We start from the raw sequence: 71,048 nt of genomic DNA on the forward strand, positions 1-71,048 counted from the left end.
AGGAGGCTGAGAGAGCAGGTATAGCCAGCATCAAACAGTTCCTCAGCCAAGCTTTTGGAGTGAGAAATTTCCCTTGCTATTTGCATGGGTAGTTGAAAATCCAAGGACCATTCACGTGAGTATTCTTTGTAGTTTGGAGCCTTCTGAGCATCTGGAGGTAAAAGGGCAGTGTCAGAGCTTCCAGGCTTAGGGGGGAAATATGGAGTGATTTGAGGTTGTTGACCATTTGGCAGCCGCTCTGCCCCCGGGGATATACCCAGTTCTCTGCATTTCTGCCTTGTGTATATCATTGGTGCTGTGCACCTCCGGCCTCTGAGTGATGAGAACGTAACGCTGAGAGTCAGAGGTCACTTTCAAGGCTGCCTGATAAACGTGTGTCCAGACCCCAGGCAGATGCAGAGTTCAGGGGAGGAGAAATATCACAAAGGAGTGTAGCCCAAACAAGGAGAAGGTCGAGGCAAATACAGAGCAGGCAGAGCAGCGGAACAGCAGCTTCTTATCTCCTTAGCAGAGATAGCAGAGTGGAAATGGCCAAAGACTATGTTATGTTTTGCATGAAACCAGAGGTCAGTGGCCATGCAATTAGTGGAGAGATAAGAAAGGAAGGAGAAGAGCTGAATCACGTCTTACCATGGCGGCCGCCAAACCGGAAGTCCCAGGTATTTATATGATTTGTGCGTTTTTTTATGAGAAGTGAGATTTGAGCTTCTGTTGAACCTCTTTCCACACTGCAAGCATTGATATGGTTTTTCCCCAGTGTGAATTCTTTGATGGTTCTTGAGGGACGAGCTTAAAGTAAAGCTCTTTCCACATTCTAAGCATTTATATGGTTTCTCTTCTGTGTGAGTTCTCTGATGGTAAATGAGGTACGTGCTCATTTGGAAACGCTTTCCACATTCCAAACATTTATAGTGTTTCTCCCCTGTGTGAGTTCTTTGATGATAAATGAGGTGTGTGCTCACTCGGAAATTCTTTCCACACTGCAAGCATTGATATGGTTTTTCCCCTGTGTGGATTCTTTGATGAGAAGCAAGGGCAGAGCTCTGACTGAAGCTCTTTTCACACTGAAAGCATTTATATGGCTTCTCCCCTGTGTGGATTCTTTGATGTCTAATGAGGGCTGCCTTGTGAGAGAAGCTTTTTCCACAGTCCAAGCATTTATATGGTTTCTCACCTGTGTGAGTTTTTTGATGAGAAGTTACATGTATCTTTTGACTGAAGCTCTTTCCACACTCCAAGCATTTATATGGTTTCTCTCCTGTGTGGGTTCTTTGATGATTCATTAGGGCTCTCCTTCTACTGAAGCTCTTTCCACACTCCAAGCACTTATATGGTTCCTCCCCTGTGTGGATTCTTTGATGGGAAGTAAGGTCAAACTTTTGTTGAAAGCTCTTTCCGCACAGAAAGCATTTATATGGTTTCTCCCCTGTGTGGGTTCTTTGATGTCTACTGAGGCCTTCCTTGTGAGAGAAGCCCTTTCCACATTCCAAGCATTGAAATGGTTTCTCACCTGTGTGAGTTTTTTGATGAGAAGTCAGATGTATTTTCTGAATGAAACTCTTTCCACACTCCAAGCACTTATATGGCTTCTCCCCTGTGTGGATTCTTTGATGTGAAGTAAGGGCAGACTTCTGATGGAAGCTCTTTCCACACTGAAAGCATTCATATAGTTTTTCCCCAGTGTGAATTCTTTGATGGGATTTAAGGTCAGACCTCTGATGGAATGTCTTTCCACATTGAATGCATTCATGTGGCTTCTCTCCATTGTGGGTTCTTTGATGTCTAATAAGGGCTATTTTATGAGAGAAGCTTTTTTCACATTCCAAACATTTATATGGCTTCTCCCCTGTGTGGATTCTGTGATGGGAAGTAAGCTCAGACTTCTGATGGAAGCTCTTTCCACATTGAAAGCATTTGTATGGTTTCACACCTGTGTGGATTCTCTGATGCCGAATGAGGGCTGTCTTGTAAGAAAAGCTTTTTTCACAGTGCAAACATTTAAATGGTTTCTCCCCTGTGTGTGTTGTTTGATGAGAACTCAGATGTGTCTTCTGAACGAAGCTCTTTCCACACTCCAAGCATTTATATGGCTTCTCCCCTATATGGATTCTTTGATGGGAAGTAAGGTAAGACCTGTGATAGAAGCTCTTTCCACACTGAAAGCATTTATATGGCTTCTCCCCTATGTGGATTCTTTGATGGCAAATAAGCTCAGATTTCTGATGGAAGCTCTTTCCACACTGAAAGCATTTGAATGGTTTCTCACCAGTGTGTGTTCTTTGATGTCTAATGAGGGTTGTCTTGTGAGAGAAGTTCTTTCCACAATCCAAGCATTTATATGGTTTCTCACCTGTGTGAGTTCTTTGATGAGTAGTCAGATGTACCTTCTGTCTGAAGCTTTTTCCACATTCCAGGCATTTATAAGGTTTCTCTCCTGCATGGATTTTGCAATGAGCTTGAAATTTTAATTTAGAATTGAAACTTTTCCAGCATACAACACACTGGCCAATTTTCTTTGTGTTATTTCCCCCCCCTTGGGCTGTGATTTCATGGTAGCCACTGCTCTGAGAAGCATAGGAATTGTTTCCCCTCTCCTGGTTTGGTTCAGATTTCCTCTTCTCTTGCCTCTTTTTACATCTCTTTCTTTCTGGAGATTCCCTATGTAGTTCTCCCTTGTTCTTGGTTTCCCATGTTTTATCTGTTAGGGGAAAAGGGAGCAAACTGGTAAGAGCTTGAGTTAGAAATAAAACTATTTAGGTCAATTATTTAAGGATATCATTTGCATATTGCTTGCTGCCAAACTTTTTAGCAAGCTAGTGTGAAAGAATAATGAACTTTGACCTTTCTGATAAGTAGGATTCTATAATCAATACACTTATAAGAGCTGGGAGGCTTTCTATCACATCTTAAGGTACATTTTGCAGTCACAAAGGCAATGAAGAAGTTCTGTGTGATGCCAGCTAGCAGCTTGGAATTGAACCAAGATGAGGAAAACAAGTTGTGGTCAAGGGAAATATTTCACAAAAGAGTGTCATTTTAAATGTCAAGCTGTGAGCAACTGGTATAAGCTAGGTTCTTAGGATGGTGTGAACCGGTCCATAGGATGGGCAGGTTTCGGATAGGGGCGGGTACCAGCCTGGCACATGGATGGGCAGGGCAACAATGTGTAAGGTGACCACCCATAAAGGAGGTAAGATATTGCTATATATGGTTGCACTTTTTGCTGTGACATCTGTATGACGTGTAATCACTTTAGAAAGCTCTGCTTGGCATATTTTGGGCAGAGACGGTCATGGGTGACCCCTCTCCCAATGGTCCATTTGTTTATGTAATCCGTCAATAAACTCTGTCCTTTGGAGCACAATCAAATGACTGGAGAGTTTTCCTTCCACACTGGAATCTAAGTATATAGACCTTGGCCTTAACCAGGCAGAAAAAATTCACTACTTGATACCTCAAAGATTGTCTCATCTCTTATACACCCAGTCGATCACTGTGCTTTGCAGGCGAGGGCCTCCTGCAGATACCACCCCATTAGGAGGTCCATTCTGCACAACACAGGAAGCAGACCTTCAGCGCTGTGGCACCTACCCTTTGGAATTCCCTCCCCTTAAATATTAGACAGGCCTACCCCAGTCTGACCCTCCGTGGCGCAGAGTGGTAAGCCGCGGCAACGCAGCTGAAGCTCTGCTCACGGCCAGAGTTCGATTCCAACGGAAGGAGGAAGTCGAATCTCCGGTAAAAGGGGTCGAGGTCCACTCAGCCTTCCATCCATCCGCGGTTGGTAAAATGAGTACCCGGCATATGCTGGGGGGTAAAGAAAGGCCGGGGAAGGAACTGGCAATCCCACCCCATATATATGGTCTGCCTAGTAAATGTCGCAAGACGTCACCCTAAGAGTCGGAAATGACTCGCACTATAAGTGCGGGGACACCTTTACCTTTTTACCCCAGTCTGCATCTGTACTGAAATTGTCTTTAATGTGTTTTGTTTAAGATGTTTTTCAAATGTTCAGTTTAAGATTTTTCTCGGTGTGTTTTCATTGTTTTAACACCTGTTTGTCGCCCTAGTCTCCTTTTGGGTGGAAAGGTGAGACATACATTTAATAAATAATGAATAATCAAATAAATACTTCCTTGCCACCATACACAATACTAGGCTAGGTGGACCAGTGGGCTGTCCCAGTAGGCGCCTGCTTCCTCTGCTCCTAATGACACTAATTTTGTGTTTGTATTTATTGGGTAACTCTTCAGGCTTCCTGATATTTCAAGGACTTGCTTCTAACTGCTGTTTTGAATTACGTTACGGATGCACCATTTTGTATTGACGTCTAACCTCTGTTAGTCGCCTTCTTGGTTTTTGCTCAATGGAAACAAGGGACAGAGATGTAAAAAAAAAAAAATCCTATGAGACTAGAAGAGAAGGGGAGTCTCAAGGTGCTAAAACAGAGGAAATGGGGAAAAGAAGCGGAAGGGTTTGGGATTATTTTGTTTGTAAACAAACACTGTTATCAAACATGGGAAAGAGGGAGCCTTACTGAGGGAGGCCAGGATGCCACAGATCTCTTCCATGACTTCCCTGTGCAGAGCTCTCTGGTCAGGATCCAGCAGAGCCCACTCCTCCTCCGTGAAATACACAGCCACCTCCTCAAAGGTAACAGGACCCTGAACCAAAGAAAAGAAAAGAAAAGAATCTCCTCCTCAAAGATTACAAGGAAAATCCAAAAAGGTTAGTTGATGTGAGCTGGCTGGGCATTGTTCTCTGGATTGATGATGAGGGGTGGCTGGTGGCTGGAAGTGCCTCCCTCCCTCCTCCCCCTGCCCCCACGGAGACAGCTGCATTTCCCCAGAAGAAATCTGTCAGGGGCTGCATGTTAGTGGTGATGAGACCAGAGTCAAAATTGAGGCCAGAGATGCCCTGCATTCTCTCTCATTTTATTTCTGCCTGTGATAGCCATCCATGCATCCACTCTCTCTCTCTCACTCATTCCCCCTCCAGGACACAGGTATACATTTCAACCTTTCTCTTCCCCTCTTTTTCTCTCTCTCCTCCTTCGCTCCCCTGCTGCCTCCCCTCTTCATCCTCCCCACTCCCGCGGCAATTCACTTCTTTTTAAAAAGGTCCCAGCTTCAACCCGCAAAGGCATCTCCAGGTAGGGCTGGGAGAGACGCCCTGTCTCGAACCCTGAAGAGCTGCTGCCAGTCAGTGTAAACAATAGTGAGCTGGATGGACCAGTGGCCTGACTTGGCATAAAGCAGCTTCCTGTGTTAAGATTTCCTAAAGCCTAACCGCTGCGCAGAGGGGCGGATCGAGGAGGGGCGGCCGGGGCCCAGAGAGGGCATCTGCAACCTTCCTAGAGGGCAGCTTTCACAGAAGCCAAAATGAGAGAGGTTTGTCCAGGCCCAGGGCAGCAAAAAAAAGCAGAGGTACCCAGCCTGTCCCCCAGCCTCGCTTCCCAGGGCTTCCTTCCTACCCGATCTGGAGCCACAGCAGCTGCTTCCTCTTCACCGCAAAGAGGCGATGGCTGAGTAAGTTTTGCCGACATCATTCCGTCACCTGGGAGAGACAAAAGGTGGCGGGAAATCGTTAGCACATACTTGTCTCGGAGATGAAGCGATGCAGGTTCTCTGGATCTGTCCTCAAGGAGCAAGGTGGAGGCTAGTAGGGCACAGTTCTTCACCCATGGCTCTCCAGCTGTCCTTGGATTACAACTCCCATCATCCCTGACCGTTGGCTAAGCTGGCGGGGGATGGTGGAGTGTAGCAACATCTGGGGATCTAAGGCTGAAGGTCACTGAGCTGTTCCCAATGCTTGAAAGGTGGCCACACAGAGGAGGGCCAGGATCTCTTCTCGATCGTCCCAGAGTGCAGGACACGGAATAATGGGCTCAAGTTACAGGAAGCCAGATTTCGACTGGACATCAGGAAAAATTTCCTGTTAGAGCCATACGACAATGGAACCAACGACCTAGGGAGATGGGGGGCTCTCCAACATTGGAGGCCTTCAAGAGGCAGCTGCACAGCCACCTGTCGGGGATGTTTTACTTTGGATTCCTGCATTGAGCAGGGGATCGGATGGCCCCTTCCAACTCTATGATTCTTGTCATACTCAGCATAGACCCATTTAAAGGAAAGGACATGGCTAACTTAGGTCCATCAATTTCAGTAGGTGTACTTTGAGTAGTCCTTAGTTTGATATAACCTACTGTACAATGCAGTTTTTCATGGTAGTGCCTGGGTTATGGAATACCCTTCCCAGCAAGGCTCAGTTGATTTAAGAGAAAAAGAATTTCCTCCAAGGAGGAAACATCAATGTTTCTCCTCCTTCTCACCTTATCTTCTCGACAACACTGTGAGGTTAGGCTGAGAGACTGTGACTGGTCCCAAGGTCACCCAGTGAGCTTCCTGGCTGAGAGAGGATTTGAACCCCAGTCTCCCAGGTCTTAGTCCAACATTCTAACCACTACACCACACTGGCTCTCAAAAAAATAGGGACACAGGAAGCTGCCTTATAGTGAGTCAGACCTTTGGTTCATCTTGCTGAATACTGTCTACATCGGCAGTGTTGTCCGCCCTGAAACTCTCCAGGGTTACATGAGGATTATTTTTTTCTCCTAGGAGTTTTTAATGTCATGCTTCTGTGTATTTTACTCAGTAGATGAAATTATCATTATCTGGGCTTTGAAGCTGTTTCAGAATGATTTTATGCTGCCAGTGTGGTGTAGTGGTTAAGGTGTCAGACTACAACCTGGGAGACCAGGGTTCGAATCCCCACACAGCCATAAAGCTCCCTGAGTGACCTTGGGCCAGTCACTGCCTCTCAGCCTCAGAGGAAGGCAATGGGAAACCCCCTCTGAATACCGCTTACCATGAAAACCCTATTCATAGCATCACCATAAGTCAGGATCGACTTGAAGGCAGTCCATTCCCATTGTGTCGATTTGATGTGAATGGATCGTATTGAGCATAGTTATTTATTTCTAAAAGTATTTCCCTACAGCCATATTGTAAAATATCAGGGGGGTGTACAACGATAAAACTTAAAACACAATGAAAAGCAGTACATATAATCATTAAAGCGACTCATATAAAAAGCTGCGTAGGCCTGTCGGTGCAAAAAAGTCTTCAAGAGATGCCTGAAAGTCAAAAGCAAGGATGACTGCCAAATCTTTCCTGACAGAGTGTCTCCAAAGCGTGGGACTGGTGACACTAAATACTGTTTAGCCGAAGTCAGCTGGGCCTCTGTAACACAGGGGACAACTAACTAAAAAAATAATGACTTCCTCAGAGGATGTTGTTAACTGGCAATCTAATGTTAAAAAAAGAAACTATTTGTATTCTTATTATTTCTAAGGAGGCATTGGTGTTTCACAGAATGGATCTCCCTCCCATTAGAAATCAGGCAGACACCGTCCCTGCCAGGTTTCAGGTGTCAGATTAAAACCTTTGCACCATTTGCGCTCTAGTATGCAAATCTGATTATTTAATTTATGTTTTAATTTTTGTAAATTACAAAGTTTTTTTGTTTTTGGTAAGCTGTTTTTTAGACGTGTGGTGAAAAAGCAAGGTAAGCTAAAGAAATAAACAGTCTTATTCAATGTCTGCATTTTGGATGTTTTGACTCATTTTATCTTTGTCGTGTGACAAGGCACCTCTCCTCATTTGGGCTCTTGGCCACAAATCAGAGGGGCTGGTTTGTATGGATAAATTCTTCAAGCGTTGAAAAGAAATCACGTTTGTAAAACTGGGAAAAAAGACTGGAGAAAAGTGGCCTCCCCTCAAAAAAAGATGCAGCGGATTCTTGCATTATCACTAGAGGGGGACCAAATTGACATACCTCCTCACTTGCCCGTACCAATTTATTTATTTTATTTATTTATTTAAAATATTTCTATCCCGCCCTTCTACCCTACAGTAGGGCACTCAGGGCAGCTACAATAAAATCGCACACATATATAATAAAATACACAATAAAACACACAATAAAACATCAAAAATTACAGTAAATTAAAATGTATAAAATATTATTTGTTGTTGTTATGTGCCTCCAAGTCGACTACGACTTATGGCGACCCTATGAATCAGTGACCTCCAAGAGCATCTGTCATGAACCACCCTGCTCAGATAAAATACTATTAAAATACATAAAATGCATTATGCACATACATACATAAAATGCATTATGCACATACATACAAACATAAAACATGTATATATGTGGATACCTAGTGAGATGGCACCTCCGTCACCCTCCTGCAAGCGCCACCTTCGTAGAGGACTCTCTGCAGCGTCCGATGGACCCTACTCTGATTCAGGGAACTCAGTGGTCACACCTGCAAACAGACCCTTTACCTGAAACAGCAATGAGGATAAAACGCATGGAAGGGGGTGAAAGATTAGAAAAGGAATGACAGAGACGAAGGCTTTGGGGATTTGGGACAGCTAGAAAAAGTGGGCCAAGTGGTAGAGAGTTTTACATGATCCCCACTCACATTCTGGAACTACCTGGATGAACCTGTCTCTCACCTGCGGCTCTTCTTGTTTTATGTCCTCTGCCCGACTCAAGAGGAAACCTTTGGCCAGGGCCACCGCCTGGGACCTGGTCTCTACTTCACATTCCCTCACCCAGCTCTCTATCTCTGGTAGGAGGACAGTCAGGAACTGTTGCAGGATCATCAGGTCTAGGATCTGAGCCTTCATGCGTTGCTCTGGCTTTAGCCACACATAGCAAAAGTCGGCTGCAAGCCTCTCAGAGCCCCTCCGTCTCCTGGGAGCAGCAGTGCCTGAAGCACCAGCACTGTACATCGGAGCTGATGGTGTCCTCCACACTCAGGCCTGTCTACGCAGTTCTTTCCCAGAATTCCCCACTGCTCCCATATTGGATGGTATCGGAACGTCTGTCTGCTTTGAGGCCCGCTGAGGCTTTCTTGCCCATCTTCACTTCTTGCTCTCAGGCAGTATCCAAGAAACTCCTCCCCCTCCTGCTCATTTCTGTCTTAAGGCAAACAGTATGATTTATTTCATTAATTTGTGAGACATCTTTCACATGTCTCAAGGCAAATTACAAACTTATCACAAAACAGTGCAGAAGAAACAACTAAAGAAAGGTTTCAAAAAATTACAAAATGATCACTTAAGGTAGAGACCTTTTCACCCAGCTGGAAAAGCAACCAAAAATGTCTCCAATTGGGCCCTGTCTGCAGTATATATTTAAAGGAGAATCTTACCACTAACAGTCATGCCTTCCCCCAAAGAATCCTGGGAACTGAAGTTTGTTAAAGGCCCTAAGATTTGTTAGGAGACCCCTCACAGAGCTTCAATCCCCAGCACCCTTAACAAACTACAGTTCCCAGGATTCTTTGGGGGAAGTCAAGACTGTTAAAATGGTATCAGAGCGCTTTAAATGTATGGTGCAGATATGGTCTTGTTTCTTGAAAGAACATTTAACAGGTGCCTGCCATATATCAACAGGGATGCCGTTCCACAGAACAGGGGCAGCCCCACTGAAAGACCTGCTCTGAGTTATCGGGGGGGGGGGAATTCTGATATTTTTGGGACTTGAAGGAGGAACTCTACAGAATGCAGTGACCCACTTGCTATATAAAGGATTAGACCGTATCTCAATTAACCTGGTCCTGAGCTGTATGGGGCCTTGTATGTTAGTGCCCAAACCTTGAACTTAACCCAGTAACAGATTGGCAGCCCGTGCAGATCCTGCAAGCAAGGTGTTATATGCTGGCAGTAGTTTGCTCCCACAAGCAGCCTAGCAGCTTAGTGTTCTGCTCCAGCCACAGCCTCCAGACCGACCTCCAAGGGCAGCCCCACAAAGAGTGCATTGCAGTAATCCAACCTTGAGGTTACCAGAGTACTCAGAGGTGCTAGCAAATATTCAGAGCTAAGGCATTTTACTGTTAGAAAGGTAGAGAGCCTCGGGCCCATGGAGCAGATGAGGCCTGAGGGACTTCACCTCACCACCCCTTGGTATGAATTGAGGTTTTTCATAAGCATCATTGCTATAGGGGGGTGTATTTTGGAGGAGTCACAGTTTGGGAGGGCGGGGTTAACCTTTTACATATATTACAGCTCCACCCCAGCAGAACCCCCTTCTCTCCGGCTTGACAAGCAGGCTTTTTTGGTGCCTGCATAAAGCATTTCTTTTTAGGCAAGCCTTGTTGTTGTTATGTACCTTCAAGTCGATGATGACTTGTGGTGACCCTATGAATCAGTGACCTCCAATAGCATCTGTCATGGACCACCCTGTTCAGATCTTGTAAGTGCAGGTCTGGGGCTTCCTTTACGGAATCAATCCATCTCTTGTTTGGCCTTCCTCTTTTTCTACTCCCTTCTGTTTTTCCCAGCATGACTGGTTTTTCTAGTAAATGCTGTCTTCTCATGATGTGTCCAAAGTATGATAGCCTCAGTTTCATCATTTTAGCTTCTAGGGACAGTTCTGGTTTAATCAGTTCTAACACCCAATTTGTCTTTTTTTGCAGTCCATGGTATGCGCAATGCTCTCCTCTAGCGCATTTCAAATGAGTTGATTTTTCTCTTATCCGCTTTTTTCACTGTCCAACTTTCACATCCATACAAGCCTATCCAGATGCAAAGATGCTGATGCGTTTTAATCTTTTTTATAAATCTATTGCTGTTGTAATTGTTTTTAGTTTGAAATCACTTGCTTTTAACTGCTTTTATTGATAACGTTAATGTTTCCTGTAAACCATGTAGAGGTTTTCTACAGTCAAGCGGTATGTACATTTTGTTAAATAAATACAATAAAATAATACAAACAGAGCCAGGAACTCCTGGTCTACACTGACTGGCAGCTGCTCTCCAGGGTCCCTCCCAATCCTACCCGGAGATGCCAGGATTGGATTTGGGCCTTTCTGCATGCAAAGCAGATGCTCTGCCGTTGAGCTACGGACCTTTCCTTCCTCAGTCGTATCTCTTCTCCACACCTAAAGTTAGAATGCAGCCTTTTCCCTCTATACGTCATTCTCCACCAAGAGCCCGAGAAAGACTTTGCTGAAATCTACACTAAAAAGGGCCTTGGCTGATTTAGGGCATCATGAAAGGGCAACAAATTATCAGTTTTAAATTTTATTGTTGTCATTTTACTCCCAGGGAGAGAAGCATATGTAGGATTTTCTGCCCAAGACCCAAATAACTTGACCAGCCTTGGGTGGGAACAGGCCTGGATTGAACCTTAGACTTTCCAGGCACCTTGAAGGGGAACCAACAGTAGGGGGAGTCAGTGCCAATGACAGGAAGAGTCGGCTCTCCTGGCACACCTGGCGCCATCTTTATCTTTACCCCCCTCTTTACCCAGCCTTTTGGTCCTTAATGTGAGGGACCAAAGATATTGGTGGCCTCTCTTACTACAGCGGGACCTGTAAACCATTCATTATGTTTGGTTTTAACTGGTGTCAGTATGTGGTTTGAAGCGTTTTGAGGTTTTATTGACTGTTATTGGTTTAACTGGTTTCAAGGTAAATCACTGTGGGTCACTTCAGTGAGAAAAGCGACTCATAAATATACTCAATATATAAATATAACAACAACTAGTTTTAATAATAGCACCATCAACAACTAATTCTAGTTTTGTCCCCATCCTTCTCCCTCCTGAATTCTTTTTTTTTTCAATTAATTTTTATTCCAATTTTCAAAACCAAAACAATACAAAAGAAAACAACACAAATCAATAACTAGTACAATACAAAAAGAAAGAAAAATATATATATATATAAAAAAGAAAGAATATTGACTTCCGATTTGTCATAGTTCAGCTATAAATCTATAATATATAACAAACCTATCTCTTAATAGATTATAAAATCACCTTCCTCCAACGGTTATCTTAGTTGGTTTCAAATCTCATTAACATCATATCATTTTAATCTTCCACAAAAAGTCAAAGAGAAGTTTCCAATCCTTGAGATATATGTCAATCAATTTTTTTTCTAAATAAACATGCCAATTAATCCAACTCATCAAATCTACTAAGTCCAGTAATTTTAAATCGCTCTTCTGTCATTATCCATATTGGGTCCATCTTCCATCTTCCATCTTTACGCACCCAAAAATCTTGCTGTCATAGTCATATAATAAAAGTCTGATAGGAATTTCCTCCATCACAGATGTTTTCTTACCATCAAATCCAAACGTATCACTGAAGTGTTGTTGCAAAGCCGCATCTCTGTTCCTCTTTTCCACATGATACACTAGTACATCTCTTGAAGGTTTTTCCATTGACACAAAACAGGGATTAATTCTGTTAACTTTCTCCATTTCAAGTTCCATCAAATCCTTCCAGTCCAAGAATTTTCTTGAACCGATAATATCTTTATCTCCAATCTCTTCAATTCCTTCAAGGACAGCGCTGAATTCCAAACTATAATATTTGTCTCCAGGATCCATCACAGCCAGAAAATCCAAATCTTTTTTCATGTCCATAATTAAGCCAATCTCCATAGTTTGAACCTTGCCTTTAATTTCTCTTCCATCCTTTTTTTGTTTTCCAGATCTATCTTTATTCTCCTTTCTCATAGAGTCCTGAGTTTCTTTCAGCTCCTGTCCCATTTCGTGAAATTCAATTCTCCACGCTTGTCTATTATTTCTCAGTTCTTGTTTTATTGAGTTAATCCCATTCATTATTTTCTGAAACATGTCTAGAGATAAAGTCCCTTCTTGTACATCCATGATCTTCTTAATTGTCATTTTTAAAACCAAAGGAACAAAACTCCTTCAATTTTCAATGTCCCAAACAGAGAGCAGCTTATTTCTTTAACCAGTTACAAAGGAGTTAATCTTTCCAGCAAACTAACGTCACACGCTAGACAGCCCTTATCTCTTATCTGCCCAGAAGTGTAAGAACGGCTTTAGTTCACAGCGTCGAAATAGCTAGTAGCAGAGAGAATGAGCAGATTCATCAAAAAGAAAAAAAAAAGTAGATCAAGAAAAATAGTCCCAGTCTTATCTCTTTCAATCAGAAATCTCTCATCCGTTTAATCTTTAGAATGCTATTTTCCATGTCAGCTTTTTGCAATAAAAAAGAAGATACACTATTTATATTTTCTTCCCCCTTAGTTCCGTGAATAAAAAAAGGAAAGTCTTACCTCACCTAGGTTATCTCAATTGCTGTTACTTTGACAAATCTCTTTAGCTGTATAGATAAGAAAATGATGAATGTAGACAGGAGGATGTTTGCCTGTTAATCCGTATAAAAGAACGGGTCACTTATCCAGCTGAGCTAGCATAAAAATCCTCGCTCTGGCTGAGCTGCTGGAAGACAGACAATTCTGACGAATTCCAGACTCCAACAATCAAAACAAAGCTATGTAGGAAATCTCACGTTTCTTCTTTAACCAGAAGAAATTATTCCCAGTCAGAAAAGAGCCTTCTGACTGAATTTAAACTGGAAAAGTTTCATCCAAGACGAGAGCTCGTCTCAGAGGCTGCACAGGCGTAGGGATCCTCCTGGGAAGTCCTTCTCCCTCCTGAATTCTATAAGGGTCAAAACGGAGATTGAAGGAAGAGAAGGATGTTGACAGGCAGTGTTATCCCTTGGACTAGTTGCAAGGCAGGCAGGCAGGACCAGAGCCTGAACAGGACAGGTGGGGGTTGGTGGGGCAGTTCCCCAGTTGCCCAAATGGACCAGCCTCCCCTGGTCAGATTCATCTGATCAGTTAATCGCTTTATTTAAATATGACTACATTCAAAGAGAACTCCTGGCTTCCTTTTTCTTTTCATTTGTTTAAAGCAGGGATGAGAGGTCTCCAGCAATCCAATCGTGCCCAACGGCCAGGGATGATAATGATGGGAGTCGTAAGTTCAGTAACATCTGGAGGGGCCAAAGGTTCCCCACACCTGGAAGCTCACTGTCGGCGACAGTGCCCCACTAGGGATGTGAAGACCCGGACAGAAAAACGAGGTGTCATTTTTTTCTCAAAAAAATCCGTCCGTCCCCCCGAATACTGGGAACAAACGGAACCCCCAAATTTCCCCCCACAGGGCTTTCACATCTAGTCTCTACGGTGCTGTGGGCCCCCATGAGGTCCTGAGCCCTCTCGGCCAGTGCCCCACCTAGCCCCCACCCTGTTACCAGCCGTGCTCCCGCGCATCCTCCTTCACAAGCTCTGGGATACCCCTTCACCACGTTGCCTAACGGGGGTGCGAGGGACTCACCAGTTCCCGGAAAGCGCTCGGACGGACAACGCTCACTGTGCTCCTACCAACGAGGAACCAATCAGGAAGGGGTTTTGGGAGGAGGGGGTGCGTTTGCTGTACGGGATACTTCCTCTTCCTTCCGAAAGTCCCTTCCTCTCTGGGAATCTGGAGCCCTTCATCTTAACCCTTAGAAGGCCAAGGAGCTGCATGACCTCTGTCTCTGTCTCTCAAAGCAGGAAATCAGCCGCTCACAAAGGGATGGTTTTTGTTGCTGTGGTTTTCGACCTCTCCTGGGGGGGCCTCTGACATTTTCCCTCACCCGACTAAAGCAAGTGGAACCTGGCAGTGAAGGACCTGGTCTCTTTTTGCCTCCCCCCAAGCGGCAGGAAATTCCGTCGTCGTCTGCAGCACTCCTCTCAGTTGTGTGAAGGAAAGAAAACGGTTCTGCATAGAACACCACAGGGAGCTGCCTTTGGTCTATCTAACTCAGTATTGTCCACCCTGACTGGCAGCAGCAGCTCTTCAGGGTTTCAGATGGGGGACATTCCCAGCTAGGGTTGCCAGGTTCATGGCCTGAGACTGATCCTGTATCTTTAGGAGAAGGGAAAGTCAGCCAAGTGCAGGTGTTCTTGCAACCCTGTAATGGGAAAAACCACAAGGTGGAATTCTCCCCCCCCCTGCACAACTTTTAAAGATACAGGAGACCTCTTGGTTGCCAGGCCCAGCCTCCAAGAGGTCTTCTGTATCTTTAAAAGTTGTGCAGGGGGGAGGGAGAATTCCACCTGGAGGTAGTGATGGGCTGGATGTAGGCCAATAAATTGTAGCCGAACCCTGAAAAGACGGAGGTGTTATGTGTCTAGAGGTCTCATGCCTGGGACATGGAGAGACAGCCTGTTTTGGGTTGCACTCTCTGGGAAGAGCAGGTCTGCCGCTTGGAGGTTCTCCAGAATCCAACATTATCACTGGAGGCTCAGGTGGCTTCAGTGACCAGGAGTGTCATTTTCCAGCTCGGGCTGGTATGCCAGCTTTGGCCCCTTTTGGACAGAAATTACTTGCCGCAGTCCTCCATATTCTGGTAATTTCTAGATTGGATTATTGCAATGCGCTGTACTTGGGGCTGCCCTTGAACACGACTTGTAAACTTCAACTGGCCCAGAATACAGCAGCCAGATTACTAGTTAGGATTCCCTTTAGAAATCATATAACCCATTAAAAAATCTGCAGTGGTTGCCAGGTCATTTCCAGGCCCAATTCAAGGTGCTCATGCTTGTTAAAGTCCTAAATGACTTTGGTCATAAACATCTGAAAGACCACCTCCTTCCTTTCATCCCTCTTGGGTGTTGAGATCAGTAGAGGCCAGGCCCTTTTGGTAGTGCTGCCCCCCTCACAAGTTTGGGCAGGTGCAGCTCAGGAGAGCGACACATTCTCTGTGGTGGCCTCTAAATTGTGGAAGTCCCTGTCCACCAAGGTGCATCTGGCAACTTCACTGTACAGTTTTAGACAAATGCTGAAGATGCACCTCTTTACCCTGGCCTTTGACACCTGAGACTGTATAGCTTGGAACCCACCCTATTTTGGGATTTGGGGTGGTTTTTACTTTTTAATGCTGTATTTTAAAATTGTTTTAACCTGCCCCATTAACTCTGAGTGAAGGGTGGGTAATAAATGATATTATTTAATACATGTTTTCCTTTTGGAAAGGGGCTTTCCCTCGGCCCAGTGCCCACCCACCCAATCTCCCCCCTCCCTCCCCCAGGTCAGTTTCACCTATCCTAAGCATGATTGCAAAGGATTAAATCTCACTGAACTCAATAAGCATTCAAATGATCAAACTAACCCTTCCTGCCTCCTCCCTCCTGCTCCTACCCCTTCCGCCCCTGCCAATCCCCTCCCCCTCTCCCCTCCCCCCACCCACCCGTGGCCAGTTTCACCTATCCAAATTGTGATTGCACAGGAATAAATCCCATTGAACTCAATAAGTATACAAATGATCAGACCCATCTTTCCCCTCCCTTCCCTTCTTCCTCCTCCCCTGCCCACTCCAGCCCTCCCTGTGGTCAGTTTCACCTATCCAAAGCATGATTGCATGGAAGTCAATCCCACTGAACTCAAGAAACATGTAAATGATCAAACCTCACCTTCTCCTCCTACTTCCTACTCATATCCCCCCTCCTCCCCTCTTCCTGACTCCCCCTTCCTCCTCCTCCCGTGGGCAGTTTCACATATCCTAAGCATGATTTCAGGGGAGTACATCCCATTGAACTCAATAAGCATGCAAATGATCAATCCATTCTCAGCAAACTTGCACAGGATCCCATTTCCTACTTCTCAGATTAAAAAACAGAAATAGGCAAAAAACCTTTGCAGTCTAAGAGAGTATCTATAGCCAACAGATATTTGGTAACGTATATCTGAGCATATGGTGAGTGGTGGCAACACCTGCAATCAGGACTGCATCTCCAGAGATAGAGAATTACATTTTTGTATGTTTATTGGTGTTCTTACTTTGCTTCTTTCCTGTGCTGCTACTGTTTCTACAGAGAATCTAACCTAGAAAATTGTATTTCTCACATTATTCATCCCAGAAATCTGCGTCAAATTTATCTTTATTAATTTCAAAGCCTTTTTATTGGTCAGTGCCGTATGATGGTGAAGACAGCCTTTTGTGTTTCAAACTGGAGGTTACGTTCTATTTCTATTTTGGGTACATTAACAGCTGAATCTGAAAGTGCAGTTTGATGTAAAATTAGACTGATTACAATATGTTGCTACTTAAGCAATGAATATATAGCTGTTGGAAAGAACCATCTTGGCCTGCCCAAGATGCATGTTTTTAGCCTGCTATGCTTAAACTACTCCCCTTAAGGAAGGGGGAGCATGGTCAATTAAAAGCATAGAGCACACCTAGAATTTTGCTAGAATATATTTCAACTCCCACTGTTTTATCTTGTGCTGAGACACTCCTCGTATCCATTGGAGACTATTCTGCAGAATAGTCAGTGTCATTATTCCACAAGTGTTTCTGGAGTTTTTTTTAGGGTAAATTATGCCAAGGTTGCTGTACTTCACATATTCACAGAAACAGAAGCAAAAGAAACTAATTTACTATAGGAAACTTCACTAAAATTGCAAAGTAAACCAAACATTTAAAGTGACTATCTGAACTATATCAACTGTCTTAATGTTGCTATCTCCCTGCTAAAACAAAATCAGCACAGCACCTCTTGTTTCTGTTATTTGGGCTGATTGCAGGTGTTGCCATGACTCAGCATATGCTCAGCGGCATGTTACCAAATTCTTGCAAGCTACAAAGGAAGTAGATTGGACTGTGAAAGACCAACCCAAATTGTGTTTGCATTTTGACAAATTTGTAGGGCAGTCCAATATCTCAGAGAGGAGGTCAGGTCTCCTGTTCCCCTGGTGCATTTACTATAGCTGCCCAAGTTTAATAGAAATATATGTTGGCTACACATACATTCCCAAACCGCAAGGTGTTTTTTCCCCCTATTAGTGAATTATAACATTTGTTTATTGTTGGATGTATTCCAGACACACACACCCCAGTTGTTATCTTAATAAGCATCAGCACCTCCAAGCCTCAGGTTTCAGCCATAAGACCCAGAACGAGAAACTCATTCACACTCACACATCCTCTACATGTTATCATTACACAGACTACGCTGTCATCAGTGGCCTTGGGTAACTAGCTGGTTCCATAGTAAAAACAAGCAATATAACAGACCCTGTGCTTTGTCTTGCAAACGAGATGTAGAAAGTTGTGAACATTCCTGGTGTTATACTAAGAGCATTATATATATATAAAAATAATAAATGGCATGAATATATGTGCATGGAGGTGTTCAGGCATTGATACATAAAAGGAAGAAATATACAGCAAATATACCTTAATGCATGTCAGTAACTGCCACTGGTGAAACACGGGAGAATAATCGGGAAGCAGGAATCATGACCCATCTTGCAAAAATGAGACCAGTTAAGAGAATGAAATCCCCACAGAAGAATGGAGATCCAGCAGAACTCAGGGAAAAGGAATTTCTCAAGCCTCAAATCATTTTAGGCACTCCCATCACTGAGCACTGAGTGGGTTCAGGGGTGCCAGCACATGCCTCTGCTTTCTTCTCAGTAGAGTGAGGACCACTGGAGACGACGGTGTCTTTGGGATACATGGTTTTAATTACACTTACGTACAGGCTCGGTAGATGGAAGGACTCACAGCGTTCCCACCAGATCCTGCTCCCCATTAGGTTCCAAGGGGCCTTTGAAGTCAAAGCTTTGGACTCTACACAGAGAGCAAGTCAAGCCTCCCTCTCCCATCTCCAGCTCAAGGCAAGTCTGGTCCTTGGCCTATTGTTCTCCAATACTCAGGATGCCATTTCCTCCAGCCAGATGAGGAGGAAAGCCTGCCTTCTTCTGGAAGCATGACCAGGTAGTAATTTCTATGGCAGCATGCCCCTGGGCCAATTCTTTTTGTCATAGAAGTAAACAGTTAACAGACTTGGCTGGAGCCATTAATGAAGGGCCTGGAATCGAAGCTCTGTGAGGTGGGGGTCTCGTAACAGCTGTCATCAACCTGAACAAACTACAGTTTCCAGGATTCTTGGGGGGAAACCATGATTGCTAAAGTGCTATATGAGTGCATCAAATGTATGCTGTGGGTGTGTCCCATGTTTGGAGGAAGTCAGAAGCGAGCACGCACTACTTTAATTTTATTTTTTGCTTAGCGCCAGATTTTTCCTTGTTCCAAGGCCTTTGTTCACCTTCTCTTTGAGAGAAGGGATATCTTGCCTTGAACTTGTCCCTTCTTGAATACTTGTTTTTGTCAAACCAGTTCTCTATGGATAAACTCTATCTCATCTGCAGTCCTGATATATATAATGTTATTATATTTCTCCTTATTTCTAGGTGAGGTTCAAAGTTCAGATTTCTCTTTCTCTCTCTCACACACACACACACGAGTTTCAAAGAACTAAAAAGAGGGAAAAGATTCAAAATAATCAGCTGTGCAATCCTGTTGTACAGCACACCACACTGGCTGTCATGTTCCACAGCTTTCTCTGCATTTAGAGGTTCTTTCACAGAGCAAATGTACGGGGGCCTGTTTCTTCTAAGATCTTCCACACTATCACACAGGTTAACAGTTGGACTGCTTGATCTGTTTAAGATACAAAAAAACCGAAAAATCATCCTATTCCACAGTTGCTGTCCTCTTTTCTTCCTATTTTTAAATGTTTCTCTACTATTGCTAACACTATTTTATTTTAAAACCTGGACGAATTTGCTGCCCTGGGCTCCTACTGGGAAGAAGGGTGGGATATAATAATAATCATCATCTCCTGTTTGTTCCGAACCTTATATCTGGGACACCAGACTGATATCAGTGAACATGCATCCCAAACCGCCAGGCCCTGTCCCCTAGAATTCCGTTCTGGATTGGTGGCCATGTTCCACTTTTAAACTAAAAGCCATGTGCTTAGGACAGCTTTGGTAAGCACTAGCCTCATGGGTTCTGTTTGACCACCATGTTTTGCCCATTGAGACACTTAAAGGACTTCACTTGCATAAGCATTTATATGGATTCTCCACTCTGAATTCTTTGATGAGAAGTAAGCTACATCTTCTTACTGAAGCTAGTATTTGTGTGAGGGTTTGAATCCCCCCCTAGCCATGAAGCTCACTGGGTGATCTTGGGCCAGTCACTGCCTCTCAGCCTCAGAGGAAGGCAATGGTAAACCCCCTCTGAATAACACTTAACATGAGGGTCATCATAAGTTGGAATCGACTTGAAAACAGCGCATTTCCATTTTTTTCCAAGTTGAGGTCAAAGGATCTTGGAACAATAGCAAACATGTACACATAAAAACAAATTAAAAAGCACACAATAAAAGCATAATAAATGCAACAAGTGAATGGAAACAATATTAACAGAGAAAAACCACAAAATATAAATGAATCAAGTTGGATACACACTAGGAGCACCAATAAAAGCGTAAGAAGGGCCTGTTGAATCAGGCCAACCAGAAGCCCCTGGGAAGCTGTTTCCAGTAACTAGTATACATATCAATATCACATGAAGAAACAACAACCACTGATCAAGTCACCCTGTCTCTCAAATACAACATCCCCTTCCATCTTTCACCTGGGAGACAAGTTTTCCTACCACGACACACTAATATGGTTTTCCGTTTGTGAATTCTTGGAATGATGACATTTCTGTTTCTTCTGAAGCTCACTCAACAATCCAAGCATTATTTAACAATTTCTCTCTTGTGTGAATTCTCTGATGGGAAATGAATGTAGCTCAAGCCCTTTCCACATTCTAAGCGTTTGTATGGTTTCTCACATGCTTGAATTCCTTGATGGGAGTGAGTTTGGAACTCCAACAGAAGCTCTTTTCACATTCCAAACATTTATATGGTATCTCCACAGTGTCAATTCTTTTGTGGAATGAAAGATTAGAACTGGCTTTGAAGTCCATTCCCTCTGTCAGCTCTTCACTGAGACAGCAGTGTCAGTGGGGGTGCAGGCAGGGCTGGAGATTCCTTGGTAATTGCCAGGCCGTAAGTCCTCAGCTGGCAGCTTGGCTATAAATCTGCCAGGCTAGCAAGAAGGAAGCAAGATAAGGGCAGAGGCCGTTCAAAGCTTACGTGCCAAGCCAGAAATCCAGAAGAGATGTCAGTGAAAGTCCGGGTCTAGTTTGCCGAGAGATCAGTCCAAGTCAAGGTTCAGGGAATAGGAAGACACACAGTGGTCACACCTGACGTTGTAGTCAGCAACAAGCTGAAGCCAAGGTTTGACTTTTAAGGAGCAGGTTTGTCAGCAGGTGTGAGCCATCAGCATTTTGGCCTTAAGTGGACATTCCTGCCCCTCTTCTGCCTGACCTTCTGTTGTCTACGTTCTGCAGGTGAGGGGGGAGTATCCTGTTCACTGTCTGCGTCTGGCTGAAGGGCTTCAGCTGTGTCTGGGGTGCTCTGCAGCTGAGGGGGAGAAGGAGCTGGGTTCTCAGGAGTTTCCTCCATTTCTCCTTCTGGGTCTGCTGATGTTACTCCCGAGTCATCCTCATCTGATGAGTCCTCTGATGGGGCCATGACACCCTATTCTAATTGGCTCTGAAACCCATTCCATATTCTAACTGGCTCTGAAGCTCATTCCATATTCTAAGCATTTATATGGCTTCTCCCCTGTATGTTCTGGCTGAGGCTCTTTCCACACTCCCAAGCATTTATATGGTTTCTCCCCAGTATGAACTGTTGGATGCAAAGTGAGAGATGTCTTCTGGATGAAGCTCTTTCCATATTCCTAGCATTTGTATGGTTTCTCCCCTGTATGGATTTTTTGATGTTTAGTGAGAGATGTCTTGTAACTGAAGCTCTTTCCACATGCCAAGCATTTATATGGCTTCTCCCCAGTGTGAGTTGTTTGATGATTAGCAAGAGATGTCTTTTGACTGAAGGTCTTTCCACATTCCAAGCAGGTATATGGTTTCTCCGCTGTATGAAGTTTTTGATGCAAAGTGAGAGATATCTTTTGAGTGAAGCTCTTTTCACACTCCACACATTTATATGGTTTCTCCCCAGTGTGATTTTTTTTATGGAAAGTAAGTTTAGAATTGGAAGGAAAGCCCTTTCCGCATTCCATGCATTTATATGGAGTCTCCCCAGTATGAGTTATTTGATGATTAGTGAGAGATACCTTGCGAATGAAGCTCTTTCCACATTCCAAGCATTTATATGGTTTCTCCCCAGAGTGAACTTTTTTATGGAAAGTAAGTTTAGAATTGGAAGGAAAGCCCTTTCCACATTCCATGCATTTATATGGGGTCTCGCCAGTATGAGTTATTTGATGATTAGTGAGAGATACCTTGCGAATGAAGCTCTTCTCACATTCCAAGCATTTATATGGTTTCTCCCCGGTGTGAATTATTTTATGGAAAGTAAGTTTAGAATTGGAAGGAAACCCCTTTCCACATTCCATGCATTTATATGGGGTCTCCCTAGTATGAGTTATTTGATGATTAGTGAGATGTGCCTTGCGAATGAAGCTCTTTCCACATTCCAAGCATTTATATGGTTTCTCCCCAGTGTGAATTCTTTGATGAAAAGTGAGATTTCTCTTATCAGTGAAGCTTTTCCCACATTCTAAGCATTTATATGGTTTCTCCCCTGTATGAAGTATTTGATGCAAAGTGAGAGATGTCTTGCGAATGAAGCTTTTTTCACACTCCAAGCATTTATATGGTCTCTCCCCTGTATGAATTCTTTGATGATTAGTGAGAGATGTCTTGCCACTGAAGCTCTTACCACACTCCAAGCACTTATATGGTTTCTCCCCAGTATGAGTTATCTGATGATTAGCAAGAGAGGTCTTTTGACGGAAGCTCTTTCCACATTCCAAGCATTTATATGGTTTCTCCCCTGTATGAAGTCTTTGATGATTAGTGAGACGTATCCTCCGACTAAAGCTCTTTCCACACTCCAGGCATTTATATCGTTTCTCCCCTGTATGAAGTCTTTGATGCAAAGTGAGAGATATCTTGTGACTGAAGCTCTTTTCACACTCCACGCATTTATACGGTTTCTCCCCAGTGTGAATTTGTTTATGGAAATTAAGTTTAGAATTGGAAGGAAAGACCTTTCCGCATTCTATGCATTTATATGGGGTGTCCCCAGTATGAGTTATTTCATGATTAGTAAGAGATGTCTTGCGAATGAAGCTCTTTCCACATTCCATGCATTTATATGGTTTCTCCCCAGTGTGAATTCTTTGATGGAAAATGAGATTTCTCTTATCAGTGAAGCCCTTTCCACATTCTGTGCATTTATATGGTTTCTCCCCAATGTGTATTTTTTTGTGGGAAGAAAGGTCAGAACTGACTCTGAAGCTCTTTCCACATTCTAAACATTTATATGGTTTTTCCCCAGTATGAATTCTTGCATGGATAGTACATTTATACCTGGAAAGAAAGCTCTTTCCACATTGCAAGCATTCATACAGTTTCTCCCTTTGGTGGTTTTTGCTGTCCCCTTTGCAATGCATTGTAAAACTGAGACTTTCCCAACCACCAAAAGAACTACTGCTTTTGTTTCTTTTGTCTGTTTTTTCTCGGGCTGAAGTTTCATGGCAGTCACTGCCCTGAGAAGCAAATGATTCATTCCTCCTCTTCTCTTCTGCTTCAGCTTTCCCTCTCTGCTCTTCCCTCTTCTTAGTTCTTTCTTTTTCAGATATCTCTTTCCCGCCTAGTTCTCTCTTACTCTTGATCTCCCATTCATCACCATCTGCAAGGAAGAGAGAAGCTGATAAGAAACTGAGGAAAAAATGTCACCACAAATCATTAAACAAATGTTGATTTCTGATAAAGGATGAAATGAAAGGATTTAGTTGGGTTTAACAACATTCTCTGAGGTCTGGCATTCAGCAACAACTGCAGTGCTATAGACTGCTAATCTGAACCATAGACATCTGGGTTTAGCTCCCATTCAGAGGTCAACCTCATTGGGTAATCTTGGGCCAATCATCCTCTTTCATCCTAGCCTACAAGGCTGTACGGTCAGTACCCCACAGCTGAAGGACCACGGAAAGCTTAGACAGATGCTGCCAGTCAGAGCAAGCAATCCTGGACCAGTTGGGCAAAGAGTACGGCAGAGCTGTTAAGTCAGGTTTCTGGGATTCTAAAATGGCTCTCTGTGCATTTGCATTTATTGCAATTCTTAATGTTTCCTTCTGCTGCTGGAAACATTGTTTTGATTATGTTGTGGTTTTAACATTTTGTACTGATGTCTGCTAGGACTGTGTTATTTCTGTAACTTATTTTGCAGCCCAAATATTTTGGTACCTCTATCTACTGCAACGAAAGTGGGAGAAGCGTAGACAACGAATCTGAAGAGATGCCTGAAGAGGCAAGCCAAATAGTACTCGGGACTAGATAACAAGCAATGGTTATGGGTATCATACCTTTCACTGATTACATGGGTATGTCCTGGTTTGATGACCCTGGCATCAGCAGAATTTTACATTAGAATGGACAAGGATGAATAAAAGAGAATGTGATATTGTGTGAAGCAAGTTAGCTTCAAAGGGGTGAGATAATGGGGGATTTTTAAATACAAACAGTAAGCAATATATATTCTCTTAAAAAACTATAGGGCTTATTATGATAGTATAACAGGCCAGCTAAAAGTCCTCGCCTTGGTGCCGTCTCCCCTGCCTGTTACGCAAATGCATCCATGATAACTGGTATACATGGTAGGCTAGGTACAGCCTGGCTCAATACGATAAGGGGAACAGAACACTGCTACTGAGAATCCCTGTACTCTCCAAGACCTGGGAAGAATTAGTACTGGAATGCATTAGCTCAGAGAAGAAAAGTGCTGATATGAGAATTGTTTAACATTACTTGATTGGCTAGAAAATAACGTAGACAGTGTAACCTCTAGGTAATGCTTACGTGTAGCTCCATGCTTGAGAAATGCTAACGTGCTTTGTCCTGGAAAATATAAAAATCCCAGGTGGACAGTGCCATGTTGCAGCTCTCCACTCACTCAAAGGGAGACAGAGCAGGTATCTTTGTTTTCCTTTAGGACCCCCGGCCCAACGGACCTCTAAATTCTCTGTGTGGGCCACTGTTTAACAGATATTACGCTCCACCAGGGAGCCTTACCAAGACAGGCCAAAGTCCCACAATTCTCTTCCATGACTTCCTTATGCAGAGCTCTCTGGTCAGGATCCAGCAGGGCCCACTCCTCTTCTGTGAAATACACAGCCACATCCTCAAAGACCACTGGACCCTTAACAAGAAAGAAAACATTTCCTCATCCTAGATAGCATGAAGATGATCTACATGTTAAGGTGAAATGGCTGATCATTGTTCTCAGGACTGAAACCTTCTTAAATGGCATTCACAGCTTTTGTTGTGGGCAACTTTAAGAGAAGCCAAGAGAAGGAGAGAGATTCACTAAGGCCCAGGGAAGAGATGAGGGGACTGAAGCACCCAGGCTGCCCCCAGCCTCTCCCCTAATGAATCTTCCCCCTACCTGATCCGGTACGACAGCAGCAGCTTCCCATCCACCAGAAAGAGAAGATGGTTTAGCAGGTCTTGCCGACATCATTCCATCACCTGTGAGAAACAAAATGTGCCCAGATGCCATTACTATATACTTGTCTCAGAGGTTAAGCGATATTTGTCTAACAGCACTTGATGTTTATTCAGTTTATATTTCAGTGGTATGATAAAACATCTTTCCCCATTTGAGAACTTGGCCACAAATCAAAGTGCTGGTTCCCATGTACAAAATCGTGATGTGATGTAAATAAGAGCATTTTTTCAGCTGTGGAAAAGGCTGGAGACAAGGGGAAAGGAATCAAAATCAACAGAGAGAGAGCAAATGGAGATACACCCCATACATCCTTACCTAGTGGCCTCTGTCTGGTGTCCGATGATGTCCTCTCTGCCTCAGAGAAATCAGTTCCTGTTTCTGCAAAGAGACTTTTTCCCTGAAACAGCAATAAGAACATGAAAAGAGCCTGCTGGATCAGACCAGTGGCCCATCTTATCCAGCAGCCTGTTCACACAGTGGCCAACCAGATGCCCTTGTGAAAATAAGAACTGAAGTCATCTAACAGGGAGAAGGAATAGAAAAGGATTGACAGAGGCAAAACCCTTAGAGGTATGGGATATCAGGGGTAACCAATGTGGTGCCCTCCAGATGTTGGTGAACTCCAGCTCACTTCAGCCCCAGCCAATATGATGAATGGTCAGTGATGATGGGAGTTTTAGTTTAACATCATCTGGAGGGCACCACGTTGGCTTTCCCTGATCTAGATAAAACCCTCTCACCTGCCGCTCTTCCTGCTTCTTCTCCTCTGCCTGGCTCAGGAGGAATCCTTCGGCCAGGGCCACCGCCTGGGAACTGGTCTCCGCTCCACATTCCCTCACCCAGCTCGCCATCTTTGGTGAAAGGATCCTCAGGAACTGCTCCAGGATCACCAGGTCCAGGATCTGGTTCTTTGTGTGTCGCTCTGGCTTCAGCCACTGACAGCAAAGAAGATAGAGTCGACTGCAAGCCTCTCGGGGCCCCACAGCCTCCTGGTTGTGGAAATGCCTGAACTGCTGGGACTGGACATCTGAGAGGAGGCTGTTCTCCCCCAAGATCTTCTGCATGTTTCCCCCACGGAATTTCTCCACACAGGTCCCAATCAGGGCCTCTCCTGCTTCAAGGGCAGCTGAGTCTTGCTGATCCGTCTTTGATCTGTGGGGGGAGAGGAGGCACATTTTCCTTTGAAGGGCACAGACACCCCTCTTCCCCTTCTCTTCCTCTCTAGGAATCTAGTTTCATTCATTTTAACCCTTAGAAGATCAGGTAGCTGGATCATCTCTTAAAGCAGGGGCCGGAGTGCAGCAGCAGACTTAGAAGTGCAAGATCCTTTCATGATATTCACACCACGCCCCCTGCCACCCCTCACAGCCATGTTCAACCTTCCAAGATTATGTTATTTATTAAATCTATATCCTGCCCTTCCTCACAAAGGAACCCAGGGCAGCAATACGATAAAACTGTATTTTATTCAATAAAGATAAGCTTTAAGTCTCTGAGATTGATAAGTGAGTTGTTTGGACACCAGGAATCCCTGGGGTCCTAAAGAGCTGCTGTTTTCCCCTCCCATGCACTTGGCTAGTGGTTTCTGTCACCTTGTAGTCTCCATTTGAGATCAGGTACTCCTTACAAGTTATTTTCTGCACATTCCACTATGCAGTAAGTGTTAGTGGATGTTAAAGAATCCCATGGTATATGTCTCTACTCAGAGAAGCAAGTCTCTTGATGTTTAATAGGACTTATTTCCACATGAGTGGGTGCCGGGTTATAGCCTTGGATTTTTTGTGAGGAAGGGGCAGAGGAGGGTTCATGGTCAGAGGGCCCCTTGTACTCACCAACCTGGGCATAAGCACACTTGAATAAAATTGGGACTTATGCATGCATCTAAACACACAACAATCATGCCAGATTGGTTGAAGCCTGGGGGTGTACTAAGAAGGGAAGGGGGTGGAGAAAAAACACGTCCCTTCCTTGACTGATGCATCATTTTCGTTCAAAGAAGCAAAATTTGATGCCTATGACACAAGCACTAAGTCCCCCTTTGCAGCCATTTTACACCTCCTTCTAGATCTTCACAACAAGCCTGTGAGGTACGTTGGGCCCAAGAGCACCAAAGCAGCTTCATGGCTGAGTGGGGATTTCAAATCCTTTTTGCTCAAACATGAAAAAGGAAAGAAATGTGGTAGTTATTATGAAGTATTAATAAATAACCACGACAAATGAATCAGTGCTTCATTTTTAACTATTTAAATCTTCAATTTATCCCAGCATGGGCATCTGAACAGAATTACTATAAATCTTCAATCGCTACCAGCCCCCTCCATCTGAAATACTATTCCTGATTGTGCACTGAATGTAGCATTGTCAGTCTAAGATCAGCAGGTGACAGACCTACAGTAACACAACTCCACCTCCCCACAGAAGCAGCCGGACTCACAACCAGGTATATGCAACCACACACAGGCACACACACTTCCCTCTCTCCTAAGATTTTTTCTCTCTTTCCCTTCCTAACTCCTGGCTTTGGGCTGCAACAAAATCACACATTTCCCCACCCCCCTTTTTGCTTTTTTGTTTTTATGAGAGATAGTGTGTTAGCAATACACATTCTCTCTCTCTGCTCCAAAAGAGGAATGGACCAATTTGAGAAGGTTTCTAGTTACTGCTTTAGAATGGAGCTCACACACACAAATCAGAAGCAAGTGATTTATTTGCATTGGCAGCGCTTGCTGATGACCTTTCTATAGTTGTTAGGGAGATGCACACTTATCCTGTAGTAAGGCCTGCGGAGCACAGTGGAACCTGCTTCTGAGTAAGCATGCATAGGAATGGGCTGTAAGGCTGCCATCCAAGGCACATTTACTTTGGAGTAAGTCCCCACTGAACAAAAGCTCTCTCTCTCTCTCTCACACACACACACACACCTTGAAGACCCCCTCCTTCAGAAACCTCCTACCTGGGCAAAGAAAAGGAAGCACTCGTTGGCAGACAACATCTTCAGCATGCAGGGATCCACCCACTGCTCCATACTTCCTTTTACAACTTTTTTTTTTTAAAGCAAGCCCCAATCACTCCCTAAACCTTGCTGGTGACTGGCGGCCTGAGCTTGCAGTGATCATAAGAAAGGCAGAACCTGCGCTTGGCTGTCCACCCTCCTCTGCAAACTTCTATCTCGCAGGTCCTGGAGACTTTCTCTTCCCCACAACAACAAATGGTGAGAGCCAATCAATGTACAAGGGGGATCCATATTGACCGCTTCTTGGCTGTAATGACCGCTGGATTCAAGGCCAATCTCTCCCAAGGCAAAGAGGAAAAGGACTGGCACTTGGAAATTGCACAACTTTATTGGCTGTAGAGACAGACGAACTCTAGGAGGGACTGTAAAAGCTGGTGGGAGCAGCATCAGTATGTTTTTTAAAAATTTGCTTCAAGGAGATTTTGCGACTGATCCCTTCCATCCAGCTGCCATCATGTGCACATCTCACTAAATAGGATTCGTTTTTAAGGGGAGTGGGGGAAAGGAAGCTCTGCTCCCTGATGGTGGGTGTTGTGATGGGGATCCGGAAAGGCTCAGCCCAAGAGGCCACCTGCTTATGGGGTGAGGGTCTCTCCCTGGCCCTTGTCGGCCGCTCCAGCCTTTTCAATCTCCCTCCATCCCCCTTTGCAGGGGTCTCCCAGCCCCCTCCTCGCCCCCCGCCTTGCAGCTCCTCCTCTGCACCCTCCCCAGCAGCCCTGGGACTCCCCTTCGCCCAATGCACAAGGGGGGCTCACCAGACCCGGAAGGGGCCACCGGGGCTGCAGCCCGAGGGAGAGAGAGGCAGGAGCAGCGTCCTCGCAGGCAAGATCTAGGCAGGAAGTGACATGCAGAGAAGGGGAGGCGCATTTCCCTTGAAGGGCACAGATGGGCCCCTCTCCTTTCCCTCTAGGAATTTCATTTCAGTCATTTTAACCCTTAGAAAACCATGCAGCTGGGTCAACTCTCAAAGCAGCAGCCAAGGAGGAAGGATGCCTTGCACGCAGAACATAGGATACTAATGGATGCGATACCGCTGTCCCCAAGAGAGATCCAACTTTGCTGCCTCCATTGCATCCTCAAGGAGCCATCTGGCTGAGTTGTTCCGTGTGGTCTGGAGGTTGATCACTCCTGACCAGGGGGGTGGACCTCTGCAGCGCACAGTGTCCAGCTTTGAGGACAAAGTCACTCGACTCCACATTGATTTAGAAGCTACTATTGTGGGAGTGCCTGCCAAGGTGTCCAAAGCAACACCAAACCCAGTATTGTGGGATCAAGTCCAGTTAATGTGGCCTGATGATTTATTTATTTATTTATTATTTTATTTATATCCCACCCTTCCTTCCAGCAGGAGCCCAGGGCACCATGTGGCCAAAATGCTTGCAGTGATGCACCCGACCACCTGCTCAATAGATCCTTGTCCGTCCTGGCTTATTAAAGCTAGCTGGATGACTGAATAGGTGTAGTAAATGCATCTTTGTGTGATGATGTGATGGCCACTGCCCTTAGAGGCAGCAGTGTCTCCACTTCTTAAAAAGTCCACGCTAGACCCAATGGAGTGTAACAACTATAAACCAGTTGCCAACACCCCTTTCTTGGTGAAGGTGGTTATAGAGCAATTGCAGGTATTCCTGGATGAGACTGATTATCTAGATCCATCATAATCTGGATTCAAACCTGGTTTCGGAACAGGATCAGCCTTGGTCACCCTGATGGATGACCTCTGCTGTGAGAGAGACAGGGAGATTGCAACCTTGTTACTTCTGCTTGCTCTCTCAGCAGTATTTTACCATTGACCATGGTATCCACCTGGACCTACTCATTGGATGGGTATTGGAGGCACTGTATTATGGTGGTTCCTCTCTTACCTTTAGGGACACGTCCAGAAAGTAACAGTGGGTGAGTGTTCCTAGGCCCCCTGGCACTTATTCTACAGGGTTCTGCAGGGTACTATTCTCTCCATGGCATCAGGGCCTCTTACTCCTTCAGGGACAGCTGAGTCTTGCTGATCCATCTTTGATCTGTGAGTAAGAAGATGCAGCATCTGTCCTACTGATCTACCCTTCACAACTCTGCCTCCTCTGTTTGGTCTCCGTCTCTCAGCCTTTCACTGAGCCCTCATCCCTTTTGTTACTTATGTCCTTTTTGGAATTAGTTTCTGGGTCCGAGGTGCTGTATCAAAGGAGGAGATCCATTTACTGTACGAGCCAAAGTTTGGTTTCAGGGAGCTATGGAGATCATTATGCCTAGCTGAACGCTGGAGGAGCAGGAAGGGTGCTGGCAAAGCATCCTTGAATGTGAGGATTATTCATCCTGCCATGTAACCTTTGAGATAAACCAGTGATGGGGCCTGGAGATGCCTTTGGGGATTGAATCTGGGACCTTCTGCATGCAAGGCAATTGCCCTAACACTGAGGAATGACCTGTCCCCAACATTTATTTTATTCAATTTGTTTAAATATAGCAAATTTTAAATGCACCACACATCCACACGAGATGGGGATGATTATTGTTGTCACTTCGTTGCAGACGGGGAACTTGCAATGCCTGAAAGGGCTTTTCTTCCAAGCTTGCATGTGAAAGTTGTAGAAGCCGTGGGAATGTTTTCCCCAATCCCTTTGCTGCCTGCCTGCCTGCTGCTGAAAAGATCTTGCAAAATCAGAAAGGGCTTTTTCTCTTAGTGCTGGAGAAGTGATTGGGGTGGTTTCCCTGGTTGTTTCTCTGCCCGCTAGCCTGGACAGGCTTCTGCATGGGAGAGAGATGTGTGCACACTCTTATGTGTATGTATATGAGTGTGTGTCTGAGCAGCGGAAGGCAAGTCTCGCTGGGTGCGCATTGTCAGCCTGGCTTGGCTGCAGGACATTTGAATTCCCTCTCTATCCCTTCTCCACCCTTTGTTTAGCTATGTTTCGCTCGCTTGCTTTTTTCCTTCTTCAGTGAGATTCCACTCCCACTGTCTTGCTAGCAACTAACAAAATGCGATGCAACTGTTTGCCTTAGCCCAATGTCCAAATGCGTCGCCTTCATTCCTCTTGAAACACGCCAAATGGCCTCTTTCTGTGAATGCTCAAGACTGAGGGCTCCCTGTACCCCCTTTATTCGTGAGCTATCCAGACTACCTCTAGGCAAATACGATGGTCACCTGAGCTTCCAGGCTCCTGCCAGCAGATGGTTTGAGATAGGTGGACTACAGGTCGGAGATCCCACCAAAGAATATATTTAGGTCTAGGGATATTTCAGGAAAATTAATTAAGAGCCCAACAGCAGAAGATCTCATAATGTTCTATTTATTAACTCATAAAACATACATATAATACTATGCGTGGCCGTAGCCAAGGAATCAGCGTTCATAGAATCATAGAGCTGTAGAGTTAGAAGGGGCCTATAAGCCCATCGAGTCCAACCCCCTGCTCAATGCAGGAATCCAAATTAAAACAGACCTGACAAGTGGCTGTCCAGCTGCCTCTTGAATGCCTCCAGTGTCGGAGTGCCCACCACCTCCCTAAGTCATTGGTTCCGTCGTTGTACTGCTCTAACAGGAAGTTTTTCCTGATGTTCAGTAGAAATCTGGCTTCCTGCAATTTGAGCCCATTGTTCCGTGTTCTGCACTCTGGGACTCTGGTTCTAGATCAACACAACACATTACAGGGGATGTATACCAAACTATACAATACATCACATTACAAGTCCTGTCGGTACAATATGTAACAGAATGCCCTCACCCTTGTTGTGTGTGGATCTACAGCAGGGCAGCAGTCTTCTGTTCTTCTGACCAGGCGCAACCAGCACTGGTAAAAATGTCCCGGGCTGACTGTCTTATATAAGCCCCTCCTATCTAAACAATCTTACCTGCAATCCTATCCTGGCTGTATTAGCTGCTGTGCTTTCCTGACTGCAATTGCTGGAGGTTTTACTATGCAAGCTTTGTGGAGTGGTTGCTAGGCAGGCCTGGATGACGCCAGATCAACTAGCCCATGGTCACTAGCACACCTGCTTTGTTTCTTTTGCAGTCAGACCTGGCAGCTGGCCCTCTATGCTGCTAAAGGGGAGGTCTGGCCAGTAGGACAGCAACCAGAGATGCACGCTTCCTGCTATCACTATGTTTACTTTATAGGACGAACATTGGCTAGGTTCCCAGAAACAAAAAGAAAGCAAAGGATCAGAAAGAGGAAGCAAGAATAAAGGACCAGAATAAAACCTGAATGTGTGTTACTAGCAAGAAAGAATTCTACATGCCTCTGTATCATTCATTTTCATACATAGATACATATATCCCAGTAGCAGTATCAATAATAAATGACATGAATGTATGTGCATAGAGGTGTTCAGGCATTGATACATAAAAGGAAGAAATATACAGCAAATATACCTTAATGCGTCAGTAACTGCCACTGGTGAAACACGGGAGAATAATCGGGAAGCAGGAATCATGACCCATCTTGCAAAAATGAGAACAGTTAAGAGAATGAAATCCCCACAGAAGAATGGAGATCCAGCAGAACTCAGGGAAAAGGAATTTCTCAAGCCTCAAATCATTTTAGGCACTCCCATCACTGAGCACTGAGTGGGTTCAGGGGTGCCAGCACATGCCTCTGCTTTCTTCTCAGTAGAGTGAGGACCACTGGAGACGACGGTGTCTTTGGGATACATGGTTTTAATTACACTTACGTACAGGCTCGGTAGATGGAAGGACTCACAGCATTCCCACCAGATCCTGCTCCCCATTAGGTTCCAAGGGGCCTTCGAAGTCAGAGCTTTGGACTCTACACAGAGAGCAAGTCAAGCCTCGCTCTCCCATCTCCAGCTCAAGGCAAGTCTGGTCCTTGGCCTATTGTTCTCCAATACTCAGGATGCCATTTCCTCCAGCCAGATGAGGAGGAAAGCCTGCCTGCCTTCTTCTGGAAGCATGACCAGGTAGTAATTTCTATGGCAGCACGCCCCTGGGCCAATTCTTTTTGTCATAGAAGTAAACAGTTAACAGACTTGGCTGCAGCCATTAATGAAGGGCCTGGAATCGAAGCTCTGTGAGGTGGGGGTCTCGTAACAGCTGTCATCAACCTGAACAAACTACAGTTTCCAGGATTCTTGGGGGGAAACCATGATTGCTAAAGTGCTATATGAGTGCATCAAATGTATGCTGTGGGTGTGTCCCATGTTTGGAGGAAGTCAGAAGCGAGCACGCACTACTTTAATTTTATTTTTTGCTTAGCGCCAGGTTTTTCCTTGTTCCAAGGCCTTTGTTCACCTTCTCTTTGAGATAAGGGATATCTTGCCTTGAACTTGTCCCTTCTTGAATGTTAAAGGTCTTTGTCACAATTTCCCTCTAAACCAGTCCTCTAGGGATAAACTCTATCTCATCTGCAATCCTGATATATACAATGTTCTTATTATATTTCTCCTTATTTCTAGGTGAGGTTCAAAGTTCAGTTTTATTTCTCTCTCTCTCTCTCTCTCTCACACACACACACGAGTTTCAAAGAACTAAAAAGAGGGAAAAGATTCAAAATAATCAGCTGTGCAATCCTGTTGTACAGCACACCACACTGGCTGTCATGTTCCACAGCTTTCTCTGCATTTAGAGGTTCTTTCACAGAGCAAATGTACGGGGGCCTGTTTCTTCTAAGATCTTCCACACTATCACACAGGTTAACAGTTGGACTGCTTGATCTGTTTAAGATACAAAAAACCCAAAAAATCATCCTATTCCACAGTTGCTGTCCTCTTTTCTTCCTTTCCACACTCCCAAGCATTTATATGGCTTCTCCCCAGTATGAACTGTTGGATGCAAAGTGAGAGATGTCTTCTGGATGAAGCTCTTTCCATATTCCTAGCATTTGTATGGTTTCTCCCCTGTATGAAGTTTTTGATGCAAAGTGAGACATATCTTTTGAGTGAAGGTCTTTTCACACTCCACACATTTATATGGTTTCTACCCAGTGTGATTTTTTTTATGGAAAGTAAGTTTAGAATTGGAAGGAAAGCCCTTTCCGCATTCCATGCATTTATATGGAGTCTCCCCAGTATGAGTTATTTGATGATTAGTGAGAGATACCTTGCGAATGAAGCTCTTCCCACATTCCAAGCATTTATATGGTTTCTCTGCGGTGTGAATTATTTTATGGAAAGTAAGTTTAGAATTGGAAGGAAAGCCCTTTCCACATTCCATGCATTTATATGGGGTCTCGCCAGTATGAGTTATTTGATGATTAGTGAGAGATACCTTGCGAATGAAGCTCTTCCCACATTCCAAGCATTTATATGGTTTCTCCCCGGTGTGAATTATTTTATGGAAAGTAAGTTTAGAACTGGAAGGAAAACCCTTTCCACATTCCATGCATTTATATGGGGTCTCCCTAGTATGAGTTATTTGATGATTAGTGAGATGTGCCTTGCGAATGAAGCTCTTTCCACATTCCAAGCATTTATATGGTTTCTCCCCAGTGTGAATTCTTTGATGATTAGTGAGATGCATCTTCTGAGTGAAGCTCTTTCCACACTCCAAGCATTTATAGGGTTTCTCCCCTGTATGAAGTATTTGATGCAAAGTGAGAGATGCCTTGCGAATGAAGCTTTTTTCACATTCCAAGCATTTATATGGTCTCTCCCCTGTATGAATTCTTTGATGATTAGTGAGAGATATCTTGGCACTGAAGCTCTTACCACACTCCAAGCATTTATATGGTTTCTCCCCAGTATGAGTTATTTGATGATTAGCAAGAGAGGTCTTTTGACGGAAGCTCTTTCCACATTCCAAGCATTTATATGGTTTCTCCCCAGTGTGAATTCTTTGATGATTAGTGAGACGTATCTTCCGACTAAAGCTCTTTCCACACTCCAGGCATTTATATGGTTTCTCCCCTGTATAAAGTCTTTGATGCAAAGTGAGAGATATCTCGTGACTGAAGCTCTTTTCACACTCCACGCATTTATATGGTTTCTCTCCAGTGTGAATATTTTTATGGAAATGAACTGCAGAATTGGAAGGAAAGACCTTTCCGCATTCCATGCATTTATATGGGGTCTCCCCAGTATGGGTTATTTGATGATTAGTGAGAGATACCTTGCGAATGAAGCTCTTTCCACATTCCAAGCATTTATATGGTTTCTCCCCAGTGTGAATTCTTTGATGATTAGTGAGATGTATCTTCTGAATAAAGCTCTTTCCACACTCCAAGCATTTATATGGTTTCTCCCCAGTATGAGTTATTTGATGATTAGCAAGAGATGTCTTTTGACGGAAGCTCTTTCCACATTCCAAGCATTTATATGGTTTCTCCCCTGTGTGAATTCTTTGATGATTAGTGAGACGTATCTTCCGACTAAAGCTCTTTCCACACTCCAGGCATTTATATCGTTTCTCCCCTGTATGAACTCTTTGATGCAAAGTGAGAGATATCTTGTGACTGAAGGTCTTTTCACACTCCACGCATTTATATGGTTTCTCTCCAGTGTGAATGTTTTTATGGTAATGAAGTGCAGAATTGGAAGAAAAGACCTTTCCGCATTCCATGCATTTATATGGTTTCTCCCCGGTATGGGATATTAGATGATTAGTGAGAGATGTCTTGCGAATGAAGCTCTTTCCACATTCCATGCATTTATATGGTTTCTCCCCAGTGTGAATTCTTTCATGGAAAGTGAGATTTCTCTTATCAGTGAAGCCCTTTCCACATTCTGTGCATTTATATGGTTTCTCCCCAATGTGTATTTTTTTGTGGGAAGAAAGGTCAGAACTGACTCTGAAGCTCTTTCCACATTCTAAACATTTATATGGTTTTTCCCCAGTATGAATTCTTGCATGGATAGTACATTTATACCTGGAAAGAAAGCTCTTTCCACATTGCAAGCATTCATACAGTTTCTCCCTTTGGTGGTTTTTGCTGTCCCCTTTGCAATGCATTGTAAAACTGAGACTTTCCCAACCACCAAAAGAACTACTGCTTTTGTTTCTTTTGTCTGTTTTTTCTCGGGCTGAAGTTTCATGGCAGTCACTGCCCTGAGAAGCAAATGATTCATTCCTCCTCTTCTCTTCTGCTTCAGCTTTCCCTCTCTGCTCTTCCCTCTTCTTAGATCTGTCTTTTTCAGATATCTCTTTCCCACCTAGTTCTCGCTTACTCTTGATCTCCCATTCATCACCATCTGCAAGGAAGAGAGAAGCTGATAAGAAATTGAGGAAAAAATGTCACCACAAATCATTGAACAAATGCTGATTTCTGATAAAGGATGAAAGGATTTAGTTGGGTTTAACAACATTCTCTGAGGTCTGGCATTCAGCAACAACTGCAGTGCTATAGACTGCTAATCTGAACCATAGACATCTAGGTTCAGCTCCCATTCAGAGGTCAACCTCATTGGGTAATCTTGGGCCAATCATCCTCTTTCATCCTAGCCTACAAGGCTGTACGGTCAGTACCCCACAGCTGAAGGACCATGGAAAGCTTAGACAGATGCTGCCAGTCAGAGCAAGCAATCCTGGACCAGTTGGGCAAAGAGTACGGCAGAGCTGTTAAGTCAGGTTTCTGGGATTCTAAGATGGCTCTCTGTGCATTTGCATTTATTGCAATTCTTAATGTTTCCTTGTGCTGCTGGAAATATTGTTTTATGTTGTGGTTTTAACATTTTGTACTGATGTCTGCTAGGATTGTGTTATTTCTGTAACTTATTTTGCAGCCCAAATATTTTGGTACCTCCATCTACTGCAACAAAAGTGGGAGAAGCGTAGACAACGAATCTGAAGAGATGCCTGAAGAGGCAAGCCAAATAGTACTCGGGACTAGATAACAAGCAATGGTTATGGGTATCATACCTTTCACTGATTACATGGGTATGTCCTGGTTTGATGACCCTGGCATCAGCAGAATTTTACATTAGAATGGACAAGGATAAATAAAAGAGAATGTGATATTGTGTGAAGCAAGTTAGCTTCAAAGGGGTGAGATAATGGGGGATTTTTAAATACAAACAGTAAGCAATATATATTCTCTTAAAAAACTATAGGGCTTATTATGATAGTATAACAGGCCAGCTAAAAGTCCTCGCCTTGGTGCCGTCTCCCCTGCCTGTTACGCAAAGGCATCCATGATAACTGGTATACATGGTAGGCTAGGTACAGCCTGGCTCAATACGATAAGGGGAACAGAACACTGGTACTGAGCATCCCTGTACACTCCAAGGCCTGGGAAGAATTAGTACTGGAATGCATTAGCTCAGAGAAGAAAAGTGCTGATATGAGAATTGTTTAACATTACCTGATTGGCTAGAAAGTAACATAGACAGTGTAACCTCTGGGTCAGTGATTCTCAAACAGTGCGCCCAGGCACACTGGTGCGCCTTAAGAGGTGGCTAGGTGTGCCTCAAACATTATGAAAGTATATTTTAAAAATGAGAAGAAACCCATTTGTATAGGGTAAGTAATAGTTTTCTATAGTTTATTTTTATTCATAGTTTAAAATATATTAATATATTTTTAATTTTGCACACGAAGTGCGCCAGAAATTTTTTATATGTTTTACAGTGCGCAGTGAACCAAAAAAGTATGAGAACCACTGCTCTAGGTAATGCTTACATGTAGCTCCATGCTTGGGAAATGCTAACGTGCTTTGTCCTGGAAAATATAAAAACCCCAGGCAAACAGTGCCATGTTGCAGCTCTCCACTCACTCAAAGGGAGACAGAGCAGGTATCTTCGTTTTCCTTTAGGACCCACGGCCCAACAGACCTCTAAATTCTCTGTGTGGGCCACTGTCTAAAGGGCATAATTGGAAGATGCACGCTCAGAGAAATGTTGAATTTCAAAACCTGATATTACGCTCCACCAAGGAGCCTTACCAAGACAGGCCAAAGTCCCACAATTCTCTTCCATGACTTCCTTATGCAGAGCTCTCTGGTCAGGATCCAGCAGGGCCCACTCCTCTTCCGTGAAATACACAGCCACATCCTCAAAGACCACTGGACCCTTAACAAGAAAGAAAACATTTCTTCATCCTAGATAGCATGAAGATGATCTACATGTTAAGGTGAAATGGCTGATCATTGTTCTCAGGAATGAAACCTTCCTAAATGGCATTCACAGCTTTTGTTGTGGGCAACTTTAAGAGAAGCAAAGAAAAGGGGGGAGAGTCACTAAGGCCCAGAGAAGAGATGAGGGGACAGAAGCACCCAGGCTGCCCCCAGCCTCTCCCCTAATGAATCTTCCCCCTACCTGATCCAGTACGACAGCAGCAGCTTCCCATCCACCAGAAAGAAAAGATGGTTTAGCCGGTCTTGCCGACATCATTCCATCACCTGTGAGAACAAAATGTGCCCAGATGCCATTACTATATACTTGTCTCAGAGGTTAAGCGATATTTGTCTAACAGCACTTGGGTCTTGAGTGAGTTTCCGCTGTCTATTCACAGTTTATATTTCAGTGGTGTGATAAAACATCTTTCCCCATTTGAGATCTTGGCTACAAGATCTCGAAATCATGATGTGATGTAAATAAGAGCATTTTTTCAGCTGTGGAAAAGGCTGGAGACAAGGGGAAAGGAATCAAAATCAACAGAGAGAGAGCAAATGGAGATACACCCCATACATCCTTACCTAGTGGCCTCTGTCTGGTGTCCGATGATGTCCTCTCTGCCTCAGAGAAATCAGTTCCTGTTTCTGCAAAGAGACTTTTTCCCTGAAACAGCAATAAGAACATAAAAACCTGCTGGATCATAAAAACCAGTGGCCCATCTTATCCAGCAGCCTGTTCACACAGTGGCCAAGCAGATGCCCTTGTGAAAATAAGAACTGAAGTCATCTAACAGGGAGAAGGAATAGAAAAGGATTGACAGAGGCAAAACCCTTAGAGGTATGGGATATCAGGGGTAACCAATGTGGTGCCCTCCAGATGTTGGTGAACTCCAGCTCACTTCAGCCCCAGCCAATATGATGAATGGTCAGTGATGATGGGAGTTTTAGTTTAACATCATCTGGAGGGCACCACGTTGGCTTTCCCTGATCTAGATAAAACCCTCTCACCTGCCGCTCTTCCTGCTTCTTCTCCTCTGCCTGGCTCAGGAGGAATCCTTCGGCCAGGGCCACCGCCTGGGAAGTGGTCTCCGCTCCACATTCCCTCACCCAGCTCGCCATCTCCGGTGGAAGGATCCTCAGGAACTGCTCCAGGATCACCAGGTCCAGGATCTGGTTCTTTGTGTGTCGCTCTGGCTTCAGCCACTGACAGCAAAGAAGATAGAGTCGACTGCAAGCCTCTCGGGGCCCCACAGCCTCCTGGTTGTGGAAATGCCTGAACTGCTGGGACTGGACATCTGAGAGGAGGCTGTTCTCCCCCAAGATCTTCTGCATGTTTCCCCCACGGAATTTCTCCACACAGGTCCCAATCAGGGCCTCTCCTGCTTCAAGGGCAGCTGAGTCTTGCTGATCCGTCTTTGATCTGTGGGGGGAGAGGAGGCACATTTTCCTTTGAAGGGCACAGACACCCCTCTTCCCCTTCTCTTCCTCTCTAGGAATCTAGTTTCATTCATTTTAACCCTTAGAAGATCAGGTAGCTGGATCATCTCTTAAAGCAGGGGCCGGAGTGCAGCAGCAGACTTAGAAGTGCAAGATCCTTTCATGATATTCACACCACGCCCCCTGCCACCCCTCACAGCCATGTTCAACCTTCCAAGATTATGTTATTTATTAAATCTATATCCTGCCCTTCCTCACAAAGGAACCCAGGGCAGCAATACGATAAAACTGTATTTTATTCAATAAAGATAAGCTTCAGTCTCTGAGATTGATAAGTGAGTTGTTTGGACACCAGGAATCCCTGGGGTCCTAAAGAGCTGCTGTTTCCCCCTCCCCCACTTAGCTGGTGGCTTCTGTCACCTTGTAGTCTCCATTTGAGATCAGGTACTCCTTACAAGTTATTTTCTGCACATTCCATTACGCAGTAAGTGTTAGTGGATGTTAAAGAATCCCATGGTATATGTCTCTACTCAGAGAAGCAAGTCTCTTGATGTTTAATAGGACTTATTTCCACATGAGTGGGTGCCGGGTTATAGCCTTGGATTTTTTGTGAGGAAGGGGCAGAGGAGGGTTCATGGTCAGAGGGCCCCTTGTACTCACCAACCTGGGCATAAGCACACTTGAATAAAATTGGGACTTATGCATGCATCTAAACACACAACAATCATGCCAGATTGGTTGAAGCCTGGAGGTGTACTAAGAAGGGAAGGGGGTGGAGGAAAAAACACGTCCCTTCCTTGACTGATGCATCATTTTCGTTCAAAGAAGCAAAATCTGATGCCTATGACACAAGCACTAAGTCCCCCTTTGCAGCCATTTTACACCTCCTTCTAGATCTTCACAACAAGCCTGTGAGGTACGTTGGGCCCAAGAGCACCAAAGCAGCTTCGTGGCTGAGTGGGGATTTCAAATCCTTTTTGCTCAAACATGAAAAAGGAAAGAAATGTGGTAGTTATTATGAAGTATTAATAAATAACCACGACAAATGAATCAGTGCTTCATTTTTAACTATTTAAATCTTCAATTTATCCCAGCATGGGCATCTGAACAGAATTACTATAAATCTTCAATCACTACCAGCCCCCTCCATCTGAAATACTATTCCTGATTGTGCACTGAATGTAGCATTGTCAGTCTAAGATCAGCAGGTGACAGACCTACAGTAACACAACTCCACCTCCCCACAGAAGCAGCCGGACTCACAGCCAGGTATATGCAACCACACACAGGCACACACACTTCCCTCTCTCCTAAGATTTTTTCTCTCTTTCCCTTCCTAACTCCTGGCTTTGGGCTGCAACAAAATCACACATTTCCCCACCCCCCTTTTTGCTTTTTTGTTTTTATGAGAGATAGTGTGTTAGCAATACACATTCTCTCTCTCTGCTCCAAAAGAGGAATGGACCAATCTGAGGTTTCTAGTTACTGCTTTAGAATGGAGCTCACACACACAAATCAGAAGCAAGTGATTTATTTGTATTGGCAGCGCTTGCTGATGACCTTTCTATAGTTGTTAGGGAGATGCACACTTATCCTGTAGTAAGGCCTGCGGAGCACAGTGGAACCTGCTTCTGAGTAAGCATGCATAGGAATGGGCTGTAAGGCTGCCATCCAAGGCACATTTACTTTGGAGTAAGTCCCCACTGAACAAAAGCTCTCTCTCTCTCTCTCTCTCTCACACACACACACCTTGAAGACCCCCTCCTTCAGAAACCTCCTACCTGGGCAAAGAAAAGGAAGCACTCGTTGGCAGACAACATCTTCAGCATGCAGGGATCCACCCACTGCTCCATACTTCCTTTTACAACTTTTTTTTTTTAAAGCAAGCCCCAATCACTCCCTAAACCTTGCTGGTGACTGGCGGCCTGAGCTTGCAGTGATCATAAGAAAGGCAGAACCTGCGCTTGGCTGTCCACCCTCCTCTGCAAACTTCTATCTCGCAGGTCCTGGAGACTTTCTCTTCCCCACAACAACAAATGGTGAGAGCCAATCAATGTACAAGGGGGATCCATATTGACCGCTTCTTGGCTGTAATGACCGCTGGATTCAAGGCCAATCTCTCCCAAGGCAAAGAGGAAAAGGACTGGCACTTGGGAATTGCACAACTTTATTGGCTGTAGAGACAGACGAACTCTAGGAGGGACTGTAAAAGCTGGTGGGAGCAGCATCAGTATGTTTTTTAAAAATTTGCTTCAAGAAGATTTTGCGACTGATCCCTTCCATCCAGCTGCCATCATGTGCACATCTCACTAAATAGGATTCGTTTTTAAGGGGAGTGGGGGAAAGGAAGCTCTGCTCCCTGATGGTGGGTGTTGTGATGGGGATCCGGAAAGGCTCAGCCCAAGAGGCCACCTGCTTATGGGGTGAGGGTCTCTCCCTGGCCCTTGTCGGCCGCTCCAGCCTTTTCAATCTCCCTCCATCCCCCTTTGCAGGGGTCTCCCAGCCCCCTCCTCGCCCCCCGCCTTGCAGCTCCTCCTCTGCACCCTCCCCAGCAGCCCTGGGACTCCCCTTCGCCCAATGCACAAGGGGGGCTCACCAGACCCGGAAGGGGCCACCGGGGCTGCAGCCCGAGGGAGAGAGAGGCAGGAGCAGCGTCCTCGCAGGCAAGATCTAGGCAGGAAGTGACATGCAGAGAAGGGGAGGCGCATTTCCCTTGAAGGGCACAGATGGGCCCCTCTCCTTTCCCTCTAGGAATTTCATTTCAGTCATTTTAACCCTTAGAAAACCATGCAGCTGGGTCAACTCTCAAAGCAGCAGCCAAGGAGGAAGGATGCCTTGCACGCAGAACATAGGATACTAATGGATGCGATACCGCTGTCCCCAAGAGAGATCCAACTTTGCTGCCTCCATTGCATCCTCAAGGAGCCATCTGGCTGAGTTGTTCCGTGTGGTCTGGAGGTTGATCACTCCTGACCAGGGGGGTGGACCTCTGCAGCGCACAGTGTCCAGCTTTGAGGACAAAGTCACTCGACTCCACATTGATTTAGAAGCTACTATTGTGGGAGTGCCTGCCAAGGTGTCCAAAGCAACACCAAACCCAGTATTGTGGGATCAAGTCCAGTTAATGTGGCCTGATGATTTATTTATTTATTTATTATTTTATTTATATCCCACCCTTCCTTCCAGCAGGAGCCCAGGGCACCATGTGGCCAAAATGCTTGCAGTGATGCACCCGACCACCTGCTCAATAGATCCTTGTCCGTCCTGGCTTATTAAAGCTAGCTGGATGACTGAATAGGTGTAGTAAATGCATCTTTGTGTGATGATGTGATGGCCACTGCCCTTAGAGGCAGCAGTGTCTCCACTTCTTAAAAAGTCCACGCTAGACCCAATGGAGTGTAACAACTATAAACCAGTTGCCAACACCCCTTTCTTGGTGAAGGTGGTTATAGAGCAATTGCAGGTATTCCTGGATGAGACTGATTATCTAGATCCATCATAATCTGGATTCAAACCTGGTTTCGGAACAGGATCAGCCTTGGTCACCCTGATGGATGACCTCTGCTGTGAGAGAGACAGGGAGATTGCAACCTTGTTACTTCTGCTTGCTCTCTCAGCAGTATTTTACCATTGACCATGGTATCCACCTGGACCTACTCATTGGATGGGTATTGGAGGCACTGTATTATGGTGGTTCCTCTCTTACCTTTAGGGACACGTCCAGAAAGTAACAGTGGGTGAGTGTTCCTAGGCCCCCTGGCACTTATTCTACAGGGTTCTGCAGGGTACTATTCTCTCCATGGCATCAGGGCCTCTTACTCCTTCAGGGACAGCTGAGTCTTGCTGATCCATCTTTGATCTGTGAGTAAGAAGATGCAGCATCTGTCCTACTGATCTACCCTTCACAACTCTGCCTCCTCTGTTTGGTCTCCGTCTCTCAGCCTTTCACTGAGCCCTCATCCCTTTTGTTACTTATGTCCTTTTTGGAATTAGTTTCTGGGTCTGAGGTGCTGTATCAAAGGAGGAGATCCATTTACTGTACAAGCCAAAGTTTGGTTTCAGGGAGCCATGGAGATCATTATGCCTAGCTGAACGCTGGAGGAGCAGGAAGGGTGCTGGCAAAGCATCCTTGAATGTGAGGATTATTCATCCTGCCATGTAACCTTTGAGATAAACCAGTGATGGGGCCTGGAGATGCCTTTGGGGATTGAATCTGGGACCTTCTGCATGCAAGGCAATTGCCCTAACACTGAGGAATGACCTGTCCCCAACATTTATTTTATTCAATTTGTTTAAATATAGCAAATTTTAAATGCACCACACATCCACACGAGATGGGGATGATTATTGTTGTCACTTCGTTGCAGACGGGGAACTTGCAATGCCTGAAAGGGCTTTTCTTCCAAGCTTGCATGTGAAAGTTGTAGAAGCCGTGGGAATGTTTTCCCCAATCCCTTTGCTGCCTGCCTGCCTGCTGCTGAAAAGATCTTGCAAAATCAGAAAGGGCTTTTTCTCTTAGTGCTGGAGAAGTGATTGGGGTGGTTTCCCTGGTTGTTTCTCTGCCCGCTAGCCTGGACAGGCTTCTGCATGGGAGAGAGATGTGTGCACACTCTTATGTGTATGTATATGAGTGTGTGTCTGAGCAGCGGAAGGCAAGTCTCGCTGGGTGCGCATTGTCAGCCTGGCTTGGCTGCAGGACATTTGAATTCCCTCTCTATCCCTTCTCCACCCTTTGTTTAGCTATGTTTCGCTCGCTTGCTTTTTTCCTTCTTCAGTGAGATTCCACTCCCACTGTCTTGCTAGCAACTAACAAAATGCGATGCAACTGTTTGCCTTAGCCCAATGTCCAAATGCGTCGCCTTCATTCCTCTTGAAACACGCCAAATGGCCTCTTTCTGTGAATGCTCAAGACTGAGGGCTCCCTGTACCCCCTTTATTCGTGAGCTATCCAGACTACCTCTAGGCAAATACGATGGTCACCTGAGCTTCCAGGCTCCTGCCAGCAGATGGTTTGAGATAGGTGGACTACAGGTCGGAGATCCCACCAAAGAATATATTTAGGTCTAGGGATATTTCAGGAAAATTAATTAAGAGCCCAACAGCAGAAGATCTCATAATGTTCTATTTATTAACTCATAAAACATACATATAATACTATGCGTGGCCGTAGCCAAGGAATCAGCGTTCATAGAATCATAGAGCTGTAGAGTTAGAAGGGGCCTATAAGCCCATCGAGTCCAACCCCCTGCTCAATGCAGGAATCCAAATTAAAACAGACCTGACAAGTGGCTGTCCAGCTGCCTCTTGAATGCCTCCAGTGTCGGAGTGCCCACCACCTCCCTAAGTCATTGGTTCCGTTGTTGTACTGGTCTAACAGGAAGTTTTTCCTGATGTTCAGTAGAAATCTGGCTTCCTGCAATTTGAGCCCATTGTTCCGTGTTCTGCACTCTGGGACTCTGGTTCTAGATCAACACAACACATTACAGGGGATGTATACCAAACTATACAATACATCACATTACAAGTCCTGTCGGTACAATATGTAACAGAATGCCCTCACCCTTGTTGTGTGTGGATCTACAGCAGGGCAGCAGTCTTCTGTTCTTCTGACCAGGCGCAACCAGCACTGGTAAAAATGTCCCGGGCTGACTGTCTTATATAAGCCCCTCCTATCTAAACAATCTTACCTGCAATCCTATCCTGGCTGTATTAGCTGCTGTGCTTTCCTGACTGCAATTGCTGGAGGTTTTACTATGCAAGCTTTGTGGAGTGGTTGCTAGGCAGGCCTGGATGACGCCAGATCAACTAGCCCATGGTCACTAGCACACCTGCTTTGTTTCTTTTGCAGTCAGACCTGGCAGCTGGCCCTCTATGCTGCTAAAGGGGAGGTCTGGCCAGTAGGACAGCAACCAGAGATGCACGCTTCCTGCTATCACTATGTTTACTTTATAGGACGAACATTGGCTAGGTTCCCAGAAACAAAAAGAAAGCAAAGGATCAGAAAGAGGAAGCAAGAATAAAGGACCAGAATAAAACCTGAATGTGTGTTACTAGCAAGAAAGAATTCTACATGCCTCTGTATCATTCATTTTCATACATATATACATGATGGTAGATAGCAATTAGTGGTCAAAAAATAGGAAAATATAGAGAATTATAGCTTCAGCCCATAGCACTCTGCTGGGGCTTTCAGTGGTTTGGGTTCCTTCGCCCACCCGTTCCCCTTTTGCTTTCAGCAACATGGTGTGTATTAATGAGTCACACGCAAACAGGCTAGGAGAGGAAAATAAACTCTGTGCCTCTGGAGTAGAAAACAGCTGTGGGGACAGGTAGAGGGAGGGTTGGTGGTGCCTGCATTCTGTTGTGCAGCCATTCAGTTGAGTAGGGCTTGCTCTCGACTTAAGCAGTGCCTTCAATTCCAACCTAAGGGTTGTTGTTACTCCTCCTCCATTTATATCCCATCTTTTCCTCAAGCAGGTCAAGGTGGCTTACATGGTTTTCCTCCTCGTTATATCCTCACAACAACCCTGTGAGATACGTTGGGCTGAGAGTCAGTGACTGCCTCAACCTCACCCAGTGAACTTAAAGGCTAAGTGGGGATTTGAACCCCGATCTGTACTGATGGTTATCCAGAATTATTGGTACCCCCAAATTTGTCAAGACATGCTCACTTATGGCAGCTATTTTGTGTCAAGCCACACCCTTGTAGTCTGGTGCCCATGAGACTCTCCCAAAATTCCACATGTCCCTTGGTCCAAAAAGCTTGGTGATCACTAATCTAAGAGGTTGGGGGGTTGGCAAGGGCTGAGGGAGTGGAAGGAGTTAGTGAGGTCCAAAGGAGAACAGCTCTGACATTGGGGGTGCAAACGAGAAGGGAAGGATGATAGCAAAGGGCATTGCAACTCCCTGCTTTTATCCTTGCCCCTCCAACATCAGTCCAATCCTGTACGTTTGGTTGATGAGTAAAGAGGGCATCAGGTTTGGGGCAGGTGGGGTTGGTGAGTGAAGCAAGCAGGGGCACAGCCCCTAGTATATATACAGATTTCAGATTTTCAAGGAACTACAAAACCAGAAAAGAAGTCTAAACTTAACAATTATACAATACTTTTGTAAAGCACACCAAGCTAGCTGTCAGGTGCCATAGCTTTCTCCTCATTTAGAAGTTCTTTCACATGGAAAATGTATAGGGATGTTCCTTCTAAGATCTTTCCCAATATTACACAGGTTCACAGTTGGACCATTTGATCTGTTCAAAGAAGATACCAAAGAAGACCCCATCCCATTCCACAGTTGCTGTCCTTTCCTCTTGCTATTTTTAATTATTTCTCCACTATTGCTAATTTATTTTTAAACATTTTCCTTTACCCGGACTAATGTTATGTTTAGATTTGTCTGAACCTTTTGTCTGGGACACCAGAGTGATCTTAATAGGCATCTAAAACCACAGGGGTCTGTTCCCTAGAATTACATTCTGTAATAGTGGCATTATTCTTCTTTTAAAGTAAAAGGCCACGTGGTTTTGACAGCTTTAGTACAGTTTAGCCTGATGGGTCCTGTTTGGCCACCATGTTTTGCCCATTGGAACAAAGTAAGGACCTCACTTGCACAAGAATTTATACAGATTCTCCCCTCTGTGAATTATTTCATGAGAAGTTAGCTGCACCTTCTAACTGAAGCTGTTTTGGGTGTGATTTAATATTTGTATGCTGTTTTTCCAACAACTAAGTTGAGCTCAAAGCATCTCACAACAATAGCAAAACATGTACACATAAAAACTACACTTCCTAATAAAAGTATAATAAATACAGTAAATGATCCAAAACAATATTAAAATAGAAAAATCACAAAACACAAATGAATCACAAGTATGAACACAAGAGCCTGATGGATCATGCCAACTAGAAACCTCTGAGAATACAAGGAGCACTCTCCCAAGATTTCCAGTAACCGGTATTTATATCAATACTGTATCAAGAAACAGAAAATCCATCCATCTCGTTACCACATCTCTCAGCTAGAACATATTCAGTCACCTCCCATCTTTCACCTGGGAGATAGGTTTTCTATACTCGACACGTTAATGTCTATCCCTCTTGGATTATTGATATTCCTGTTTCTTCTGAAGCTCTCTCAACAATTCCAGCATTATTTAACAATTTCTCTCTTGTGTGAATTCTCTGATGAGAAGTGAGACGTTTCTTGCAGCTCAAGCCCTTTCCACATTCCAAGCATTTGTATGGTTTCTCCCCAGTGTGAATTCTTTTGTGGGAAGAAAGGTTAGAACTATCTTTGAAGCCCTTTCCACATTCCAAGCATTTATATGGTTTCTCACCTGTATGAATTCTCTGATGGGAAGTGAGACGTTTCTTGCAATCGAAGCTCTTTCCACATTCCAAGCATTTGTATGGTTCCTCCCCAGCATGAATTCTTTTGTGGAAAGAAAGGAGAGAGCTGTCTCTGAAGTCCTTTCCGCATTCCAAGCATTTGTATGGTTTCTCCCCTGTGTGAATTCTTTGATGGGAAGTGAGACTGATCTTGTGACTGAAACTCCTTCCACATTCCAAGCACTGATATGGTTTCTCCCCAGTGTGAATTCTTTTGTGGGAAGAAAGGTTAGAACTGTCTCTGAAGCCCTTTCCACATTCTATGCATTTATACGGTTTCTCTCCAGTGTGAATTCTTTGATGAGAAATAAGATGATCACTGCGAAGGAAGTTCTTTCCACATTCTGAGCATTTATAGGGTTTCTCCCTAGTATGAATTCTTTGATGCAAACTGAGAGAGCAGTATCTACTGAAGCTCTTTCCACATTCCAAGCATTTATATGGTTTCTCTCCTGTATGAATTCTTTGATGCAAAGCGAAAGCTATCTTGTGACTGAAGCTCTTTCCACACTCCAAACATTTATGTGGTTTCTCCCCAGTGTGATTTTTTTGATGCAAAGTGAGAGAGATGTTGTGATTGAAGCTCTTTCCACATTCCAAGCATTTATATGGTTTGTCCCCAGTATGAATTCTTTCATGGGTACTAAGCTTATAACTGGAGGGAAAGCTCTTTCCACATTCCATGCATTTATATGGTTTCTCCCCAGTGTGAATTCTTTTGTGGGAAGAAAGGTTAGAACTGTGACGGAAGCTCTTTCCACATTCTAAACATATATGTGGTTTCTCCCCAGTATGAATTCTTTGATGCAAAGTGAGAGATATCTTCTGACGGAAGCTCTTTCCACAATCCAAGCATTTATACGGTTTCTCTCCAGTATGAATTGTTTCATGGCTACTAAGTTTATAACTAGAAGGAAAGCTCATTCCACATTCCATGCATACATATGGTTTCTCCCCAGTGTGAATTCTCTGATGATCAGTGAGAGATCCCTTGTGACTGAAGCTCTTTCCACATTCTAAGCATTTATATGGTTTCTCTCCTGTATGAATTCTTTGATGTGTAGTAAGTTTATAACTATAAGGAAAGCTCTTCCCACACTCTAAGCATTTATATGGTTGCTCTCCACTGTGTATTATTTGATGATTAGTCAGAGAGGAATACCTACTGAAGCTCTTTCCACATTCCAAGCATTTATATGGTTTCTCCCCAGTGTGAATTATTTGATGCAAAATGAGACTGTTGCTGTAGCAAAAGCTCTTTCCACACTCCAAGCATTTATATGGTTTCTCCCTTATGTTGTTTTTGATGTGGGCATTGCAATTTATTTTAAAATTGAGATTTTTCCAATAATCAAAATAATTACTTCCTTTGTTTCTTTCATCTGTTTTTTCTCGGACTGAAATTTCATGGCATGCACTGCTCTGAGAAACAGAGGATTCATTCCTCCTCTCCTCTCCTTCAGTTCTCAGTCTCTGCTCTTCGCTCTTTATAGATGTGTCTCTTTCCTGTGTCTCTTTCCCACGTAGTTCTCCCTCATTCTTGGCTTCCCATTCATCACCTTCTGCAATGAAGAGAGAAGCTGATAAGAGCCTGAGGAAGAAATGGCGCCTCAAATCATTAAACAACTTCAACCTTTGTGATAAAAGTCTAGACAAAAGGATAAATTAAGAGGGAAGCTTTGGACTTGTCCTCTGAAAGCCCAAAATGTCAAATGTTACATCTTTTGAGCTACCTTAAAAACCAAAATGGAGCCCAGCTATGTTGTGTTGGCCCATAGGCAAAGGTTTTAGTTAGAAATTCCAGAAAGTTTTCTTTATAAATATGAAGCCAAATATCAAACCATAAAATAAACATTTTATGAGGGAAATGAGGGAAAAAGTGGGTTCTGTAAGCACATCTTTGAACTCCTCATACAATGTTTCTAGGAAGGCAAATGCCTCACATATTTGTGGAAATTTGAGACCAGTAAAAGCCAGGGTGTTTTTGGAGTTCAATGGCCGTTGGGCCCAGTCATAAAATCTGCTCTGTCTCTAATGTCAGTTGGCTTGTTGGCCAACCAGAAAATGACCAAGAAGCTAGCTCCACCTCCCTAACAACTCTGAAACACGCCTCTCAAATGATCTGGCCAGTTTAAACCAGTTGGGTCATTGTTTAGAAGGGACGATGCACATACAGACAGAAAACAGTAAATAAGTGTCCATTCAAGGTAACTGCAAAGGAGTAAGAATCCCAGAGGAAGTAGGTGGCACTACATCAGAATAGCCGGGTGCGTTACATAACAAAATATTGAATTTCAGAACAGATATCACGCTCCGCCATGGAGCCTTACCAAGACAGGCCAGAGTCCCACAGCTCTCCTCCATGACTTCCTTGTGCAGAGCTCTCTGGTCAGGATCCAGCAGGGCCCACTCCTCTTCCGTGAAATACACAGCCACGTCCTCAAAGACCACTGGACCCTAAAAGAAAAGAAAACATTTCCTTCTAGATAGCATAAAGATGATCTATTACCTACATAGAAGAGTGAGTTAAGGTGAGGTGGCTAGTCATTGTTCTCAGGACTGAAACCTTCTTAAATGGCATTCACAGCTTTTGTTGAGGACAACTATGAGGAAAGCAAAGAGAATCAGAGCGATTCACTGAGGCCCGGGGAGGGGAGCAGGGGACAGAGGCACCCAGGCTGCTCCCAGCCTCTCCCTCTACCTACCTGATCCAGGGCAACAGCAGCAGCTTCCCCTCCACCACCAAGAGGAGATGGTTTCGTAGGTCTTGCCGGCATCGTTCCATCCCCTGTGAGAAACATTACTATATACAGAAGCCATTACGATATACTTGTTTTAGAAGTTACGCAAAATACGTCTCATCTGTTGAGTTTCCAATTTTTACTCGCTATTTATATTTCAGTTGTGTGATAAAACATCTCTCCCCAATTCATCTCTTGGCCAGAAATCAGACTGCTGGTGCCCAAGTACAAAATCATGATGTTATGCAAATAGGAGCATTGTTGAGCTGATTAAAAGGCTGGATACAAGATTAAAAGAGCCCATGGAGTCAAAATCAACAGAGAGAGACCAAATGGAAATACACCCCATTCATCCTTACCCAGCGGCCTCTGTCTGGTGTCCAATCGGGTCCTCTCTGCCTCAGGGAAATCAGTGCCCAATTCTGCAAACAGACTCTTTGCCTGAAACAGCAATAAGAACTGAAGTCATCTAACGGAAAGATTAGAAAAGGATTGACAGAGGCAAAACCCTTAGGAGGCACTGGATATCAGGAATAGCCAACAAGGTGCTCTCCAGATGTTGTTGGACTTCAACTCACTTCAATATGAATTGACTGTGGTGATTGGCGTTTTCCTTCAATAACATTTGGAGGGCATGTTGAAACTGTTGTCTCTTTAAGGGGAATGGTTTGTGTGTAACACATAGAGAGGCCTAACTGGGGTATCTTTTTATGTAACCCCTATTGAATATCATGAGAAGTGAAAGCGACTAGTTTTCCCCGCTTTTTCTCTCTGCTACTTCCTTCCTTTTCCTCATAGTTTGTAGAAGCAGAGTTTAGTGTTGTTGCAAGCCAAGTGTGTAAATTAATAAATATAATCAGAATTAAAGAAGTCAAGCTTCCAAGAACCATTTTTTCCTGTTAAGAATATCTTACCTGTTGCAACAAGGCACAATGTTGGCTATCCCTGATCTAGATAAAACCCTCTCACCTGCCACTGTTCCTGCTGCTTCTCCTCTGCCTGGCTCAGGAGGAAACCTTCAGCCAGGGCCACCGCCTGGGAACTGGTCTCCGCTCCACATTCCCTCACCCAGGTCTCCATCTCCGCTGGAAGGATCCTCAGGAACTGCTCCAGGATCACCAAGTCTAGGATCTGGTTCTTTGTGTGTCGCTCTGGCTTCAGCCATTGACAGCAGAGAAGGTGGAGTCTGCTGCAAACCTCTCGGGGCCCCACAGCCTCCTGGTAGCAGAAATGCCTGAACAGTTGGCATTGGACATTCAAGCTGAGGGTGTTCTCCCCCAACATCTTCTGCATGAATTCCAGCCCTTGGGTCCCAGTCTTGATGGCATCCGGGCTTCTTCCTGCTTCAGAGGCAGCTGGTTCTTGCTGTTCCATTCTTGATCTGTGGATAAGAAGATGCAGCATCTGTGTTGCTGGTCTGTCCCTTACAACTCTGTCTCCCCTCTCCCTCTCTCGGCCTTTCACTCAGGCCCCATGTCTTTTTGGAATTATTTTCTGTCTGAAGTGAGCTGAGCCATTTATTGCATGATTGAAAGTCTGATTCCATGGAGTCATGGGGATCATTATGCCTTGGGCAAGGGCTAAAGCAGCAGGAAGGATGTTGACTAAGCATCTTTGAATATGTGGATTATTCTTCCTACCATGCTGCCCTGGGTTCCTTCTGGGAGGAAGGGTGGAATATAAATGTAATAAAGAAATAAAAAATGTAACCTGTGAGATAAACACAGTGATGGGATCTGTATCTTCCTTTGAAGATTAGTGTTTGGATAACTGACACCTCTCTGATAGCAGCCCTTAAGGGGCCCTGAGAGAAGCATGACCCTGATTACCCCCTAATCATCTTTTTTAAAACCCACAAAAAAGGACTCAACTTGTTAGTGGAAGGGTCGTAGCTCAGTGGTAGAGCAGCATCTTTCCACGCAGAAAGTCCTGGGTTCAATCCCCAGCACCTCCAGGTAAGGCTGGAAAAGACCCCCTGCCTGTAATCCAGGAGAGACACTGCCAATCAGTATAGACAATACTGAGCTAATGGTCTACGGTCTGACTCTATATAAGGCAGCTTTCTATATTCTCTGACTTATCTCTGTGGTCTATTCAAGTCTCTGTTTAACTGGGAATGAAATATCATCACTTTGATCCATTGATACCTTTAATTACCCTTTGGTTTGAACGGCCTCCTTTCAGCGCTAAGAATTATTTATGGTTTTGTTTTTTAAAAAAAATTAAAATGGAATGCCATAGTTCCTGGGATTTATGACCTGGGTGTGATAAGGACATTCAAGGATTTTATAGTATAACGAGGAAGAGAACAAAAAATCCCAAATTTTTGGGATTGTCATCTTAAATGAATGAAGGACTAAGTTTACCTTCACCCCAGCCAGCATGAACGATGGGGCCACCCTGTCGTGCACTGTGAATGACCACTGGGCATTTAGATTGCTCTCTTTGCTTATTTACCCTTCTAATACAACAGGTTTTTTCAATTTCAGTTGGAGTCTCCTGAGGACAGTTCTCCCAATGGAGGGCTGTAGAAAGCGGAGGCCCTCAAGGATCGGTATTGGGACCTGTACTTTTCAACTTGTTCATTAATGACCTAGAATTAGGAGTGAGCAGTGAAGTGGCCAAGTTTGCTGACGACACTAAATTGTTCAGGGTTGTTAAAACAAAAAGGGATTGTGAAGAGCTCCAAAAAGATCTCTCCAAACTGAGTGAATGGGCGGAAAAATGGCAAATGCAATTCAATATAAACAAGTGTAAAATTATGCATATTGGAGCAAAAAATCTGAATTTCACATATACGCTCATGGGGTCTGAACTGGCAGTGACCGACCAGGAGAGAGACCTCGGGGTTGTAGTGGACAGCACGATGAAAATGTCGACCCAGTGTGCGGCAGCTGTGAAAAAGGCCAATTCCATGCTAGCGATAATTAGGAAAGGGATTGAAAATAAAACAGCCGATATCATAATGCCGTTGTATAAATCTATGGTGCGGCCGCATTTGGAATACTGTGTACAGTTCTGGTCGCCTCATCTCAAAAAGGATATTCTAGAGTTGGAAAAGGTTCAGAAGAGGGCAACCAGAATGATCAAGGGGATGGAGCGACTCCCTTACGAGGAAAGGTTGCAGCATTTGGGGCTTTTTAGTTTAGAGAAAAGGAGGGTCAGAGGAGACATGACAGAAGTGTATAAAATTATGCATGGCATTGAGAAAGTGGATAGAGAAAAGTTCTTCTCCCTCTCTCATAATACTAGAACTCGTGGACATTCAAAGAAGCTGAATGTTGGAAGATTCAGGACAGGCAAAAGGAAGTACTTATTTACTCAGCACTTAGTTAAACTATGGAATTTGCTCCCACAAGATGCAGTAATGGCCACCAGCTTGGATGGCTTTAAAAGAAGATTAGACAAATTCATGGAGGACAGGGCTATCAATGGCTACTAGCCATGACGGCTGTGCTCTGCCACCCTAGTCAGAGGCAGCATGCTTCTGAAAACCAGTTGCCGGAAGCCTCAGGAGGGTAGAGTGTTCTTGCACTCGGGTCCTGCTTGCGGGCTTCCCCCAGGCACCTGGTTGGCCACTGTGAGAACAGGATGCTGGACTAGATGGGCCACTGGCCTGATCCAGCAGGCTCTTCTTATGTTCTTATGTTCTTATGAGTTTGATTTCTTTGATTAAAAGACTGCAGTTTTCAGTACCAATTTCTATTCAGTTTCAAAAGATCCTTTCTGCACCCAGGGTCTGCATGTCCAAATGGGCACATGCGTGTCAGCCAGGAACACTGACAACGCCAGTCAGTGTACGACCAATGGGGGCATGAATACATCTACCTGGAGTGGCAGCTGTTGGCTCCATGTCAGTGGGGAGTGGAATCCACTTTGGGTTTTAGCTGGAACTGTCCAAGGTGCTATGCCATCACTGCCTACTGGAAATCCCTCCTCAATTCAAAGCGGTGTCCTGAATTTGCAGAAGGACGGAGGGAAGAACTCTCCTCCCTGATTGGGGGGATCAGGCAAACACACCTCTTGTGCACCTCCTGCTCTCTGCAGCCCTAGGAAAACTCTCCAACCAAATGTGCAAAGGGGAAGGGGGCTCACCAGATTTCAGAGGGGACCACCAGCGCAGGGCTGGAGAAAACAGCGGCTACTTTCCCCCAAGTGTGAAGCCAGGCACCAAGGGCCTTTGGATGGGGGTGCTTTTGCTTTGGGGGACACAGCCTCCCCCTTCCCCACCAATTCCCTTCCTCTTTAGGAATCACAATTAGGTCACTTAACCCACTGAGGTCTGGTATATTGGTACTGTCACAGACGCCACCCTTTTGCAGTATGATCCCTGCCTCTGACGTTTCACTTGTTGTACCAAGGCCTTCCATATCTCCCCCCACTTTATTTATTTAATTTATATCCTGCCCTTCTTCCCAGTAGGAGCCCAGGGCAGCATCTGTCCCTATCCTATCACACAGACTCATTGGCCAGAGAAAGACACACCACAACTCCCCATCCAGCTGCGGTCTACCACCTTTACATTTATTATTAAATTTATATCCACCCTTCCTTCCAGTAGCAGCCCAGGGCAGCAAATAAAAACACTAAAAACAGATTGTAAAACATTAAAAGCAAAACATATTTAAAAACGTCTTTTTTAAAAAAAAATCTTAAAAAGCAATTCCAGCACATAACGCAGACTGTTACAAGGCTTATTGAAAGAGGAAGGTCTTCAGTACGTGCCGAAAAGAGATAGCGCTTGTCTAATATTCTCGTTAACTAGGATTCGTTTTTAAGGGGAGTGGCGGAAAGGAAGCTCTGCTCCCTGATGGTGGGCGTTGTGATGGGGATCCCGAAGGGCTCAGCCCAAGAGGCCACCTCCTTATGGGGTGAGGGCCTCTCCCTTGCACTTGCTGGCCGCTCCAGCCTTTTCAATCTGGGCATCGCCCCGCCGCCCGCAAGGGTCTCCCAGCCCCGTCCTCGCCCCCCTGCCTTGCAGCTCCCTCTATGCACCCTCCCCTGCAGCCCTGGGACTCCCCTTCACCCCAACCCACAAGGGAGGAGAGGGGGCTCACCAGACCCCAGAAGGAGCCACCGAGGCTGCTGCCCTTGTGAGTGAGAGCGACAGAGAGACCGGAGCCGTTTTCCTCCCAGGGAAGAGCACGGCCGGATGTGACGTGTGGGGAGGTGCATTTCCCTTGAAGGGCAGAAATGGCCCGCTTCCCTTCTTTTCTAGTATTCCCGTCTCGTTCATTGTAACCCTTACAAGGTCACGCAGCTTGATCATTTCTCAAAGCAGGAGCCAAAGGAGGAAGGGGGCATCGCACAGAGCAGAGGAACGCAGGAAGCTGCCGTATATCGATTGGTCCATCTAGCTCAGTATTGTCGACACTGACTGGCAGCGGGTCTCCAGGATTTAAGACAGGGAGTCTCTCCCAGCCTTACCTGGAGATGCCCTTGGGGACTGAAACTGGGATCTTCTGCATGCGGAGATCACTGAGCTGTGGCCTTCCCCCAATGTTTTTTTATTCAGCTTGTTTAAATGTAGCTAAATTCAAGGGGACCACCTGGCTTTGCAAAGACTAGGACTGAACTGGTCCAGCACAGAGCGAGATGAATAAGACAACTACCTTTGTTCTTATTTAAACAGCTATTTAGAACCATGAGGACTGGCATCTTGTTTTATCTTTAAGGGAAGGAACCACAGCTCAGTCGGGAAAGCACCTGTTTGGGACGCAAATGGTCCCTGGTTCACTCCCCAGCATCACCGGGTAGGACTTGCAACGTCTTCCTTCTGAAACCCTGAAGAGTCGCTGCCTAGGGGCTGCCCACAGATACATGAATATATGTGAATAGAGGTGTTCAGGCACTGATACATACAGGAACGAGGAAATACAGAGCAAATATACTTTAATATGTGTCAGTACCTGCCACTTACGAAACACAGGGGAGGGAGAGTAATCCGGAATGACCCATCTTGCAAAAATGAGAACAGTTAAGGAATAAAATACCCACAGAAGAATGGAAATCCAGCAGACAAACTGTACAATACTTTTGTACAGCACACCACACTGGCTGTCATGTGCCATAGCTTTCTCTGCATTTAGACTTTCTTTCACAGAGGAAATGGATGGGGGGCGGAATTCCTTCTAAGATGATCCACAATATCACACAGGTTCACAACTGGGCCACTTGATCTGTTTAAGATAAAAACAAAAAACAATCCTATTCCAGAGTAGCTGTCCTCTTTTTCTTATTATTTTTAATTGTTTCTCCACTATGGCTAACACTATTTTATTTTTAAACACTTGCCTTTACCTGGACTAATTTCCTGTTTAAATTGCTCTGCACCTTGTATCCTTGTATCTGGGATACCAGACTGATCTCAGCTAACATGCATCCATAACCACCAGGGCCTGTCCCCTGGAATTCCATTCTGGATTGGTGGCCATGCTCTGCTTTTAAACTAAAAACCATGTGCTTAGGACTGCTTTGGTAAGTATTAGCCACATGGGTTCTGTTTGGCCACCACTTTTTGCCCATTGGGGCAGTTAAATCCAAGTCATTTACGGTACGATTGAAAGTTTGATTCCAGGAAGCCATGGCAATCATTATGCTTTGGGTGAAGGCTGGAGGAGGAAGGAAGCTGGCTAAGCATCCCTAAATATGTGGATTATTCTTCTTACCCTGTAACCTGTGAGATAAACACAATGATGGGATCTATATCTTCCTTTGAAGACATGTGTCTGGATGGCTGATAACTCTCTGATAGCAGCTCCAAGGGGCCCCTGAGAACAGCGTGATCCTGATTACCCTCTATTCTTATTTTTAAAAACCCATGAAAAAGGACAAAATTGTTAGGGGAGGAGCCATAGCTGAAAAGTAGGACAGCATCTTCGCATGCAGAAAGTCCCAAGTTCAATGCTCGTAATCCAGGAGAGACACTGCCACTCAGTGTGCAATACTGAGCTAATGGTCAACGGTCTGACTCTGTGTAAACTGCCAAAAAGGAGAGGGTTCCACAAAACAAACACAAAAACAGAGTCACTACAAAGTATAACAGAAAGCAAAAAAGGGGGAACAACAGGCACTGGGGCATACCACTGTAATGCAATATAAACAGGTGTACAAATAGCCAAACTACAAATGAAAATCATAGCTAACCAGAAATAATATCACAGATACAAAGGACAGTGAAGTATATTACTGTGATGTCAATAATAATAATAATAATTTAATTTATGTGTCGCCTATCTGGCCGGTGGCCACTCTAGGCGACGTACAACTCAGTTACAATAAAATACATCATAATAATACAATACAAACGATAAAATTATAAAACAATGACAGTTCAGAATAATAGGCAATTAGTCATAAGGATTAACCCTCCCCAGAAGTCCCGAAGGCCTGTCTGAAAAGCCAGGTCTTCAAGGCCTGGCGGAATACATTCAGGGAAGGGGCATGCCGGAGATCATACGGGAGGGAGTTCCAGAGAGTGGGGGCCACCACTGAGAATGCCCTCTCTCTAGTCCCCACCAACCTAGCTGTTTTAGTTGGCGGGACTGAGAGAAGGCCCTGTGTGGCTGATCTTGTCGGGCGGCATAATTGGTGGCGTTGGAGGCGCTCCATCAGATAAGCTGGGCCGAGACCGTGTAGGGATTTAAAGGTTAATACCAACACCTTGAATTGGGCCCGGAAAACAACTGGAAGCCAGTGCAGATCGAACAACACTGGAGTGATGTGCTCCCGGCGACGACAATTTGTAAGTAGTCGAGCCACCGCATTTTGTATAAGTTGTAGTTTCCGGACCGTTTTCAAGGGTAGCCCCACGTAGAGCGCATTACAGTAATCCAAACGAGAGGTGACCAGGGCATGTACCACCAATGGGAGCTGATGAACAGGAAGGTAGGGTTGCAGTCTATGTATGAGGTGTAATTGATACCAAGCTGCCCGGCTCACTGCCAAGATCTGAGCCTCCATGGACAGCTTGGAATCCAGAACAACCCCAAGGCTGCGGACCTGATCCTTTAGGGGCAGTTTCACCCCATCAAACATCAAGTCAATATCTCCCAACCTTCCCTTGTCCCCCACGAGTAGCACCTCGGTCTTATCTTATCTTATTGTCCCCAGAAGGCAAGAAAGGGGCCTCTTTCCCTGCCCCCAAGCCCTGCCTTCCGGTGCTTTCCTCCTGGGGGTCCCCCCTCTCAGGTGATGGGCAGTCCCAGGGATGGGAAAAGTGAGGAGGGGGTGGGAGGACTCTGGAAGGGGAGAAGACAGCTGGCCAGTGAAGGGGGAGAGAGAAGGCCGAGGGAGAGAGGGAGGGTCCTGAGTCCTTCGGCAGGGACAAGAGCAGACCAGGCCTCGCCCCCCCCGGTTCCCATTGCAGCCCATAGGGAGGTGACCGGTGCCACTGATGCATCCAGCATCTGCACCCACACCCCTGGCTGTGCTCCTCTCTGCAAAATCCAGGGAGCCCCTTCGGTTCAGGTAGAGCTTCCGTGAGAGTCCTCACCTTACTTCCCATCAAAGAATCCACATGGTGGGGAAACCATATAGATACTTTTAATGTGGAAAGAGCTTTAATAGAAGCACAAGTGTCTCTCTTCATCAAATAATTCACACAGGAGAGAAGCTTTATAAATGTTTAGAGTGTGGGAAGAGCTTCAATTACAGTTCCCAGTTTTCTTCCCATCAAAGACGTCACACGGGAGAGAAGCCATTTCAGCACTTGGATTGTGGAAAGAGCTTCAGTGCAAGATGCAGTCTCACTTCTCATGAAAGAATCCACACAGGGGAGAAACCATTTCAATGTTTGAAATATGGAAATAGATTCAATAGAAGCACAAACCTCAGGATACATATCAAGGAATTCACAAGGGAAAAAACATATAAAAGTCTGGAATGTGGAAAGAGTTACAGTTTAATCACGAGCCTGAGTAGGCATCGAACAATTCATGCAGAGGAGAAACCATATAAATGTGCGGAGTGTGGAAATAGCTTTAGATCTAGGTCAAAACTCCATCGCCATGAAACAGTTCACACCATGGGGAAACCATATAAATTCTTGGAATGTGGAAAGAGCTTCAGTGTAAGAACAAGCCTCACTAATCATCAAAGAACTCACACAGGGGAGAAACTATATAAATGCTTGGAGTGCGGAAAGAGCTGTAGTCAGTGCTCAAGCCTCACTACACATCAAAGTACTCACATGGTAGAAAAGCTATATAAATGCTTGAAGTGTAGAAAGAGCTTCACAGGGAGAACCAGTCTCATCAGAGAATTCACAGAGGGGAGAAACCATATAAATGCTTGGAGCATAGAAAGAGCTTCACAGGGAGAACCAGTCTCATCAAGGAACTCACACAGAGGAGAAATCATATAACTGCCTGGAGTGTGGAAAGAGCTACTGTTTCTCAACAAGTCTGATTAAACATCAAATAATTCACAGAAAGAAGAAATAATAATTGAATGGAAGGTAGAAATAGCTACAGTTTGAGCACAAGCCTGAGTCAGCATCAAAGAATTCTTACAGGGGTAAAACCATCTAAATGTAGAAAGAGCTTCTGATCTGTCTCAAACCCCTGTTGTCCACAAAAGATGGCGGTGGTGGTGTGAGAAACCATATAACTGCTCAGGGTGTGCAAAGACTTTCAATCAGAAGATACTTCTCACTCCTAATCAAAGAATTCACAGTAGGGAGAAACCATAAAAATTCTTGGAATGTAACAAGAACTTTAGTCAGAAGATAAACAGTGAATACAGGAGAAAGACGTGCTTGGAGTATGGGTTGAAATTCAGGCACAATTAATCCAGATTTCACTTTGGAGAATCCCGTTATGCGTTATTACACAGCCACAAAAGTGGCTGTATACTATAGCCAGTGTGGATTTTTCACATTCTGCAATGTTAAATTGAAAATACCCCCATGCCATTCTGATGCTTCCTATAAGCTCATTTCAAAACAAAACCTTACAAAACGTATAGTCCTGAACTCAGAAACGCTTGCTTAACAATCCTCTCAACAACCCTATCATGGCGATATACAAAACAGTCAGAGAGAATAGAGAGTTCAAAGCCTAAAAAGAGAGGAAAAAACCCCCAGAGCCCTTTTGAACTTTTTTCTCTGAGTTCTCATAATCTGTTGAAATTCATTAAAAATCAGCCATGTTCACAGAGTACCTGTAATCCTAATACTGACCTTGCCCCATAATCTGACCTTCATTTTCTGCAGTTTAAAAGTTTAAAAAATGCTTGGTTGATCTTTAATTAATTTAAGAAATTTTGGCTTGAACCCAATGATAGTGTCGGGCGTGCTCAGTAAGAACCAACTGTCAGTGTTCTAAACGCCAGACTCACAGCTGCTGGGCTTGGCTAATCAGGGCCCCCCACCCGCACCAGACTTTGATTTCACTTGAGACAGTCATGGCTTCCCTCAAAGAATCCTGGGAAGTGTAGTTTGTGAAGGGTGCTGAGAGGAGACTCCTATCCCACTGAAAGAGCTTCAGTGGCCAGACTGGTTTAACAGTTAGCCACTCTGACTGAAGGTCTGTGAAGGGAACAGGGCGTCTCCTAGCAACTCTCAGCACCCTTCACTAACTACACTTCCCAGGATTCTTTGAGAGAAGCCATGACTGTCCAAAGTGAAATAAAGGCCTGGTGAAATTTGTTTCTTGCTTGAATCATTTCAGACTGCAGGGCAGTTGTAGCAAAGTGGAATGTTCCTTTGTACAAGTCAACAGAAAATCTCCATGCAAAAGAAAGAGGGTTTTTTCCCTAAGAGGCTTTTTAAAAAAAACAACCACACACATAGTATTTTTATTTCATTTTTAACTAGGGCTGCCGCCTCTGCTCGCTTCACTTGCCAAGCCAGCCTGCACCCCACCCTGCGGCACCGCCAAGACGTCCACCCACCCACCCTGCCAGTAGCTATATCTACATCCCCTCTGTCATGCTGCCCTTATCACTCTCCCCACTGCGTCTGCCAGGTGCCCCAGCCGTTCCCCCACCAAACCAACCCCAATCTCATCATGCACGGGGTACCAAAGCCCCACCCATTCACATTGGTCGCTGAAGCTCCCCCCCCACGGGTCTTCAAACCTATCTCCGTCTATGGGTCTCCAAACCTCCCACTCCCCACGGGTCTCTACTCTGAGTCGGACTAGCGTTGGATAGAACCCCCTATGGATTCCTTCCTCTGCCCCAAGAAGCAGGACCTTCCCCCCCCGCTCCCCAACTTCCCCCCAGCTGGCTCTGCTCTCAAGTTGGGTGATGAACGTGAGCACAGCTTGGCCTCTCCAGTGGGGGTTCAGGTCGGTGGAACTCGAAGGGCTAATGGGCCAAGGGGGTGGAGGCAGAGCTTGGAAAAGTTACTTTTTTTGAACTATAACTCCCATCAGTCCCAGCTAGCCTGGCCACTGGATTGGGCTGATGGGAGTTGTAGTTCAAAAAAGTAACTTATCCAAGCTCTGGGTGGGGGTGGTCCTTAGACATCTCCACACTTCATATTCCCAACCCATCATATCAGTAAGGAAGGGCGCTAGTAGCACATAGGGACCATAGAGGTATGGCAGCCATGAAAGCCGCCCCAGCCTTTTTTTTTTTGGCAAAGTGCTCTTGCCAGCACACGACAGCCTTCACAGGAGAACCGGAAGTGTTTGCTGCATGGTTTCCCCCTTCTCTGAGCGAATATGGTTGTCGCACTTCCCTTTTTCCGCCCGTCTGAAACATGAGGGATCGGCCTGGCCAGTTTCCTCCGGGAGGAGCTAAAAGGAGCCAAGAAGGAAAGGTGGGGAGGGCATAAACCCCCAGGTACCCCCTTTTGAAGAGCCCCAGGGCTTCTCCGTGCAATCCAATCCCATCTCATGCAAAGCAGAGCCCAAGTTCTGTTGTATGTATCATGGTTTTTCCTACAACGGGCCTGTCCTGGTGCAGAGTAAGCATCCTTGCATGGGGGGGGGTTGACCGGTTGAGAACAGCTGCTGCACTTTGGGATGCCTGTCAGTTTGCATGGGAATCTCAGGCGGGGAGGGGGTGGCTCTGGCCCTCAGGTCCTCCTTGACCTAGACCCTATGGTGAGTCAAAGACACAAGAAAACAGGAAGTGATGATGACTCTGGACATCTTCATATTCTCTTTTTTGGAACAGATATATCTGTCCCGTCCAGAGCCGAAAGAATGAGGCTGGAGTGTGTGTGCAAGTAAATCTCGTTTTATTAGAGTAATGGATACATCAAAGGCATTGCGCTTCATAGGAAACCCTACGCTAACTCACTAGATTCCCTAACTATACTCTAGACATGCTCTGCAGTGTGTGAAGGAAGTTGACTCAACGACCCCCCACTGGGAGCGGCAGGCTTATATAGGAAATGTTTTCGAACGTAATCTCTGACTCCTTCGTAATTCCTGTCTTTACCCTGTCCGTTTCTCGCGGCGACGGGAACGAGGAGACAGGGGACGCTCATCCAACGGCTCATCTGAAGACACCTGCTCCCGAGCAACGGGCTCGAGGTCAGGGGGCGGTGCCACACTGGAATCCTCCTGGGAACTGCTTGGTAAAGGAGGAGCTGGCACTGACTCTGAAGCTTCCCCCCACAAGTCCTCTGCATCAACTGGGGGCGGTGCGCTCGGCTCCTCGGAAAGGGCGTTACTCGTGGGAACTGGCTGGAGAGCAGGCTGCCCCCCTCCCGCACGATCCTGCTCAGACACAACAATCCCCAACTCTGCTTCTTCTGGCTGCGGAGGTGCCTGAAACTCATGCCTTCCCCCTTCCTGTCCCTTCTGAGTTGGCTGCAGTGCAACCTCATCCCCCCCTCCATGCTTTAACCCTTCCCACCCCTGAGGTCTAGGTTTCTCTGGATAAGCCTCATGGAATTCTCTCACCAAAGTCGGAGCGTGCACATTCTCCTCTGTTTCCCAGGAACGTTCAGTTGGATCGTACCCCTTCCAATGAATCAGGTACTGAAGACGCCCTCGGCGTTTTCGCGAGTCCAAAATCTGTTCTACTTCGTATTCCTCCTCCCCCTCTACCAACAACGGCGGTGCGGGCTCCACTCGTGGACGGTGAGGGTCGGGGGCAGCGCCCTTGGTCAACAATGCCCTGTGGAAGACTGGGTGCATCTTGAAGGTGGGCGGCAATTTTAGTCTGTAAGCCACGGGGTTAATCTGAGCCTCCACCTCAAAGGGCCCTACACGCCGATCCTGCAGTTTACGACACCAGCCAGGCATAGCTAGGAAACGTGTAGAGATCCAGACCTGGTCTCCCACTCGTATGAGGTCCCCCTCTCTCCGATGCTGGTCAGCTGCGCGTTTGTAATCTGCTTTGGCCTGTTCTAGTTGCTTTTGGAGTAGCTGTTGCATAGCGTGAAGTTCCTGCAAGTAATCCTCAGCGGCTGGGACTGAGAGACTGTCTTTTGGGGCAGGGAAGGCTCGGGGGTGGTAGCCAAAATTGGCGAAGAAAGGAGTCTGTTGCGTGTGCGAATGCACAGCATTATTATAGGCCAATTCTGCTAAATGCAGGTAGGACATCCAGTTGTCCTGCTGATATCCCACAAAACAACGTAAATATTGTTGCAACACTGTGTTGACCCTCTTGGACTGCCCATCCGTTTGGGGATGATGGGCAGATGACAGTCTCAGCTCACTTTGCAGCAACTTCCACAACGCTTGCCAAAAATGCGAGGTGAATTGTGTGCCCCGATTAGAAACCAGGCTGTCTGGCAGACCATGCAGCCGATACACATTTTGCACGTACAACTTGGCAGTGTCTTGAGCGCTTGGGAGCCCTGCACACGGAATGAAGTGAGCCATTTTCGAGAAGGCATCAACGACCACCAAAACTGTGGTTTTCCCCTGCGAAGGTGGAAGGTCTGTTATAAAATCCATAGTAATCATTCGCCAAGGTCCTCCTAGAGTAGGAAGGGGTTCCAGTAGCCCCGGTGGCTTCCCAGTGGCATGTTTAGCCCTCATGTAAGTGGGGCAAGAGCGAACGTAATGCTCTACATCCTTCTTCACCTTGGGCCACCAGAACTCCTGAGTGACAGCTTGAATGGTCTTAAAAACCCCAAAGTGGCCTGCCGTGGGGGCGTCATGGCACTGACGTAGTACCCTCACTCGCAGTTCTCCGGGGGGCACATAAACAGCTTCCTGATGGTGCAGTATGCCATCCTTCCATATAAGGTCCTTCTGTTCTGCCTGGGGTGACGTGCCCTCTTCGACCCGCTGCTCCTGCACAAAAGGGTCCTGTTGTTGCACTTCACGCACTTCAGCTTCCCAAGAATCTTGGCAGGCCCCTACTACTCCCCGCTCGGAAGGGATTATGTACTGTAATGGTCTTGGGGTGGAATCCCTCAGAAATTCTGGCTTCGTTGAGAGGGCATCAGCCCGCTTATTCTGTGCTTGGGAGATATAATGAATTTTGAAATGGAACCATGCGAAGAACTGAGCCCAGCGCACTTGCCTCTGATTGAGTTTGCGGGCGGTATGAAGACTCTCTAGATTACGATGGTCCGTGCGCACCTCAATTTCATGCTGCGCCCCTTCCAGATGGTGTCTCCAGGCTTCAAAGGCATCTCTAATGGCTAATAGCTCCTTTTCCCACACAGTGTAGTTTTCTTCAGAGTCGGTTAACTTTCTGGAAAAGTAGGCACAAGGCATCAGTTCTCCCCCTTTCTGGGCCGGTTGCAAAAGAACCCCTCAGATCGCGACGTCCGACGCATCCGTCTCTACCACAAAAGGGAGCGCCGGGTTGGCATGCTGTAGTATGGGTTCAGTAGCAAACCTTCGCTTCAGGCTCTCGAAAGCCTCTTGTGCAGCTTCTGTCCATTGGAAAGGTCCTGAGCCCTTCAGGCAATCCGTGAGCAGTGCGGTCTGATGGGAGTAGTTGGCTATGAAACGATGGTAGTAATTCGCAAAGCCCAAGAAGCGTTGCAAATCCTTCTTGGTCTTGGGGGGTTGCTACATGAGTACACAACGAACTTTTTCTGGGTCCATTTCTACTCCTGCTGGAGAGATCAGATACCCCAGAAAGTCCAACGTGGTTAGGTCAAACCTACACTTTTCCAGCTTTGCGTAAAGATGGTGTTTCCGTAACTTCTGCAGCACTGCACGCACATGCGAGTCGTGTTCCTCGGGAGTATTTGAATAAATCAGGATATCATCCAAATACACTATCATAAAGCGGTCCACAAAGTCCCGAAAGATGTCATTCATAAAATTTTGGAAGACTCCGGGTGCTCCCGACAACCCGTATGTCATCACCAAACACTCAAACTGACTGTAACGGGTCTTAAACACAGTCTTCCATTCATGACCTGCCTTAATCCTCACCAAGTTGTAAGCTCCTCTCAAGTCCAGTTTTGTGAAAATTTTGGTGGAACGCAACCTCTCCAACATTTCCCTAATGAGCGGCAGCGGGTAACTATTGGGGATAGTGAGCTGGTTTAGGGCTCGATAATCATTACAGGGACGGAGCTCCCCCCCTTTTTTCTTCACAAACAGCAGGGGTGCACCAGCTGGGGACTGTGAAGGGCGAATGAAGCCTTTCTTCAAATTGGCGTCCAGAAACTCCCTTAAAGCTGCCAACTCTGGTTCAGTTACAGAGTAGATCCGCCCAGCGGGTATGCATGCCCCAGGCACCAAATCAATGGCACAATCATAGGGCCGGTGAGAAGGGAGTTGCTCCGCTTCCTTTTTATTGAAGACGTCCCAAAAACTCCCATACTTGGTGGGCAAAGTTATCTCCCTTGAGGGAGACGCCCCTGCCAACACCTGTGGCTCCTCTTCAGGCTGGCAATGTTGATGGCAGTACTTGGAGGTAAAAACCACCACAGCTTCATCCCAAAAGATTGTGGGGTTGTGTCTAACCAGCCAAGGCATACCCAACGCCACCAGGAAACGCGGCAAGGACACCACATAGAATGACAGGTCTTCCCGATGCCCAGGGACCTTCACTTCCACGGACTCAGTCACCCGAGTCACCCCCCCAGACTTCAGAGGCTGGCCATCTATAGTTTCCACTGCCAACGGCTGACTCAGTTCTCTTGTGGGAATAGCGTGGTGTAGCGCCAACGCTCGGTCTATGAAACAAGAGGATGCTCCGCTGTCGATCATAGCCTTGGCTGAGAAGCTCTCGCCTGAGGATAGGGTGATGCGAATGGGCAACAGAAGGGCCCCTTGGGAGGGAAGGGGTTGTAACGGAGGCTCAGTGTCTGTAGCACCCCCCAACTCTCTAGCCTCTACGAGAGCTGGGAAGTGAAGTTTTCCGGCAGCTGGGATCTTCCAGTTTTGACTGCACAATTTCTGGCGAGGTGTCCAGACTTTCCGCAATAGAGACACAGTCCTTCCCTCCGGCGTCTTTCCCTCTCCTCCTCTATCAATCGCGGTCTAGCCCCCCCAATCTGCATGGGCTCCTCTCCCGAGACAGTAGGGATGCCAGGATTGGGCATGGGGCGCGCACGGGGCAGCGGAGCAGCAACCTGACTCTGTGAAGGCTCCATTCTTCGCTCCAACTTTCTTCCTTCTAAGCGGCTGTCTATCTGCAAACTCAGTTGAATCAAACCCCTCAGTGAGTCGGGGTGTGTGGAGCGCGCCAGTTCATCCAACACTTCTGGACTCAGTCCATTTCTGTAGAAGTACATCAAGGCTGGGTCATTGTACTCTGTCTCCTGAGACAAAACACGAAAAGCATTCGTGTATTGCCCTACAGACCCCCTTCCCTGTCTCAGGGTCCCTAACTGGCGGGCAACCGTCTCCTTCCTCTGGGGGTCTCAGAACATGTCTGTCATGGCCCCGTCAGAGGACTCCTCAGATGAGGATGACTTGGGAGTAACAGCAGCAGACCCAGGAGCAGCAGGAGACACAGAGGAGCCTCCTGAGAATCCAGCTCCTTCTGCCCCTCAGCTGCAGAGCACCCCAGGGACAGCAGAGGCCCTGCAGCCAGACACAGACAGTGAACAGGATACTCCCCCCTCACCTGCAGAACGTAGACAGCAGAAGGTCAGGCAGAAGAGAGGCAGGCCTGTCTCCTTAAGGCCCAAACGCTGAGGACTCACACCTGCTGTCAACCTTGCTCTTTATAAGGCACACCTTGGCTGCAGCTTGTTGCTGACTGCAACGTCAGGCGTGGCTTGTGTGTTCCTAGTTTCCTGGCACCCTCTTTCAGACTGACCCCTTGGCACTTGATCCCGGACCTCTACTGACCTCACTTCTGGACTCCTGACTCGGCAAGTACGCTTCGGACAAGCCTGGCCCTTATCAGCTCCCCTCCTCCTAGACCTGGCAGATTTATGACCAGACTGCCGGCTAAGGACTTTGCTTCCCTGCCAACCACCCAGGAATTTCCAGCCCCCCCCCCCCGGCACTGCTGACGCAGTGTAGAGCTGACAGTTTGCAGTCAGCCCAAACAAAGCAGGCAAACGAGGGAGTGGGGGAAATGCTGACCATGGAGCAACTCCAGCAGGAAAACTTGCTCCTGCGCTCACAAGTAGACCAGCTGTTGTTGGCCGTCCAAGGCTTGCAAACCCAGCTAGCAGCAGCCCCACCCCCTCTCCCTACAGGGAGAGCCAAGTGCCCTGTGACTCTCCCAGAGAAATTTACTGGGGCTTCCGACCAGCTCCCAGCCTTCTTGGCCCAGGCCCAGGTCTTCATGGAGTTACGACCAGAGGCCTTCCCAGATGATAAGACCCGGGTGGGATTCTTGATTAACCTGTGCACCGGGGCCGCAGCTAGATGGGCCACACCCCTACTCCTCGAGCAGAGCCCCGTGCTCAACGACTTAGCCACCTTCACCAGAGAACTGAAGGCTATGTTCGAGGACCCAGTCCAATCAGCTACAGCCAACCGCCGCATACGCCGGCTGCGGCAAGGCCGACGCCCCTTGAGGGAATATGTAACAGACTTTCATTTATTACAACAAAACCTGGGCTGGAACGAAGCAGCTCTCATGGACCAATTTCAGGAGGGGTTGTCGGATGAGCTTCTGGATGAGCTAGCTAGGGTGGAGCGCCCTGGAACCCTGCACGCCCTCATACGCCTGTGTCTCCAGATTGACGAGAGGCTGGAAAGCAGGCGTGCTGCCAACCGACCCCGGCCAGTCTACCGGGAGTTCGCGGATGTGTTTGGGAAGCAAGAGGCAGACCAGTTGCCGCCCCATCGTCCTTACGACTGTCCCATTGATCTGCTACCCGGAGCCAAGATTCCCGTGGGCCGGCTTTACTCCCTGTCAGAACCCGAACTGGCAGCCCTCAGAGTTCCTAGACAAGAACCTGCGCCGAGGGTTCATTCGCCCTTCCACGTCCCCTGCAGCCGCCCCTGTCCTCTGTCAAAAAGAAATGTGGGGAACTCCGGCTGTGCAATGACTACCACGCCCTCAACCAGATTACAGTTAGGAATCGCTACCCTTTGCCCCTGATCCCAGAACAGAACGGCTGCGGGGCGCTCGCATTTTCACCAAACTAGACCTGCGAGGGGCCTACAACCTGGTGCGTATGCGGGAGGGCGATGAGTGGAAGACGGCCTTCCACACCCGTTATGGGCACTTTGAGTACACCGTGATGCCATTTGGCTTGTGCAACGCTCCTGCCGTCTTCCAGCACTTCATGAACGACATCTTCCGGGACCTCCTAGACCGCTTCCTGGTGATCTACTTGGATGACATCCTGATCTACTCGCGGAACCCCTCGGAACATAAGGAGCACGTTCGAGCGGTGCTGCAGCGCTTGCGGGAGCACCGCCTCTTCGTCAAGCTCGAAAAATGCGCCTTTGACCTCACGACCGTGGATTTCCTAGGCCATTGGATCTCACCCTTGGGTATCCAGATGGACCCCGCCAAAATTGAGACCATCCTCCACTGGGCAGCTCCGCGAAGCCCCAAAGATGTGCAGCGCTTCTTGGGCTTCGCCAACTATTACCGCCGGTTCATCTCCCACTTCTCCGAACTCACCACGCCCATCTCAGACCTGCTTTGAGGCAAAGAGAAGTTTGTTTGGACGGAGGCCGCTCAACAGGCCTTCCGGCGCCTCCAACACGCCTTTACATCTGAACCCATCCTCCAGCAACCCGACCCTACCCGACCTTACATAGTGGAGGCCGATGCATCGGATAAGGCAGTGGCAGCGGTCCTACTTCAGCCGGTGGGGAGCAAGCAGTCCCTGCTCCCCTGTGCGTTCCATTCCCGGAAACTCAACGCTTCCGAACAGAACTACACCATTTGGGAGAAGGAGTTACTGGCCATCAAAGTAGCTTTCGAGACCTGGCGTCATCTCCTGGAAGGGGCACGCCATCCGGTCCAGGTATGAACGGACCACCGAAACCTGGAGCACCTGCAAAGCGCCCGACGGCTGAACCAATGCCAGATCCGGTGGTCCCTGTTTTTCTCCCGGTTCCAGTTCACGGTCACCTACCTCCCTGGCCACCAAAACACCCTAGCAGACGCGCTCTCTCGCAAGCCGGAATACCGAGCCGAGCAGGTCGATCGCCCCCTTCGCCCAATCCTCCGCCCAGAGAACTTCGCCACTACACACCAACCACAACCCCTCCTGGACCGCGTGCAGGAGCAGAAGCAAAAGGACCCCTATGCCCTGGCCCAGCAGCGAGAGCTCCAGTCCGGGACGGCCGCCCGGGACAGCCCCTTTTCCTTGCATCAGGGCCTCTTGTACCACCGGAACCGGTTGTACGTTCCCCCGGGAGCTCTGCGGGGAGAGGTGCTCCACCTCTGCCATGACAGCCAGCCTGCAGGGCATTTTGGAACGTATAAAACCCTCCACCTGGTCCTACGGGATTTCTGGTGGCCCCGGGTCCAAGTGGATGTCAAGGACTATGTAGCGGCCTGTGATACCTGCCAGTGAGCCAAGAGCCACCCCGGCAAGCCCCCGGGGCTCCTGCTCCCACTGCCTACCCCCCCAGGGCCCTGGCGCTCGGTCTCCCTGGATTTTATCACGGACTTACCAGGCTCCCGGGGAATGACCACCATCCTCATAGTCGTAGACCTGTTCACCAAGATGCCCATTTCCTCCCCTGTGCTGGACTACCCTCTGCCCCAGAAACTGCGCAACTGTTTTTGACCCAGGTTTTCCGGTTGCATGGCCTCCCCGACCACCTGATCTCTGACCGAGGAGCCCAGTTCACCGCCCGGTTCTGGCAGGCCCTGTTTCGGGCCCTGCACGTCCAGATCCACTTGTCCTCCGCCCACCACCCTCAATCAGATGGACAAACAGAAAGTACCAAC

At 46.0% G+C, this 71,048-nt stretch overlaps 2 protein-coding genes and 1 pseudogene across 4 annotated transcripts; all 3 read right to left on the minus strand.

Annotated features, from left to right (window-relative positions):
* Positions 1-610: 610 nt before the first annotated feature.
* On the minus strand, positions 611-14,247 carry LOC133381367 (zinc finger protein 420-like). 3 transcript variants are annotated; one of them, XM_061620405.1, is made up of 6 exons: positions 10,186-10,265; positions 8,526-8,994; positions 8,225-8,351; positions 5,474-5,556; positions 4,538-4,664; positions 611-2,698 (listed from the first exon to the last, which is right to left on the minus strand). In XM_061620405.1, the coding sequence occupies exons 4-6, from the start codon at positions 5,546-5,548 to the stop codon at positions 627-629; spliced, it is 2,274 nt and encodes a 757-aa protein (XP_061476389.1). In that variant the 5' UTR covers positions 5,549-5,556; positions 8,225-8,351; positions 8,526-8,994; positions 10,186-10,265; the 3' UTR covers positions 611-626. The 3 variants fall into 3 exon arrangements, with proteins under 3 accessions (XP_061476389.1, XP_061476387.1, XP_061476390.1); XM_061620403.1 differs by lacking the exons at positions 8,526-8,994; positions 10,186-10,265 and adding an exon at positions 14,184-14,247; XM_061620406.1 differs by lacking the exon at positions 10,186-10,265 and having other exon boundaries at positions 8,526-9,033.
* A 3,838-nt stretch (positions 14,248-18,085) lies between these two features.
* Positions 18,086-42,271, minus strand: LOC133378914 (zinc finger protein 91-like; annotated as a pseudogene).
* Positions 42,272-47,385: 5,114 nt separating this feature from the next.
* On the minus strand, positions 47,386-56,014 carry LOC133381356 (zinc finger protein 345-like). The gene is made up of 6 exons (XM_061620386.1): positions 55,904-56,014; positions 51,816-52,227; positions 51,206-51,287; positions 50,811-50,893; positions 50,436-50,562; positions 47,386-49,667 (listed from the first exon to the last, which is right to left on the minus strand). Exons 2-6 carry the CDS (start codon positions 52,218-52,220, stop codon positions 47,806-47,808), a joined length of 2,559 nt encoding a protein of 852 aa, XP_061476370.1. The 5' UTR covers positions 52,221-52,227; positions 55,904-56,014; the 3' UTR covers positions 47,386-47,805.
* Between the last annotated feature and the right edge of the window lie 15,034 nt (positions 56,015-71,048).

Source organism: Rhineura floridana, chromosome 3, assembly GCF_030035675.1.
Source record: "Rhineura floridana isolate rRhiFlo1 chromosome 3, rRhiFlo1.hap2, whole genome shotgun sequence".
Lineage (NCBI taxonomy): Eukaryota > Metazoa > Chordata > Lepidosauria > Squamata > Rhineuridae > Rhineura > Rhineura floridana.

Coding starts and splice junctions, on each gene's coding strand:
- LOC133381367 (XM_061620403.1), bottom strand. CDS start 5,548: ATGATGTCGGCAAAACTTACTCAGCCATCGCCTCTTTGCGGTGAAGAG. Junction 4,665..5,473: donor CTGCTGTGGCTCCAGATCGG/GTAGGAAGGAAG, acceptor TCTTTGGTTCAG/GGTCCTGTTACCTTTGAGGA. Junction 2,699..4,537: donor TGGCATCCTGGCCTCCCTCA/GTAAGGCTCCCT, acceptor TTCCCCTAACAG/ATAAAACATGGGAAACCAAG.
- LOC133381356 (XM_061620386.1), bottom strand. CDS start 52,220: ATGGAACAGCAAGAACCAGCTGCCTCTGAAGCAGGAAGAAGCCCGGAT. Junction 51,288..51,815: donor AGCAGCAGGAACAGTGGCAG/GTGAGAGGGTTT, acceptor TTGCTGTTTCAG/GCAAAGAGTCTGTTTGCAGA. Junction 50,894..51,205: donor CACCAGACAGAGGCCGCTGG/GTAAGGATGAAT, acceptor TGTTTCTCACAG/GGGATGGAACGATGCCGGCA.